Source organism: Protopterus annectens, chromosome 12.part0 (assembly GCF_019279795.1).
Source record: "Protopterus annectens isolate FY-2018-M chromosome 12.part0, PAN1.0, whole genome shotgun sequence".
NCBI lineage: Eukaryota > Metazoa > Chordata > Ceratodontiformes > Protopteridae > Protopterus > Protopterus annectens.
In genome coordinates, this window is record NC_056746.1 from 969,876,629 (window position 1) to 969,948,717 (window position 72,089).

Genomic DNA, 72,089 nt, shown 5'->3' on the forward strand with positions numbered 1-72,089 from the left:
CCATAGCTCTGGCACCAAGCATCTGTTTCTGTAAGGCCCTTTTGTAGAATATCCACATTATTTGGGGATTCAATAATGGCTCCCAGTTTGCAGCCACTTTGTTAGTCAGAGTCCCTTAGTGCTGGCCTATACTTCGGAGAAGTAGATGCCAAACAAGAGCAGTCCCAGGACTGAACCCTGAGATACTCTGCTTGCCACTTATCTGGGGCTGTATTTTGAGTCGGCTACTTTTACAGTGCGGGTTCTGGCAGTAAGCCAGTTGGCAACCCATCGAATGATGTAGGGATTAATGCCCAGCTTAGTAAGTTTATCCATGATTCAAGAGTGGGGGATGGTGTTGAAGGCCTTGATGAGGTCCTGATAGGCTGTGTGGACCACCTTACTCTCATCCACGGCTCTGGAGACCGATATGAAGAAGTCAATCAAGTTGAGGAGACAAGATCAGTCCACCCTTTACAAAACCAAACTGGGTGGGGTCCAGTGTTTGAAGGTTGCCAATGTCTTTGTTTATAAGTTCCATGATAATGCGTTACATGGTCACTAGGGTCATAGGTTAAATGGCTTTGCAGATCAGGCTCATAAGACTGATGGGACGATAGTTCCTGGGATCCAAGGTGGATCCCCCTTGTGAAGTGGGATAACTGTAGCTGTGTGCCACTCACTGGGCACGAAGCCTGAGGTGAGGCTATGATTAAACATGACACTTAGGTGAGGTGCCACTTCATTTTGTAGTTCGTGTAGTACACAGCCCGGGATGTTGTCTGGTCCCATGGATGCTGCATTCTTAGCTTTGGAGAGTGCATTTTTTACCTGTGTGGCCATGATTACTGGAATTTGGCAATCTTTTGGTATTGAGATGGGCCCTTTATGGGGGTGAGAGGGGGTGAAGTTGGCACTGAAATGATCTGCCAGGATATTGGCAATATCCTTGGGATCAGTATAGTTAATGCCATTATGTTGTAGCTCAGAGCAGATCTGAGCATTTCCATTTAGATTCTTGACATTACTATAGAATGCCTTGTGGTTGTCCTTGGAATCTTTCACAATTTTATTTTCGTAACTAGCTTTGGAGGATATTGTGAGGGATCTCAGCTTCTTACTGAGACTGGTAAGGGAGTTTTTTTGCATCCTAGGATTTTCTTCTTTTCTGCAACAGTTTCTTCCTTCTGTTGTATAGTTTGTTTATGACAGGGGACCACCAGATTGGGTACCTTTATTGGAGGAGACTGTGTTCGTTCTGTATGGAATGGCATGATTCATGTATGAGTGGATGTGGTCGTACAGTGCCTTAGTGTAGGATTCAGTGGTCAGACTTTCAGTTCCCATCTGCATGGGTGTCATGGAGTTTGTCACTTTTGACTTGAGTAGCATGAAGTTGGCTTTGGAGGAGTTTTTTATGGAGGTTTCCCTACAGGGGAGTGGGGGTGGGATGTGGACGTCAATATGTGTTATCCTCTTCCCTCATTTGGTGATCACTTATCTGTCCCCTGTAGCTCTGTGACCATTCAACCTTTTCTGTCCAAACTGCAGCAAAGATACATTATCAGGGCACCCCTTCCTGCATCAGTGTATTGACTCCATCTTGGGCTCTGCACATTCTGTTCTTCTATTAAAAGGCATTGACATGCCTCATTGTACAGGCTCCATCATGTCCTGTGTGGCATGCCCTTCCCTAGGTGCACATATCTCACATTGCTCCCACTCACAGCTGAATATGACAGTGTTATACTACAGTGCTGTGTCACCACACCCTTCTTCTATGTCTCTGTATCTGCTGTCCACTATGGGTGTTGAATACAATGCAGGGTTACAATATCAGGCATCTTACCTTCCTTCAATACATCTAGCTCAAAGTCAAAGTCTTATTCTGTAAACTCTCAGTTCAACAGTTGTTTGTCTTAAAGTGTTCCTGCACAAAATGCCACCAACACTTTGTATCATGGGGTCTATATTAGAACACCGAACATTCAAAATGTCGAGTGTTCTAATATCGAACCCTAGCAATCGAAAAAAAAAACATTGAACATTCGGAACAGCTAATTTTTCCTAAGGAAAAAATTCACTGTTCCAAAACACATACACACAACACAAGCACACCAAACAAACAGCAATCCACACACATACACCTAAACTCTAACACCTAACCCTACACTAAACTATACAAACACCACTAACTATCCACTTACCATAACCCAAACCCTAACCCTAAGGTCCGTCACTATCACACAGTCACCTCACCCGCGCCCTAACCCTAACTCACCTAACCTGCCCTAACCCACACGTCCGCACAATCGCACACTTACCTGACCTGCGCCCTAACCCTAACTCACCTACCAGCCCTAACCCACACGTCCACACAATCGCACATTTACCTGAACCCGACCTGTAACTTTCCACCAGAGCGCTGAAAATACCGAAGCAACAGAAACGGACAACCGAATTCTTTCCATAGGAAAGAATTTGGTTTCCTGTTACTTTGATATTTTCAGTGTTCACTGAAAATGGGTCAATATTAGAACACTCGACATTTCAAATGTTCGGTGTTCTAATATAGACCCGTATCATGCCTATAAGAACCTTGTGGCAAAGTGATTATGCTAATGAAGAAATTCAGTGTGACTACCCCTTAATCACTACCATAATGCAACATGCTATTCACAGTCACTGGCACTACCATGCTCGTCCTGGGTCTGGGGACACATAGCCACATTATGCTCATTCTGAGTCTGTGTTGCTTATAGCACAGCAGCCCTGCACTAGGAAGTATTCCCTAGCACCCCATTGCTGTACTAAGATAATTCATATGTGAATCCTGAATGTGCATCAGTACACACATGGGACTACTATTTTATTCCTTGGCTGAACATTTATTCTCAGGTGCTGGAAACAACAGGGCTTTTTTCTGGTCTGAAATAGAGAAAGATTTTCTTGCCAATCCTCCACTGGGACTTTGATAAACAAGTGCTGGGCCACTACGATAACTCAGTATTGAAAGTAGATGCTGTGTGCAAGCTTGTCAGGGTGGTGAGTGATGCAAGTTGCATCACCAATTCTTTTGAGCAGTGCAGGTATTAATACAGTGACTTGTGTTTTTTCCACTTTGATCTGCTTTGAGATTGGGAGGCAGAAGTTAAAACGAGATAGAGAGCAGAATTTAACTGAAAATGTTATTTTCTTTTTCTGATCTTTTTAACAGGTCACCCAGTATACTGAGTTCTTCCTGCTTTTTTTTACAGCAGCAAGGAACTGTGTACTAAAATGGAGGAATGGCACAGGAGGAGAGGGTGCCTCAACTGGCACTGGGATATGTATGCCATGTGCACTACTGCATGGTGCTGCTGCAATTTTATGTGCAACATTTGCGTGTACTAATGTGTTCTCTGTTGTTTTATTCCTCTGCAGGTCCTGTTGTGGTTATAGAATAGGAGTGGCAGTAGTCACCTTGACCTGCCCTGGCTAATGCTTCTAGTGCTAGGACAGCACTGGATAATGTCTCTAGTGCTGGGTCAGTAGCAAACACCAAGTCCACTTGCCCATAGGGGACAGCGGTCACCCCCTGGAAGATGACCTGTAGGGCTCACTGTTGGTTTCTCTGAACACTTCTTAGTTGAAAGGACAGAGGCTTCTCTTCTGATAGTGGTCCAAATGGGTCTTCTGCCAATTCCAGGTGGCAGTTGCAGAGTATCCAAAGTCCAGTGACAATTATATGTCTGCCTCACAACTGTGGATTGCTTCCTGGCATAGCTGGTTGCATGACTGGCAGGCCCCAACCATTGAGCAATAAAGGTGAGCCATTTCATGTATATCATGTCAGCTGGCCTCTGGACCATCCTGGTATCTGCCATGCACCCTGTCATCTCTTCACTTTCTAGGTGTTCCCTGCCTTATGCATCAATCACCATACCTTATCTGTTGACCTACCCACAACATCACCAGGGTCTGCCCTTTCCTCTGTATTTAGCCAATGATGCTTCAACATTTTGTGTCAATACCATCCCTGCCTGTCTGTGTCTCCATTTTATGTTTATCTGTCTGAAGACCTTCTGTTTTTAAAATGAGTGGGATATGCTTCTTTCTGACACTGCTACTTTTCATTCTTAGTGTATCCATCCCATAAGTACTCCTCAGTACATTTCCAACCACCCATTCATCTTCTTATATTACAAATTAGACAAATTAGACTCTTTCCCATTAAAAGTTTTCATTCCTTATGGATCCCCTTGTATATTTATATCTGCTTGCTACATCCACTTTTGTAACATTCCTACCTCCCACTTTCCTCCCCATCTGTATTATAAACTGGGTTGAAATGTTACTGTGTTGGCCCCTCCTTGGGTTGTCTGTCACTATATTTACAGTAGCAATGTGGTGCTTTCCTATATGTGTGAGTGTTTATGGCTTCAGGCATGCTCAGGCACACTTGCCATCACATACATTTTGATAGAGTGACTCCTCCTCTGAACCTCCCCAATGATACTGATTACCATAACATAGATTAGCTTCTTTACTATGCAGTCCTTCTCTCAGACTACAAGTGTTTTGCAAGCTCTAACAAACAACTGAACATTCATGAGCCACATCACATTATAGCCTTGTTGCTGTTTATGCATAAAGCACTTCTGTCTGAATTCTAGTTCAAATGTTAATTATGCAAGTTTTATACCACAGTGAAATTTAAGTAATTTTTTAATGATAGCACTGGTATAACTTGAACTAAATTGCTGCTAAATGTAAGATAACATGTGGCAGTTGTTACTGTTAAGCAGAAATGGGTAATTTGGGTATTTGTTTCAAGCTTTTGTTTTTTAAATATTTATTATAATCAAACCAAACATGAATCATATGTTACAGCCTAACAACTAATTCTAAATTTATTCAAACATGAAAGGCAACACACTTGAAATAAAGGCCAAACTCACTGTGAAATGTTATCTCAAACTAATGTGCATATCGATCAACCAGCAAGTATTAAAAAGCATATAGCAGTACACTTTAAAAATTATAGCAGATGGTCAGAAAGAGGCACACCCTTTCATTTTCAAAACAGATGGTCTTGTTTTGCTAAATCCCATAGAGCTAGTGATAAGGATCTTTATATAGGCACGCTTCAGTTATTTAATAATGCATGCCAATGTGAAGAAAATGAAAACACTGTAATCTGTGTTAGCATGACTGGCAGGAGATTCGTGTATATTCTCAGATTAACTTGCATTGTATGCCAGCATGCCTAATTATGAAAGTGTAAATACATTTTTAAAATGTTGAGTATTTCCCTGTTTATACAAAATGTTTAAAGAATCTTTCAATATTTTGTTGCATTTCTAATTGCACATTTGTAAGGGAGATTCTAAAGTACAAACTGTTTGCAGAGAATCAGCTGAACACTAGGTGATGTCATCGGAATGTTCCTGGTTGCTAGGTGATGATTTGAACAGCTGATTGATAGGAATAAGAAGTTTTTTTTAAACAGCTGACTGTTATTTTTAAAATAAGATAGTCAAGACTGTTAGTGCTGAGCAGTTAGTTAAGAGTAACAGTTAGTGAAGAGTTGCAGTCAGTGGTTACCCAGCAAAAAGAACTCACCAAAAACTGGAAGCCTGCCTTTGGCCTACGGTTATGTTTAGATTAAATCAGGAAGAGTATTTTATAGTTAGATTAGGAAAGTTTAGTTATTTAGATAGAGTTTTTTAAGTTGACAGACTTCCATCCTACAGTTTAATTTTATATTTCTGGTGATTGAATTCTGGTGTTTATTGAAAGTTATTGATTTACATTATTGTAATCATTTTACTTATTATTAAATGTTTTTAATTACTTTACATTATAGCTGGACAATCAGTGTGTTCTTCAGAAATTAGTGAGTGTTTATATCTGTTTGATACTTCCCAGATCACCTCAAATGCCTGGCTGCTTCTGGTCATAGCTATCATTTATTTTGATATTTAATTTTTAATAATTAATCAACATTTGAGGGGTGTGTAGACCTGTATGACTCTGGTGGCAGCATTTACCATTTGTATTGGGAAGGGGACACAGCTGAAAATCTGTGTCAGGCTTCCCATAAGTGTTTGTGTGTGTAAGATTTAAAGCTATTTTGACTGTGAGTGAGTCAGAGGTATTAAACTGGAACACAGTGCTCTGAAGTATAAAATAAGAGATTACATTTTGGGGTGGACAGAGGTATATAGTCCAGTCTTAGGAAACAGAGCATGTTCCTGTTGTGCTCTTGAGGGTAATTGTGAAATTTTACTCTTGTGTTCTCTGTACTCTGATGTCTTTCATGACACTCCCACATTGGAGTCAGTAGTGAGGACTGAGGCTCCTTAATTACTGACTGGATTTTAAGTGGGGGGCATCACGTTATTGTTGGCAGTCTGGTGGGATATTAGCCGGGCATCACATTTAATTGGTGGCAGCTTAGTGGGATTTTTTAATTGGATCTCAGTAGCCTGTAGGTAGTTGTCATTAAAGAGTGCTCTGTTGATATCCACAAGGTAAACACTCAGAATTTCAGTCCATCACAGTTTTATTTATTTGTTTTAGCTAGATAGTCAGGAGTAACAGGCAAGGACATAAGCAGACGATTTTAGCAAGGTGACAAAGATCCAGTTGGCTAAGAAATCAATGCCAGATGATTACTGCATGCCAACCTGACCAAGGAAGCAATGATTTCAGCCTTGGTTGAAGCCAGAGCTCAGACCAGCCATTCAGAGGATATCCAGTTTGGTGTTGGTGATGTGCAGCCTGCTGTGACAGGACCATTCACATTTTCTTCGGAGGACCTCAGAATCCAAGTGGATTTAGAGAGACTGAACCTGAAAGTCCAATGATTGGAGGCTGAAGAGCGAATGTGAGATCTAAAGACTGAGGAGAAACAGCTCCTGGAAGCCCAATGACTAGAGCCTGAGGAGCAAATATGATGTCTAGACACTGAGAAGAAGCAGCGCCAATAAAAACTAAGACCAAATGGCTGAAGACTGAAGACAGACTGAGGCATTTAGAAGCTGAGGACAATGAGAGATAGCACCAGAATGAAATGGAGCTTCATACCCTTCGAGAGGATCATGAAGGTAATGTGAAAGGGAATAACTCAACCCCAGAAGCCATAAAGGTCAGTAAAGTTTTTCCTCAGTACAGGGATGGGGATGACTTTGCTAGTTTTAATATTTTTGAAAGGATATGTAGACAATATGATGCTGACGGTGAGCTCTGGGTTTGGTTCCTGACTCCCTTACTCCATGCTAAAGCTGTTCAGGCTTTAGCAAAGTTAAATGTTGTAGATTGTTTGAATTAGACAAAGTGAAATGCTGCTTGCTTAACTGTTTCAAACTTATACCTGAGACATATAGAAAATGTTTTGTGAACATAGACACAAGGCAGATAAAAGTGTGCGTGATTATATTGCTGACAAATATTCACTTTCACAGATGGGTGAGTGGGTGTTAGGTCATCAGTTTTGAGGGACTGGCAGACCTTTTCGTGAAGGAACAAGCCTCAGTATTTCACCTGATGACATGAGAGTCTAGTTAGCAGACCGTGAGTGTAACTCTGTGGAGGAGTTGGGGAGAAAAGGGGATCTGTACTTGGCAAGCAAAGCACCACTGCATAAGAAAGGGATACCCAGTGCTGCACATGTACATAAGGGAATCCATGGGGGGGCTGTCTGAATCACTCCAACAAAGTACACCAGCAATGGGAGAAACTACTAATCCAATTGCATGGTTAGGGATTAGATGCTTCAAGTGTAACCCGAGGGCAGACATAGCAGCCAAATGTCCATCGAGGCAAGGTGAGAAACAGATGGTGAGGGAATCAGGAAGTGTGGATGATAAACTGCCAGTGGTAAGTTGTTTAGAAACAACTGCAGTACAAAATTATCACCAAAATTTATATCCTATCTTAGTAGATGGTAAACAGGGTAACTGCTAAGAGGGACACAGCTTCTGATATAATGATTGTGAGGCCTGCAGGATTTACAGAAGAGCAGTACTTGCTTGGGCAGTCCATTCCAGTCAGAGTGTTGGGAGGGTCCCCATTCCATATACCTTTTGCTTGGGTTCATCTTGACTGGGAGGGTGGAAGAGGAAGCAAACAAGTAGGTGTAGCATATAACATTCATTTCTCAGGTCATATGGGTAAAAGACATACTAAGAGACATATTATGGAAAATTTCTATTGGCCCAGGATTGTGAGGGATGTGTTGGGATATTGTAGATCTTGTTAACAGTGCCACAATAGTTGGTAAAGCAGGGGACAAGGCAAAGGCTCTATTAATGCCTTTGCCTGTTATTGAAGATCCATTACAGAGAGTGGTCCTGGATATTGAGGGACCCATGAGTACTCCAAGTTCTACAGGAAAGAAATATATCTTGGTGGTAGTAGACTATGCTGCCAGATATCCTGAGGGGTCACTCTGTCTTCTATTGAGGCAGCGAAGGTTTCAAATGCTTTACTAGAAATCTTCAGCAAAGTAGGTTTTCCATGAGAAATACTGATTGACCAAGGTACCAACTTCAAGTCAGAACTGCTGACTTGTCTGTGGAAGTGCTGTGGGGTGAAACTTCTAATGACCACCCCCTACCATCCCCAGACTAATTGTCTTGTGGAGAGGTTAAACTGTGCATTGAAAACTATGCTATGGGTATTTGCAGACCGGGTTCCTATCAAAAGAGTGAACACTTAAAATAGCAAATGCTCTTTTGTCGACCTGAAAACAACGAAAGCTGACAATGTCAAAGGCACGGAAGAGCGATTTTTTTTTCCCAGGAAAAAAAATCGCTGGGCCATTCTTGGGACATTGCAGTTTTCTCCATTGTGGTGCAATCTCGGAGTTGGTATGTTTAAGTTGGGGGGTGTGACAGGCTTTTTGATTGTACATTTTATTTTTTTTTTTTTGGATCAGCAAATTTTTTCCCTGGGAAAAAATTCACTGATCTGTGCATTTGACATTGTCAGCTTTCGTGTTTTTCAGTTCAACATTAGAGTGTTCGCTTCTTCTGATATAGACCCTTTGCAGATCAACATGTGAGGCAGGTCTTAGATAGATTAAGTAGGGAATGATTAATCATTAAACCCAGTAAGTGTCAAGTGGGTATGGCAGAGGTCATGTACTTAGGACACAGAATGGGATGTGGTAAAATTATGCCAGAACATGTCAAGGTGAAGGCTATTCAAGTGTGGCCAGTTCCTGTTAGTAAGAAACAAGGGAGAGCATTTCTAGGATCATAGAGTTACTATAGAAAAATTGTCCCCAGTTACAGTACCATAGCTGCACCCCTTACTGACCTAACTAGGAAGAATATACCAGACAAGGTAGCATCGACCACAGATTGTGAACAAGCATTCCAAAAACTTAAAGAGATTTTGTGAGGACCCCCCTGTGTTAGCCAGCCCAGATTACAGTAAAGAATTTATTGTACAGGTAGATGCTTCAAATTATGGGGTAGGGGATGTACATAGTTAAGGAAGGAAAAGAGCACCCAGTGGTATATCTGAGCCGTGGACTCCAATCTAGAGAAAAGTGTTATGCAGCCATGGAGAAAGAGTGGTTGGCCATAGTGTTGGTATTGCAAAGCTGTAACATTATCTTTATTGGAGAAATGTCACTGTATTTACAGATTATAATCTTTACACATGGCTTAATATGGTCAGTAAGCAAAATGCCAAGTTACTGAGGTGGAGTCTAGGATTGCAAGGATATGATATGACCATGCAACATTGCAGTGGGGTTAATAATCCCAATGTGGATGGATTGTCCAGGAGAGGAGTGGGTTAATATTCTGGGGTAGTCCCATTTTTCTCAAGAGTCAGTTTTCAAGGATCACTTGAAAATGGTGCTTAAGTCATAAGAGAGGGGGAGAAATGTGAAAAAATGAAAACACTATCATCTGTGTTACTATGACTTGCAGGAGATTTGTGTATATTCTCAGATTAACTTGTTTTGTATGCCAGCATATCTAATTGTGAAAGTGAAAATAAGTTATTAAAATGCTGCATATTTCCCTGTTTATACAAAATGTTTAAAGATCTGTCAGTGTTTTGATACATTTCTAATTGCATGTTTGTAAGGGAGATTCTAAAGTACAAACTGTTTGTGGAGAATCAGCTGAACAGTAGGTGATGTCATTAGAATATTCCTGGTTGCTAGGTGATTATTGAACAGCTGAATGACAGGAAAATAACTTGTTTTAAACAGTTGACACTTATTTTTTAAAATAAGACAGTTGGGACTGCTAGTGCTGAGCAGTTAGTTAAGAGTAACAGTTAGTGATGAACTGCAGTCAGTAGATACTCAGGAAAAGGAAATCACCAAAAAATGTAAGCCTGCCTTTGCCTTTCTATTATACTTTAGATTAGATCAGGGATAGTATTCTCTAGTTAGATAGGAAAGTTTAGTTATTTAGATATTGTTTTTCTAAGATGATGGACTTCTATCCTACATCTTAATTTTATATTTCTGGTGATTGAATTCTGGTGTTTATTGAAAGTTATTGATTTACATTCTTGTAATCATTTTACTTATTATTAAATGTTTTTCATTACTTTACATTGTGGCTGAACAATCAGTATGTTCTTTAAAGATTAGAGAGTGTTTATACCAGTTTGATACTCCCCAGATCACCTCAAATGCCTGGCTGCTTCTGGTCATAGCTATCATTTATTCTGATGTTTAATTTTTAATAACTGAACACCCTTTGAAGGTTGTGTAGAATTGTCTGACTTGTGGCAGCATTTACAATTTGTATTGGGCAGGGGACACAGCTGGAAATCTGCATCAGACTTCCCATAGGCGTTTGAGTGTGTGAGATTTAAAGTTATTTTGAGTGTGAGTGAGTCAGAGGTATTAAACTGGAACACATTGCTCTGAAGTGTATAATAAGGGATTAGATTTGGGGTGGACATATAGCCCAGTCCTAGGAAATAGAGCATGTTCCTTTGTGCTCTTAAGGGAAATTGTGGAATTTTACTCTTGTGTGCTCTGTGCTCTGGTGTTTTTCATGATGCTCCCACCGTGGAGTCAGTGGTGAGCATTGAGGCTCCTTAATTACTGACCCAGCTTTTAAGTGGGGGGCATCACATTATTGTTGGCAGTCTGGTGGGATATTAGCAAGACTTCTCACTACCCCTAAACAGGTATAACTTTATGAGGATTATCAATAAATCTAGGATGGACTAAGCATAATCTTACGACAAAAATCATAGTGCTTTATGTAAATCATAGCAATTAAGATGTATGCTGGTGTGGTGCAATTAAGCATTCTGTAAATCTTCACTATGAGTATAACAAAGCCAAACAGTTACAGGAAGAATGTGTGAAAAATACTCATATGTAAATGGAATGAATCCTGATTGTGGTTTGATTCAGAATGTCACATGCATATTATTGTTTTCCATTTGGATAAAAAGAGTAGCTCTACTTTTCCTGAATAAGGTTAACATGGATTAAATCTCAAATAACTATTAGTAAGTTTTGAAAACAATATTTCACCATCATCTTTGTTCTGGGTGACTGTGCTTTACAACAGTAAGTACAAAGATGACTTGATCACCAAATCTTATCGTTTATATTAACAACTTTCTCTGTCAAGCAATCTGTGTTTTTTTCAAAGACCACTGTAAATATCCTAAAGAATAAATATAGTTTTACGTGTTTTAAAATGTACTGCTCTCATAAGAGGGCACTGTTTTCATATTGTTACTTGTATTAAACTAGTATTCTTCAAATCAAACTCTGACCTGTCATCTTTCGGGTAACATTTGCAATATCTTTAAGAGAATAATTGGACTCTGTATGAAATATATTTAGCAATGTATTTGTTAGTTTTAACTGTATATCAAAATGCTAATTAATATAGTAAGGAAACCTCTCCTCAAATATGAATGCACTGTTAATAGTATTATTTATGTACTCATATATTTTGCCCTGTTTGCAAACATGTTGCACTCTTGTTCATATAAGTTTCAAATTATAGTAAAGAGGAGACCTCTAATATAAATAATGTAAATACAGCCTGCTACTCATTGTACAGAAGGAGGCTTAGCCAATTGCTACAGTAGTAACTGAGAGTTTGAGTCAAGAAATGAACTACTTGGATTGAGGCAGCCATGGTTCCCTTATTCAGTGCTGGTGATAAGAAAGTACAAAGCAATACAAGTTATTGCATTTAGCTTTTATGGTGAGAAAGTGAGATTACAACAAGTTATACAAACTAGAGAGATGGTGTGGCCGCTGATAACTTTACTGTAAGAAATGTTGAGAATTATGCCAGCAAGAGCTAGCTTGTGGCTGAACTAATATTCATCTCATTCTGACATCATATATGAAATACTGGCCCGGTTATAACAGCTCAGAAAGTACACATGGCAGAGGCAATACAGAGTCAGGAAATCAATATCATACAATGTTAAGGCAAAAGGACAAATTAGGAGGTACTGCAGAGCCATGAAGTGATCCCAGCTGCATCTCGGATGGATAGACTTTGCTCAAGACTGGAAACACCATCTGTCCAGGTAGAACACAAACAGTAAGAATATGAGGTACTTGTGAGTGGGAGATTAAAAAAGAAAAGGTGAAAGAAAAAAATGGCTACAACAATCTTACAAAGCAAGCCAAGAAATAGTAAACAGTGAAAGCTTTTGAGACCTCACTGAAGAAGCCATATGCACAGTTTTCCAAGGTAATGGTTGAAATATCTGACCTGTATGACTAGACTCCTACTGAATGTATTATCTTCAGTCCCATTCCTTTATTGTACTCCTTATAATCTTGAAGTATCTGTAAATAGTTCTTCTGGGTTAATATACTGGACTTTTTCTCTGCCTCTTTCTTCAGAATGTATACCTTGTGATCTCCACCTTATAATCTAAACTTTTTTGAATGTATATTAATGTCATGTTTCAGGAACCCAGATCATGGGTGAAAAGGGCCAATACACCAGCCCACCTACTAAGTAAAATAGTAAAGAAATAAATCTGCTGTTTTGATGATGAGTATAAACCAGTTTTATGAAGCAGTGGTCGATAGCAGTGCAAGTGGAGTACCACAGGGTTCAGTCCTGGGTCCTCTCCTGTTTGGTATCTACTTCTCTGAAGTACAGGCTAACATAGAAGGTCTTTGGCTAACAAAGTTTGCAGATGACTGCAAACTAGGAGGCATAATTGAAACTCCTAACGATGTGGACATACTACAAAAGGGCCTCACTGAGACAGATACTTGGTGTCAAAGCCATGGCCTGAAGCTCAATGTCAAAAAGTGTATTGTCATCCCCTGTGGTAAAAACTCTGTACCCATGAACTACCACATAAGTGGTAGTCTACTTAATGCCGAAAGTGTAATAAGAGACCTTGGGACACAGGTGGACAGTTGTCTCTCCTTTGATAATCACATCGCCACAGTGGTCATGAAATCCTTCTATGTGGCTCACCTCATCACAAAAGGTTTCTCATCCAGAAAAAAAGAGGTCATTGTCCCCCTCTACTCATCACTCATTAGACCCATTATAGAGTACAACACCCCTTTTGGTATGTACCTCACAAGATATCTACAACAACTGGAAAGACCACAGAAATACCTCACAAAGAGGATTACTGGCCTCAAACAGATGCCCTATGCAGACCGTCTCAAAAAACTCCAGCTTTACTACATCGCATATCGCCTACTCAGGGGCGATCACTGCCTAACATACAAAGCTATGTCAAACCCAGAGCTGTTGGACATGCTCCACTTAAAGAAATCCCAATCCCTCTGAGCTACATGCTCTATGTCTTTATTACAATAGATGTAGTAAATTTATTTACCACAATACCACATGATGTAGGCCTACTATGGCTGGAAGAACAACTTTTTTTGACAAAATTATATGAACAAGATCAGATCAACATATTAATAAATTTAATGGAAATAGTACTTAATAATAATTACATATTTTTTGAAGGTAGTTACTTTCAACAGATCAGTGGGGTAGCCATGGGGGCACCTTGTGCCCCCATGTATGCAAACTTAATCATGAGTTATTGGGAATACAACTATATATTTTCAACAGAGTTTCGTGAACATCTTATGATGTATACCAGATATTTGGACGATATTTTTATCATATGGGATCTAGATAAAAATACAAATACATTGGAAAAATTTTTACAATATATTAACAACACAGTTAAATTTTTGAAATTTACTTATAATGTCCAAGAAAATAATATTAACTATCTGGATGTAGATATAACACATGACAAAGAAACAAACATTTTGAAAACAAAAATACATAGAAAACCCACTTTTTCAAATGCGTATTTGCATTATGATAGCTGGCACCCTGGCCATCAGAAAAAAGCCATAGTAAAGGGGCAGATGGTCAGGGCAGCCAGAATGGTCAGTGAAGAAACAGACTTCTTAGAAGAAATGAAATACATCATGCAATTATTCATTAACAGGGAATATCCAGAACAATTTTGTATTCAAATATTTAATGAAGTAATAAATAAAAGAAAAAATGGAACATATACGGCAATTTTAAAAACTGGTGCAATGTCAATTAATACTGAAGATATAATGGATCAACAATTTAATAACAATATCCCATTATACATTATTCAATTTGATGATTGTTCCAAAGATATAGAATACATCATTAAGAGAAATTGGGATTTCTTTATCAATGACAAAATTGGGAGACAAATATTTAATGGAATAATAAAATTTGTATACAAAAAAAGTCCTTCTTTTAAAAATATATTAGAAAATAAAAGAAATACTGAAAAATACACAAGTTTAAGAGAAGGAAATTTCAAATGTGGAACATGTAGTACATGTAGTTATATTCATGAAACTGGTACTAATATTAGGATTAATGAATGCAATATAAAAATACATGGGCATTATAATTGTTATACAAATAATATAATATATATAGCTTTATGTCAACAATGTAAAGCCTTCTACGTGGGAAAAACGAAGAGAAAATTTAGAGAACGAATTAAAGAGCATTTATTAGATATTCAACATCAGAAAAATAGTAATGCTTTAGCAAGACATATTGGGGAATTTAATGACCATAAATTCAAATTTATGGTTGTAAATCAAATAAAACATGATTTACAAGGAAGGATAACTATGTATCACTTGGATATGGAAGAACTAAAATGGCAAATATTACTTAATTCATGTATACCTCCGGGTATAAATGAATATATGACTATCATGCCACTATTAAAATTGAACAGAATATATAATAAATGATATACAACACCAACTATAAACATCATATTATGATCAAATTTATTAAATATAATTTCAATAAATACATTAGTAATAATATAATATGATAAAAAAAATTTTGAAATAATTTATGGAAATATATTAATAAAATTGATTTAGTAACCAACAGGTTGCACACTATATACGTACAATAACATACACACAATATCTGTATTAAATAAGAAAAATATATACAACCTGTACACCATTAAAATATGGTAAACATCATTGACAGTAATCATGCACATTTGTAGCATACTGTTCCATCATATTTCATACAAAGATACAATGATACATAAAATACCTATAAGGAACATTTAATAATAAATATGTTCCAAATATGGGTGTATATATATGTTCGTTTGAGCATAACATAATATTAGAGTATATTAGGTATAATTTATTGTAACAATGTTTTTTATACGTACTTGCAAGAATAAGTATCCGGATAAAAGATCAATTGGATACCTTACAAGTAATTTTAAATGTATAACTATGTATAATTAATTTAGTAAAAGTATATATGTAGTAGAGATGTATGAATATGCATTGTATTTAAATAAGAAGATGATTTTAAACAAAGCCATTTCCTTTTTAAGAATTTATGGCGGGAAATTAAGTCATTAATTGAATGATTATTGAATAATCAACAGTGTATAAAAGGGAGAGGTAAAATGATAGAATGTATTCTGAAGAAGTTCGAAAGGACGAAACCTAGGTCAACAACAACAATAAAGCAGTGTTCGATACAAAGTTTGTTACAGAGTTTTCCTTGTGACTATTTGGAGTTGGTTGGTACCTATAAGTTTTGGTTTGGAGTCTGTTTGGAGTCTGTTTCATCTCCTTATTGGCATCGGCCTCACCTTGCTTTTTACAACTACATGCTCTAGGGATCTAAACCTTGTCACCACAAAAAACAGAACATGCTGGAGGGATAGATTCCTGTCCCAGAGACTTCCCATACTCTGGAATAGACTACCTATCTATCTATGTCAAACAGAGCTCCTCATTAGCACTCTTCAAGAAAAATCTTGATGATTGGATGGGAAATAGGAAATTCACCCCAGGGATCACATCTGTGGCTCTGCTCGACAGGGGCACAGGAAAATAATTTTCTTGGGTGGCAAAAGCCAGGGTACCTTTTTGGCTAGGCATATATAGGCCCTAGGGCTAATAGCCTAATACCTACTTATGAACCTATGAACCTATTAACATATTAATAAAGAAACAAGGCAGGGAAGAGAGAAACATGCAGTGTTTACTTAGATATTGTGGGGGAAGCAGACTGAACATGAACATTCTTGGTATGGATAATTTACAATGGTGCAGATTAAATCAAGCCTATATGGTCCACTAAGACCATGTACGACAGAGCACTGTTTTGTATTCAGTAAGTGCAAACCCGGTAAACATTGTGGTATGCTAATTACAGCATAAACAGCTGAATTCTATGCTAATCAACCAATCCAAAATGAAAGAGCTATTCAACAAGCTATAAAGCAATCATGTAGATTCAGTTTAGGCTTTTCCTTTGAATTCTAAAACCTATTGGAATAGAGCCATGGAAATTTCTCTACAGAGAAACAATGCTAGGGGCTGCTGTTGCTCTTATTCATGTGTATGTGCAACAGGCCAAGTTAATGCTGCTGCTAACAGACCTTGGCCTAGAAGGAGAAGGGTGTTTAGACCCTGTTTAACTTTCCATGTTCTGCATAATGTGTAAATTGTAGAGCACTACAGGATGGCTAGAAATATGCTACAGGAACTCTGCAACCTCTGCCATCCTCAACTGAGAGGAAGGGCAAACCAAGGGGAACCAGTACTGGTAGAAACTAAGGTATGTGTAGCACTTAGAATATTAGCTACAGGAACCTTCCAGAGACCAACAAGGGATATGCTGGGAGTGTCACAGACATCAGCATCCAGGATACTACATCTATTCCTGAATGCTATGCAACAGCAAGCCAATGACTACATACATTTTACATGTACACCTGAGGACAGAGCCAAAACTATGCAGGAGTTCTACCCTGTGGCACACTACCCTGAACTGTTAGATGCCATATACTGCATGCACATTGAGATCAAAGCACCATCCGAGGAACAAGGAAGGGTATACATAAACAGCAATTATTCCACCCTATTAACTTCCAGGTTGGGGGTCTATATTAAAAGCACAAAACTGCTTTTAAGTGAACACATAAAGAGCAACACATATACATCAAACTGCATTTAGGCGATTCGATGAATATGTCACAGGGCAAGGAGGTAGTTGGCCAACTACGCAGAGTTGCCCTTTCCTTTGCTAAAGTGTGATCTTGGAGTTATTATATTTAGTTAGTGGGGGATGTGGGGCACACAGCCCCCCATGTTGGGGGTTGTGGGGGTGAAGCCCCCCACCTGATAATGTTTTTTAATTTTTATTTTTTCTGAACGGCCACGTGAATTTTTTCACTAGGAAAAAATTTGATTATGTGGCCGTTCGCTATTTACAGGTTTCACGTATTATGTGTCAACTTTTAAGTAGTCGCACATATGCACTTTCAATATTCTGATATAGACCCCAGGTTGTGTGAAATACTAAGGGAATCATCGGGATTATGTGTACTGGCAACCCAGGCAGTTCAACTCCCATATCTGGCAAAACTCTCAACTCTATCAAATGTTTTCTAGGGGGGGTATCCCACAGGGTCATTTACTGGGGGATGCACGTTATGCATTTGAACCATGGCTGATGGCACCCATCATAAATGCGCACACAAATAAAGAATGCTATAATGAAGCACACACTCAAACAAGAAATATCATAGAATGTGTGTTTGGGCTGCTGAAGTTATTTTTCCAGTGCCTAGATACATCTGGGGGAGCTCTGCAGTATAATCTCTGTACCTATGCTAAAATGTTCACAGTCTGTGCCATCCTTCACAATATTATTCTGAGAAAACAGCTTCAGCAGGAACAACAAGGAGAAGGAGGTAAACATCCGACCACCACTTGCAAGGTCACCACAGCCATATGCAGGTAAGGAGTCGAGGGGGAACTACCAGCCATTGTAGGTGGGTGTAGGCAGACGTAGATGTGCACAATATGCTCTCATCCTAGCCAAGAGGCAATGGATAGCACATGCGCTCACCACCTAAGGGGATAAAACCATCACCCTATGCACATACATAACACTGATGTCAGACAACATTCACAACCTTTACTTACCTATGTAAGGACTGTGCATTGCTAGCATCACACAGACTCAGACCCAGATTAAAACACTTTTAACTGACGGATGCCAAAGGTAAATGTTGAACCTGGAATAGGATAATAAACAGCTAAGAATAGAAATGAATGGCAGATCTTTACATACTATTACTTGGTAATGTAATTAAGTAGAATGTGGGTGATTTTTACAGCAATGCCATCAATATGTGACAGCAATGACTTAGGTCAATAGATGTGTTTTCTCTCAAGTAATATGCCTCATGCATCAAAGATGCAAACATTATAAGAACCTCTAAGAAAACAGTACAATTTTCCAAAGAGCACCACAAACACATATACACTAAGCACTCAGTCAGCTATGCACCCTGGGCATCAGACAAAAGACTTATGTATCCATGAATCCAAAAGATAGAAAATCAAGGGTATGGCACAGTTATCATCATTTGCACAGGGTGAGGCACATGTGTGTGTGTGTATGTGTGTGTGTATGTGTATGTGTGTGTGTGTGTGGGGGGGGGGGTATTGCAGGAGACCACGGCTGACATAAAAGGTGGTGAGTGTGTGTGAGTAAGAAAGGCAGACAGGCAGAAATTTTGATAATGTAACAAATGGCCACTGAGACCAAATAATCTATAAGTGTCACGAATAACCCATGTAACCATTATGTTTGTCTGTGTCTGTATGGGTACTCAAGGTGATATGTGTGTTAATGTCTGCAAGAACACAGCCAAGATCTGTGCTATCTCCACATCCTAGTCTGTCGGACAGGTGTGAGCCATGCATGGTAAAGGTAACTGTAACCATTTATTGTTGTTGACATCCCTGACTGTGAGAACTGGCTCTGTCAGGAGTTGAACTGGCATGTCCATGTCCATGGTCAGATGTGCTGCTGCTACCTGAACAATGACTGATGTCTGCTGGATAAGATCTCCTCACAAGAATGCCCAGGACCATGACCCCATGGCCTACCACTTCTAGGTATGGGCACTGGAATCACTGTTGGAGGAGTGGAAGTCATAACACTATAGGAGCATGATTGGGCACGGCCACATTGGCTAACATCAGATGATGATGCTGACTTACATCCATGTGGATGCCTTCTCCCTCCCAACAGATGTTCCATCACAGACACTGCCTGTTCCATTCATGTGTCATTCATCTGATCCATTGAATCTGCAACACATCAGAGGCAGTCACACATCTCATCCTGTGCCACATCTACAATCCTAAGCATGTCCTCAGATGCCCTATTGGAATGTGCCTGCACCTCCATGATGGCTCTAAACATATGTTGAGTGGCACATAAAGACACCTCAAGATCAGATGGAGAGTGACATCAGGCCTACTCTGAGCACCCCCTGGCAGTCCTCTTACATCGCACCCCACCCACACTTTGGCTATGGCCAGAGTCAACTGGCACTGAAGCTGCAATAGCCACACTGCCCTGATCAAGTGTCTCACCCTCCACCTATCCAATATCTGAGGGATCACTAGAATATGTATGCATAGATCTACTGGCTGTGTCTGATGGAAATGCAGTTGATGACTGAATGTCAATCTCTGTGTCAGATTCAACCTTTGCACCCCCAACTGTTCCTCTGTTTGGCCACCATCATCATCAGAGTCTGCCGATACTCTGACATCTGGTGGTAAGAGGCCTACCCTTCTACTGTCAGGATCACCTGTGATATTAAGCAACAAACATAAAAATGAAATTAATACACAGACTACAGTTTAATATATGATAAACTAACAGTGGTGCCACTATCACAGATGGTACAGCAGTATACACACACACACACACACACACACACACACACACAGATATATACACGCACACACTCACAACATCCACCTCATACATATTTCTGGCAAATGGTCACCAATAATAAAATAAAAACATTTTGCTCACCATGTACAGATGACTCCACATGTGCTAGGGAGGATGGTCCTGGAAGAAGTTAAGCAAAAAGTAAGAACACAGTCATTACAATTCCAATAACTCAGAGTGACAGATCTTTTTTGCCAATATGTCCATTAACAATACTTTTAAGTGAAATATGGCTGACATGTGCATCCAAAGCCCATGTGGAAAGAACCAAAATGTGTTGTTGTTAACTGTATCAATTTATCAATAGCCTACCCCCCCAAAAAAATAATACATGAGCTATTACTTTCAATATTTTATTATACTATAAAATGTTATAAATTGACATATATAAGCTTACCTGTAATCTTCTTCTGGCACATTCTTGTCCTGCCAGAAACATCAGCACCAACATCAATCACATGTTGTTGTGCACTTTCCACTGATCTCTCTGGATTTCTGACAGTGGCCAGGAACTCATCATTTGGTGTCAGTGGTTTCTCTGTAGCATCCCCCCTTAGCCAGCTGTTCATGAGCAACTGTAGCTGCTGTCCTCTGGACTGTTGATATCATATCAGTGGCCCTATGAAGCACCTGACCATAAGTTCTGCCATGCCCCCCTACGGCATTTACATCATTGACTATCTGATACTAAATCTGCATTCTGCTAGACATATCCCCAAGTCCTCTCTCAAGAAGAAATGCGCCATGGTGCCTAAATGCTTGCACAATTACATCATTGAAAGGGGGTTTATGTGGATTTGTGCTCTTGTGTGCCATATGTCTAGGTGACACAAAACAGAGGAGGATACAACACATAAATACCAATTCCTGCTTATATACATGTGTATATATTTTCAATATTAACCACTGGAGATACACAGTTCAGATATTAAAATTTAAGGTTATGTGGTTGCACCATATCACTCTCACATACAAACCAATGTTTGATCCAAAACAAGGAATTACAATGGAGCAATGTATTGTTTAACACAGAAGAAACTGGATGACAACACAATTTCAAGAGCAAACCTCTTGGAACACAATTTTGTTGTGGCAGCACGCAAATGGTATTTGCATCCCCCGCCCCCCCCCCCCAAAAAAAGGTATATGACAGTTTGGACCAAGCAAGGAATAACACATTCATCAATTGTTATAAATGCTTTCAAAAAAAATTCTCACAAAATGTGTACACATCTGTAAGAGAAAAGTCAATTTTATATGACTGCAAGTCACCTCTCCATCTGTCCAGCACTCCCCTGGAGGTGTCTATGGGACATTATAGAAGCCTAATAACCCTGTGAGTCATTGATAATATAGGACATTACATTTCATTAAAATAACATGGAAGAGTGTAAGATAACCCAGTTGTAACAATAAAATATGTGATGAAAGTTAATAAGGCTGTCTATCTGAGAAAGTAAAATCCCTGACAAAAATGCTTATGCCAACACTGAACTTATAAGAAGTGCATAAAGATAAAAGGTTCATTTTCTAATGATATATATAAAATATTTTCATAGCAACATGTGAACACATCTAGCATGAACTTGAAAAATACAATCATACTTTAACAAGATCAGAAGGCTTCTGTGCAGATAAATCCAGATCAATAGCAATCTTCTTCAGTGCTATCCACACACACAACTCTCCTCACCTTCAAGTTCCCTAACTACACGGTTACCTCTTTATAGTGCAGATTCATGCCTGCGAGCACAGTGAAGATGCAAGTGAAATGTGAACTCATTAGAATTACTGCATCCCAAACTTTTGGCTTCATGTTGCAAATGTAAACATAGTGTAGGCACTACCTCAGTGTTTGTTATTAATGGATTGCAACTGTGAATGATTAGTGGGATGAATACACAATAACAATCCAGACTCCCTACCTGCAGTGGGTGTGCCACCCAAGTTATACTTTCAAAGTGCAGAAATAATTGTAGCAATCTTTGAAATGGGAGTGAGCATCAACACATTTCACATGTTCTGTGCACTAATAGCCAAACTCTCCTTCCTTTAATGAAAACTGCATTTTACAGTCATGTAAGGACAATGATACAAAATGCCCTATAGACTACATGTATGAGAGTACAGCACAGATAAAAGAAGACTGAACACAACATAAAGAGAAAACAGAGCTGCACAGCTGCAAACAATACTGATAAATGGTTGTGTGATTATTCATTACATTAAATATGTAAGCAGCACATGTACAAACAAATGAGAGTGTACAAGTGTTATATGTTTTTATAATACTGTGCTGTAAATGGGATAGGCTTATATGCACAGTGATTTTCATGCCTGCCGCAAAGCTTCTGTGGTAAATCGAGCTAAGATACCCTTACTTTGTTTTGTAGATTCAGTAGTCTGACAGTTCAAATCCAAACACATGTAAAAACCTATAATATGTTAAAATGTGTTTTTAATCTATTATTATTATCATTACTATTATGTTTATGCAGCACACAGCTTAGTGTAAACACTGTGAAATGAATAAATAAAACTTAATTTAAGTTACTTGTATGACAAAAACATCATACATTACAGCTGTGAATCAAGTGTGTGTGTGTGTGTGTGTGTGTGTGTGTGTGTGTGTGTGTGTGTAGCACACCTGGTAAACATGATGACACGCACAGTATTTAGCATATTTAGATTATGTTTCACGTCCCAAATTTAACTTTTAATGATGACACCTAATAAACACGTGTTACAGTAATAAAGCATGTTAAGCATTACCTGTCATGTTTGTGCATTGCTTACCTTCCCTAAATACAGTCTAATGTCTCAGTCCCAGTCAACAAGCAGATATTGTCAATATCATAAAAGATACATTGTTATATCTTTCACCTTCCACAGCAGTCAGCAAGCTTCCCTAACACCTGCAGACAATAGGCAGACACTTGTCAATTTCAAAACTTAAACATTGTTTCATCTTTTGCTGACCATCATGCAAACCCACTAAGCGGGATTGTGCTACACTCCACAATACCTGCAGATCCAGAACACATGCAGACATCAAGGAGGCACTTGTCAATTTCAAAGTGGACACATTGCATCAGGTGTGGTTTGCCACCATACAAACACACTAAGCAATGTTGTGCGGCTGTCAGCACAAACATACATAGCATGAATGTGATAATATATAGCTGCTGCCTAATTTTTTTCTGTGGCAGCAAGGGTAAATTAAGGGTTACAATACAGGTGAGCCTGGGTTCTAATTCAGCAAAGTCCAAAGTTTTATTACAGTTGTTTCACTTTACTTTATATAAAAATTAACATAAGAAAAATAATTACACAAATAAATATCTTTACCAGGTGCATTGAGCATACACATGATATCAGATATATACTAAATGTGTAACTGTGTGTATCAGTAGAATTATGATTGCACAATTAAATAATTATTTTCTGAGCTGTCATGTCACACACACATACATGCTTAAACGCTCAACTCTTTAATGTATATGTATAACTAATGAGCATGTCAGACAAACAAGGTCTCAGCTGCAATGAGCACTCTGCACAGTAATGAATTAAAAAAATACACTTGCAGCTCAACCTTCCCTGTGGCAAATAATGTAAGCTGATGCTCACAATATAGGTGACCCAGGGTTCTAATTGAGCACACCCACAGTTTTATCATTGACTATCCACTCAATTTGAAAAAAAAATAAAGAAAACTGTAAACAGAATTATAAATAATAACTATGTATATCACTGTAGCTCATATGAATTATATGTGTGACTGAGGGAATACTGACAATTATGTTCCTGTAATTATAACTGTCTTCTTTGGCCTTGGATAGACTTTATACTTCAATGATAGTCACACATACATGAATGTATAATCCAGGATCTTGTCAGATCACATGCATACATGGTTAATCCCTAACACTGTCCTGTGTATATATAATTAACGAGCATGTCTGACAAGCAATTTTTCTGTGGCTAGGATGAAAATACACCTATGTGGAAGAATATGTTTTGTCTATTTTACATAGGTTTGAATCCCACATTGTACAAATTATTTTATCAGTGTGTAAAGACACCAAAAAATGTGTCAGTTCATAACATTTATACCCTTAATACATGTCTACAAATTTTAAATGAACTAACAACTACAGCAGCATCCAAACCAAAAACTAATACCAACTGTCACATTACCCTTCCTAGTCTAGTTCATAAACTGTATTCTTCTGTTGTTTGGCACTGTTGCTCTCCACCTAACACCGTACAAATGTGGTTGGTATGGTTGTGTGGGTTTCTGCACTAGCTGTAAAATGCAATATCTCGAATTGGTGGAAAAACACTCTTGAACTTTTTTGGACCTGTACAGACATGGCAGGAACTAGAAGGGAAGGTGCCCAATTTAAGACTCAAAGATGGGGTGTGGAGGAGTCCAGAATTTTCATTGCATTCCTCGTAAAGCACCACAAATATAGGCTACTACAGGGGGACTATACTGGTTCTCAATACAAATCTGAGGCTTGGAATAGTTTGGTCCAGGCTGTCTCCAGTGCTACTGGCATTCCAGGCACTGTAGAGCATTGCAGACACCGCTATAATGACTTTAAAAGGCAAAAGCAGGAACAACTCAACCATTGGCTGGATGAGTTTAGGAGGGCAGACATCCCACCATTGTGTAAGTATACAAATAATAATAATAATACTTAAAATTAGGCAGAAAGCTGGACATAGCCAAGACTGATATGCATAATGCTCCTCTCTTTTTCTCCCCTTTTTATCTTACAGCCACCCAGGAGACGTCAGCAAACAGAGATGCCCATCCTGAGCATTTGGAAAGACTAAGAGAAGCAAGGGGTATGTATGCAGCACAAAAGAATAACATTATTTTAGATAAAAGTATGGCTCTTAAATACATTATTAGCAAATTAAGCATGTGTATCCTAAGTGTAAATTCAAGCCAGCATGCTTCAGTCTTTAGCTCCAGCCAACTGTCAGAGTCAATTGTAATAGTATATTCATATGTTATGGGTTGAAATCCTACTGGTGACTAATATATATTACAATCATTTACAAATATCATTTAATAATTTCTACAAAACTGGCATATATGTCAATCTGTTAACTTAATCTGTATTTGATTAAGAATATCTGCAATCTATTGCAATATATACATATTGTAAGGATTACTTCGGATGATCACCAGTCATATTTTGCAATTGTTAAAAAGTGTAGTTAATTGTAAAATTAAAATTATTATATTTATATCATAGTAATTAATTGTATGTCTTATATGATGGTACTAATGATATTTTTTTCTTTTACCCCACCCCTTACCTCTATTTTTTATTTTTATATGTGTTTTCATAATGTTCTGATGTCATCAATTTCTGCCAACTCATAAAATTATTTACAGCATAGGCCAACTACTACAGCTCAGCCTGTCCTTCCAATGGCTGCTGCATTAATGCCCAGCATATCTGGGACCCAACCTAGCAGTACTGCCTCTACAGCCACTGCACTACATGGGCTGTTCACATCAGACAGCATTACCCTGGCAGCTGGTGCAGTGGTACCCTCCAGGAATATTGGCAGAGGTGGTGATTTTGTTACCTGCCAAGGGATGCAGGCATGGTGTTTGAGGTCATGCAAAGCACCACTGGTGCACACCAAAGCTGGATGGAGAAGATGCTCACCAGAATGCTGGGCAAACAAAAATGTCAAGCACTCCAACAGCAAGCTGAGGAAGGGGATGCTGTCCCTATGTTTGATGAGCATGGGCATGTGATGTCCCCCTCCCTATCCCCAGTCATGGTGTCCCTCAACTTGTTGTGTTCCCACCATTCCTGTCTCTTGTCTTGTTTTTTCTGTTTGTCTGCATCTGCTTCCTCACCTACCCTACATACCTGATCCAGAAATACCTATGTCCCTTACCCAACATTCCTCTCTTACTGAAATAAAAACTCAAAAATAGACACCTGCCCCCCCCAAAAAAAAATATCATACCATATATAGTTCTCCACATTGCACATATGTCTTCTGGACACACTTCACTCAGTCCAATTGGCTATACAATATGATTGTGCTGTCACCCATCTTTGTTGAGGTGACAGTCCAAATTCAGGCAATATTCTATACATATTCATTTTACATTATTGAAGAAGTGGATAGCTATGGTTCTTTCCTAGTCCCCTGTGTTGCAGAGAGTTTTGTATCACATACCAATGCCAATTGATGGTGAATGGCTCTTCATCTTCAAAGGCATGGTGCAATTACATCCACACAATGCTGCTTAAACCCACTGGGCTAAGGAAACACAAAGTTAAAGTAGAATAATGGCACTCATATTAAAATTTTCATTTAAAAATCTATTTTATTTAGTCTGATGATTGTATCAACATGTAACAACATAGATTTACTGTTGACATCAATCTGGTACCATGCAAAACTTTAATATCTTGACAGTCGTACATGGCTGCCCATCCATTTTATAAAGGCCTCCCAAATTCTTCTCGCAAACATCCAATGATGAGGTCATCCACTATAAATTGTCCAGCAGCAGTACAAAAGTCAGACTTGTGCCATGGTGCTTATATTAAATACTGAATTCTCTAGTCAGTGTACCTTAGGTAGGGGTTCTTATCTCACTGCAGTCAACTGGTGTGTGTAGTCATAAGAGCATAATTGTGTATCCTACGTTCAGCAATATAGTCCCCTGGAGTACAAGTATTTTGATAGTTGTACATGACTGCACATCTGTTTTATTCAGGCCTCCCAACATCTTCTCTTGAACATCCAGTGATGATGTCATCCACTATAAATTGTCCAGCAGCAGTGTAAAAGTCAGAATTGTGCTGTGGAGCTTGCATTAAATACTGTTAGGAGAATGCATAATAGCAATGTGCATGCTTAGTACATTAAAGGCTTAAAAGGGTTAATACATTTATTCTATTCATACTGCATGAATCTGCACAGCTATTAGAAACTTAATAAAAGACACTTTATTCTGCTTATGCAATGAAAATATGTGCAGCTACCGGAAACTTAATAAGAGACATTCTATTACTGCTTATGCCATGAGAAAATGTGCAGCTGCTAGAAGTCTTGATGAAGAAAACAATAGATGTTTGAAAGCTTAAACCATAGTCAGCACTACTTGTACCAAAGCTAGAAATGTACCTTGAATCTAGACAAAATGTATCGCATGTATTAGAACTGTACAATAGAAGAATTGAAGAGACAAGGTGGGCTAAAATAAGCCCAAGGCCAGGTTGTTTTTCTCAAATGTTTTTGCAAGACAGCAATAATCTGACCATGTCAGCAATAAGCCTGGTAACATTTTCTGTGTAACATACAGAAAGCTATGTCCAACTACATCAGCAGTAGATTAGTAACATTTTCTATGTGACATGAAGAGAACTGTATAAGAATAACATACTGACTACCAGAAAGACAGACAAATCTTGTACCTACATGCTTTGTCTCCTTGCTGCAAGTAATAAAGGGTGCCTTGCTTGAACCTAACGTATATTGATCTTTGAAGTTTTGCCTTTTACAGATTGGTCCTTCGAGCCAGAGCCCTCTCATCGCCTCGGATCAGATGGCCAGGTGGCTGAAACCATACGGGGAAGAAACCAAATTGGTTCTTCTTATATGGAAAGACCTACGACTGAATTGTCATCAAAAGAGGCCAGCCACTTTCTGATCTGTGACTGAAGGACGGGTTTTCCGAATCAGCAATCAATCACATGGGCTCAGGTAAGGTGAATCTACTTTTTTCTGTTTTCTGTTTCAGATCAGGGACTAGATGTGTATTGTTTTTTATCAGATTGTATTTTTCTTACAGTCAGGGATAAAAAAGGAGTACTGTCTTGTCATAGATCAGGAGAAACAGAATAAGTAGGCAGTCATTCTGAAGAGACTATAACAAAATCCGTGGTACACATTAAAATTAAGAGAAGTTACGTAACAATCAAAGGTAAAATAAAATGGGTAATAATTGCACAAAAACACCCCAGAACCCACCGTTAACGGAAGACGCAAAATATATGCAGTCGCAACGCGCCGATAATATTAGATATTTTTCAAAATGGGTTAATAAATATGAATTTGACGGAAAATTAGAAAAATCCTTGCTTATCAAACTTATCAAACAACTCAAAAATGATTCCAAAGGTCAGGTAAAAAGGCAGCGGCGGTTAGGAATTCCTCAAGCACACAGGTGGCTGGAGGAAGTAAACCATAGGGACCAAAGGAACAAAGATTCAAAAGCAATGTTTTTAGATAAGGAGGATAATAACTTAGTAATTGCATCAGCACCTCCGCCTCCCTTACCAGAATATGAAGTGAGTGAACAGATTAGTCCACCCCCACGATATCCTGTGGTCACTGAAGACAGAGATATTATAAAACTAAAACTAACTAAAATCAGAGATCCCATCAAGACCAGGTCCCAAACAAAGGCAAGTAATTCAGAAGAAGGTATTGAGTTATGGAAAATGGTTAAGAATTCACGATCTATAGGAGAAGAAGAAGAAATATGCCCGCTTATAGAAGTACCTAATCCTCAGGCAGGTCAGGACAATCAGGACCCAACTATCTTAGTATATAGACCTTGGACTCCAGAAGATATCCGGAAAGCCACTGAGGGAATTCCCCATCCAAAGATTAATTTTAGAAAATTCTCAGAAGACTTACAAGGAATGAGGTTAAGTTATAACTTAAATGGAGAAGAAGTAGAAAAAGTAGTTAGACAAATTGTAGGGCCAGATTGGTACATGATTTGTGGCAACTGGAACCCTCGTGACGCACAAAGACCCCTCCCACATAGCAGCGTAGAATTAGATACAAGAGTAAAAGGTCTTACAGACCGCATCTCTGAAAAATGGAAACCTAGGGCAGACTGGACTTGCATTAATCAATGCATCCAACAAGAAGGTGAGACAATTGACAGGTACTATGCCAGATTGTTAGAATGTTTTAATAACGACTGTGGAATGCAGGTTCCTGAAGATCAAACACAAGATTCCCCATATGAACAGCAGTTAAAGAATGCATTTTTGAAAGGCAGTAGTGCATCTATAAGCAGTTTTATTACAAAACACATGGTAGACCATCGTACCAGCAGGTTACAATCATTACTTGAATATGCTAGACATGCCGAAAGGCATTTTAATAGCAAAAAGAAAAAGAAAGCTCAAGTATTTTCTGTAGAAGACGGAGCAGAAGTTTATGTAGTACAGTCTGGGAAAAAGGGCAAGAAAAACGCACAGGGAAACAAGCAGCCTGATCAGCGATCAGAGGACTTTGAAGGGCGTAAGAAAAGGGGAGAATGTTTTAAATGTGATAAAACGGGACATTTGGCAAGGGATTGCAGGAAAAATAAGAAGGCAACAACGGAAGACAAGGAGGATGAGGACTGACTCTATGATAGTCAAGAATCACTAGAAGGGGCTAGTAAAGAAAGGACAAATGAGAATGTGAAAGAGGGAATAGAGGAAGTGCAGGAAGTTATTGACAATGAAGAAAACGAAATATTAGACCTAGCTTTGTTGAGCTTAGAGCTCTATTTAGCAGACACAAAACCAGAAGTTACACTCTTGGTAGAAGGAAGGGAGGTCAAATTTTTGTGTGATTCAGGGGCATCACGGACCCTGATACACCCCTCCCAACTACCAGAAAACATAGAGTCACCTGATTACATACTGGTCAAAGCAGCTAATGGATAGCTGTATCGGGAGCCCCTCTGCCATAACATTGCAATAACTGATCCAGTTTCAGGATTAACACAGAAAAGCAAAATAGTAGTTTCTGCAAAATGCCCAGTAAATCTCTTGGGCAGAGACCTCATGCAGATATTTGGTATAGCAGTAGTCCCAACCATGCAGGGTATGGAAGCACAGCAACAAAATAATACCTTTGTGGTGCAATCGGAGGGTGAAATGTTTTACTGGTACAGCCAGGACTTGGTTACGACTGGTCCAGGGACTGTGACCAAGAACTAATGAGTATAGCCATTAGTAAGTTTCCCTCCCTTGAAATTGACAAGCAACACTTGTTGCACTGTACCCTGTATTTTTGTAACACACCAGGACCTGATAAGGAATATGAGAAAGAATTATTTAAGAATCATAGAAATAGATTGATGCTGCGTAACCTGTACTGGGACACAGAAGGGAACAGTGTAGCCAGCTGTTCACTGCCCCAGGAGTTTTTTGCACTTTATAAATCTAATCAATTACCACATGTTAGTTTAACTAAAAACAAAAATATAAAATGGGCAGACCTAGGAGAAAAAGCCATGAAATGGGAGAAACAGACAGAACTAGAACTGTCAGGACAGGGGATACAAGTACAAAAATTGAATTGGATAGCTCAGACCAACCCAGCTGTGCACTTGCAATCTAGCAAAGACAGCTGATGGACACTCCTATTTAAGGAGGAAGAAAACACCTTGCGAGGTATACCAGAGACTCTCTGGTCAACAGGGAAATCAAATGCAGGACTCATTTGTACAGCAGGGCCAGTTACTATAATGCAAAAGTCAGCATTCAGACCACAAAAAAAAACAGTATCCTTTAAGAAAGGATGCAGAGGCAGGGATAAAGCCTGTTATAGCATCCTTACTTAAAGGAGGGATACTAATAGAATCTCCCAATTCACCATGTAACACACCCTTATTTCCAGTTAAAAAAGCCAATGGAGAATGGTGTATGGTCCAGGATTTACAAGCTGGAAATGACGCAGTAATACCAAGGGCACCCATAGTGCCAGATCCACACACCCTGTTGAATGACTTAAAACCTCAACAAAAGTATTTTTCTGTGGTAGACATTAGCAATGCATTCTTTTTGATACCAATATCACAGATACAGATACACAGCCAGTATTGGTTTGCATTTACATTTCAGGGAAAACGATATACATACACACGCCTACCACAGGGATATTGTGAAAGTCCAATGATATTCTCACAAGAAATGGCAAGCAACTTGGCGAGATTCAACCCACCAAGAGGTAGCCAGGTTTTACTTTATGTTGATGACATTCTGCTGGTGGCCCCCACCCAGCAGAATTGTAAGGAAGATACCATAGCACTTCTACGATTTTTAGCTGCTGAGGGACATAAGGTAAACAAAGACAAACTGCAGCTCTGGAAAAACAGGTGAAATACCTAGGATATGTAATATCCAAGGAAGGTAGAACGTTAGATGAGGACAGAAAAGTAGCAATTTTACAAGCACCAAAACCCACTACCAAGAAGGAAATGATGCCCTTCCTGGGTACAACTAATTTTTGCCGAAGCTAGATTCTAAACTATGCTTTGGAATCCGCACCCTTAACTGACCTTATATATAAGACGCCTATGGCAGCGCAGGATTTGTTACAATGGACACCAGAGGCAGATTCTGCCTTTTGTAAATTAAAGCAGTTAATAGTGTCCACACTAGTTCTGGGATTGCCAAACTATCATAAACGTTTTTTCCAGACTGTAGATTGCAAGCAGGGTTACATGACATCAGTATTAACACAACAGCATGGGGATAAGCAAAGCCCCATCGCTTACTATTCATCACAGCTGGACCCAGTGGCACGATCCTTACCCCACTGTGTACAAGCAGTAGTTGCAGCTGCAATGGCAGTGCAGGCTTCAGCCTCAGTAGTCTTGTTCCACCCTCTCACTTTGAGAGTGCCCCATGCAGTCGCGATCATTTTACTGCAAGAAAAAGTGGCATATCTCTCCCCTGCTAGGCATCTTTCCTGCATGACTATATTGTTGAGCCAACCTCATATGACAATTGAACGATGTACAACTTTGAACCCTTCTACGCTGCTCCCAACCCCTGCAGATGGCACACCCCACTGCTGCCTGCAGATAATTGAGCAAAAGACCCTACCTAGAAAAGATCTCACGGACGTCCCCTTGGACAATACCGAGGTGACATATTACATGGATGGCTCATGCAAAAGGGGTTCTGCAGGAAAGAACCTAGTAGGATATGCAGTAGTCTCTGATACTGAAATTGTAGAAGCAAAATATTTACCACACAATTTATCTGCACAGGCAGCAGAATTGATTGCCCTGACACGGGCATGTACTCTAGCAAAGGGTAAATGTGTAAACATTTTTACTGACAGCCAGTACGCTTTTTCCACTGTACATGTGTTTGCACAACAGTGGAAAAACCGGGGAATGATAACATCTACTGGCAAACCTATAAATCATGCACAGTTTATTTTAGATCTTTTAGAATCTATTCAGTTACCTCAGAAAGTGGCCATTTGCAAATGTACAGCTCACACCAAGCAACAGGATAGGATTTCAAAAGGTAATGCGAGAGCTGATATAGCTGCAAAACAAGCAGACACAGAAGTATTTCTTTTTAAGGAATTGCAACCATCTGAAACCTTAGATCTAGACATGTTAAAATCAATGCAGACACTCATTACGCAAGCTGAAAAACAGCGATGGATAAAACAAGGAGTGATCCTCGAAAAGGGGCTGTACATCTCTAAAGAAGAAAAACCGATACTACCCTCTAATTTGTTTCGCTATGCAGCATTGTTGAGCCATGGGCAATGACATGTCTCAACAGGGGGGATGGTACAGCTGGTGAACCAAGTGTTCACAATGTACGGATTTACAATTTTGTTTGATGTGTCAGATTTGTAACAAACATCATGCACAGGGGGTGATAAAGCCCAAGCAAGGGAGTTTCCCCACACCACCATATCCGTTTCACACTATCTGTATGGATTTCATAGAACTGAACAATTGTGAAAATAAGAAGTATTGTCTTGTCATTATAGATATGTTTTCCAGATGGGTGGAAGCCTTTCCAACCAAAAATCTGGATGCAGCTACAGTGGCAAAAGTACTTGTCAAGGAAATCATTCCTAGATTTGGCATTCCGGAAAGAATCTACAGTGACAATGGTACACGTTTTGTAAATCAAACCATACAGCAGTTAAGTAAGCATTTTAGTATTTCTTTAAAAAATCATTGTGCATACCATCCACAGTCTGCAGGGCTGGTTGAAAGGCATAATGGTATATTAAAAAGCAAACTGAGAAAACTAATAGCTGAGACAGGAAAAACTTGGTTGTACTGTTTACCCCTGGCACTGTTGAGCATGAGAACTGTCCCTACAGCAAAAGGATTGACTCCTTTTGAAAAACTGTTTGGAAGAGCTTATTATACACCCCAGTGGAAACTTCTCATGTCATCAGACCAGGAAGCCGATTTTACATTAGCTGAATATATGAAAAAGTTGTTGAGTTCTAAACATCAGTTGCAGTCAAATTCCGTTTCAGATAAAAAACAAACCGAAACATCGGAAGTGGCAGTGACGCCAGGAGACTGGGTATGGATTAAAATCGTGAAGTGAAAGAACTGGGCATCACCAAGGTGGGAAGGTCCCTACCAGGTGCTTCTTTCGACACCTACTGCAGTCAAAATAGCAGAACGAGCTTCGTGGATATACCTGATGCACTGCAAGCTGGTAAAGAACTTTGAATTGGACAAAGATCTTACCTCTCCATTGGGACCCTAAGCACAAAGTCTGGCTACAAAGGGGGGTCAGATCAATAGGACTGATCCATCTCAAACCCAGTGAAGAAACCATCAGTGCTGAAGGTCCTATTAGGGCAGAGAGTAAGATCACGTGTCCAAAATAAGATGACGGAATCCAGTAAGATCCAAATACACCTACTTGGAAGAACCCGTGAAAACGGAAATGCAGAACAACCGTTTCCATAAAAATATTACATGACCATCCTGTTGACTGTACTGGTGACAATAATCTTTTTATTGTGGCCATTTCTTTTCTCAGTCACGCAAGTAGAACTAAATAAGCATGCAGAGTGGCACCTGAACTTTAATACTTACCAGGCAATTAAATATGTGTATGCTGAAACCTTCAATGTTTCGAATTGCTGGATTTGCACAGCTTTACCAACAGCATATGGGGGGCTACTGTTAACTGCAGTTCCCCTAGGGGCTAACAAGACCTGGGAAAACTTAATTCATGATACATCAGATGTCACATCAAAAGATAAGGTGACATTGCACTTGTCTATTCGACAGAAAGGAACTGTGTGTTTTTATAAGAATGATACAGTCAAGGTGGGTTGGAGCTATTGCAATGTAACTGTTCCCTATAGATGTTACACTAAACCTCATAACACTGGATCTTATTGCAATACAAACTATGATTTGTTTTTTGAATTGATGCATAGAACAATTGAGGAAGTAAAACATGACTCTGTTCTCTATAAACAATTGTCTATAATTGACAGAAAAATGTTTCACGCAGAACAAATGTATGTTTATAGTAAAGTTACCACTAAAGTAGAAGATTGTTACTTTATATGCGGAAGAAAAGCATATAAATGGCTACCCGAGAATTGGTCCGGCAGTTGTTTTTTGGGATACCTGGTTCCGGCCTTATGACACATGACAGTTTTACCTCAAGGAAAAATTCGGAATGCCCGAGAAATCAAGAAGCCTGTCAATCCAGTGGGACAAATCAATGCACCTTGGAAATACCATCATGACTTAGGCCCTGGAAATAACAAAGGACTGACACACATGGATCTGAGTGATACTGTTATATCGTGGGCAGGCATATTACCAGCATATGGAGCAACAAAATTGATCTGGGAGCTGAGAAAGCTATCTAAACTTCTTGAAATAATGAGTAATGCAACCTTTTCTGCCCTAGAATTGATAACCGATGAACTGACTGCCATGAGAACAGTGGTACTTCAAAATCGCATGGCTCTTGACTTCACCCTAGCGGCGAGAGGAGGTACGTGCACTTTAATCCAGGAGGAGTGCTGTTCATATATTCCTGTCCACAAACACGAGATAGACAACCATCTTGAGGTAATCCAGCAGGTGTCGGCCATGACCAAACCAGGACCAAATCCATTGACGGACTTTTTCCAGAAATTGTTTGGGGGGGTGAGGCAGTATCCTGATGAACATTCTGATTGCCATCTGTGTAGGGATAGCTCTACTGATGGTGTGTGGGCATTGCTGCATCTCCTGCATAAAAGGACTAATCAAAAAATTTGTAGACATTTCAGTTTTGGAAACCTTATACCAAGATGCCAAAACTCGAAGAGTTACTGAAAAACCGAAAATGCTTTCATGGGTTTAAACTAAATGACTCTCTTAACTGCAAATCCTGAGTAGGAAGAGGTTAAGGGAAGAAAAAAAAAACTGTTTATGCTTGTTTTGAAAGTAGAATAAAAGTATTAAAAAGGGGGGAAATGTTAGGAAAATGCATAATAGCAATATTTCCCATCCACTGGTCAAGTGGTATGTGACCGATGTACTCAGGTAGACTGTATGCGGAATGTCCACCAGCATGTGCCCACAATAGTGACTACTCTCTTGTATGTAGCGCAACTCATGAGTATGTGCAGGACATCCACATCAAAGGGCATTATAGTTCCATAATTCCAGCCCTCATCACACCAGTAACAGAATACAATGCACACTTTTTCATGTACTTCCTAACTCATCTTCCAGGGATGAGTTACTCAAGTGTATCACATTTTCCACAGTGAGCCCCTACACATCTTATTGGCCATAGTTAAGTATTATTTGCAGTGCAAAACCATTAGTTGTTGATGGTGTGGAACACCCTTCAAGGTATTTTACAAGATGCATGTCTGATTCCTGTTCCTTTTAATGCACACAGTAAATACATAGTTGATTGACAACATTGATGGCATGGGTTACATTCATGACAGTGTAGATTGTGCTATCTATATATATATATATATATATATATATATATATATATATATATATATATATATATATATATATGCCATGGACACCTGTCAGCTAGCCAGAATTCCTTGTAATTTCGAATACAAGTGTAACAGTGTCCCTCCTAACACCTCCAGAAGATGTTAATTTTTGAGGAAAGTGTGCTTGATTTCCCTCATAGATTGCTGACAAATCATGATAGTTGCACGAGTGCATTCTTGCAGATCCATCTATAATCACTCACAATCACATATGTTATGTAAAAGACATGGATTAATGGTGCAATTATGCTGATGCTGTCCATGATTATGCATGCTTCTCTCTATTGTTGTTCATGAGCCTACTACAGTGTGCCCCAATTGGTTGAGACCTATGCTAATATTACATTCATATTCAGGCAACTCATTTTGTACAACTTCACAATATGCACCTAGCCCATGTTGTATATACCATCTTTGATAAATGTCCTCTCCATTGCTCTTATTAGGAAGCTTGCATCTGGAGAGTTTCTCCCTGGTTCTCCTCTGAAAATGGGTTCTGTCACAGTCAAACGTTCCCAGTTAACAACTGTTAAATAAACAAATACATTAAATAAATAAATAATAGCATGAAGAATCCTCTCCATTGATATGTCACCTTGTGTGGTAGTCACATAATATACAATAACTGTGATGATATGAGTATAACCACACAGGAGGTGTACACAGCAGTATGTAGATATGTGATTAGTGTTCATGTTACAACTGTCTTGTCTTTTTGGTGTAAATGCATTTACATGCCCTCATCTGCTGTACATTATCATGTTTCATCTTCTTCCTCTGTGTTCATTCCTACAATTCATGTGTGTGTCCTGTTTCAATACACACACTTCCACCGAATACTTATTTCTAGTGCAGTCTATGAATCCTTGCTGATCAATAGGAAAACTTTTATTCAGTATGCCTGAAACAGGTTTCCACACAACTCTGCACTGCATACACTTTCATATAATGTGTTGGAACTGCATACATTGTTTTATATTAAACCCTGGTAGTTATTTTTGCTTTCTGCAGAATCCCACGGACCCAGATGGCCAGTAGGTAAACAGGTTAGCATGTCTGCAGGTGTTTGTGTTCCTTTACATGGTTTCCTGTGTTGCTGGCCATGAAACTGCACTTGTTTTCATGTAAGCTTGAAGTGCAACATGCATATGCAATTAACACTGCTGCTCATCTCGTTAACATGTAAACTCTGTGTAGGCTTCGTGCTAAGCCTGCACAGAGTTTATTGAATCCATGGGAATGTTTCTTCTTCATAGATTTTGTAAATTGCTAGAAGGCAAGATAGTCATATACTAAAGAGAAAAGTGTTAAATGAATGCAAAATAGAATACAATCCATAACTGCCAGTCATAGAAGGGTAAATAAATTATTTTATTATTTTGACTGGGCAACAACCCTTTTTCAGTGAAGGCCCAAGGAGAAAAGCTCCAATATATAACATGAAGTCCCAAAAGTAAAATATAGCAAATGTAAACATTTGATATGGATTGTCATTTTTATTAGTACAATGTAATGTAACAGAGTTGGAAAGGTCATCATTTTACAAATAAAATACAATACAGCATAATACAGTGTAAAAAAATGGTAAGATTGTCTTGTGAGAGAACTAAGCTTAATTGGTTTAAATTAGAAAAGATAAAGACAGAAAGGGAGAGAGGTCAAGTTGAGATGAGATGGGGAAATACATTACTGGAAAAGAAATAAAAAAATAGAAGAGACAGTGTTACGTTGAAAAAAGGATTGTTAATAAGTTGACAAAAAGTATGAAGGATAAGAGCATGAAGTTTTCAGTTAGCAATAAACGTCTCAGCAGCTTTTTAATAAGCTATGATACTTCCATAGCCGAAAGCTTTGTGCAGTTTCCTAATATTTAGGCTTGAATCAGACAGGCTATAGACTACAGCTCAGCATCAACAAAGTTTTTATTCAATACTGCATAAAACATACATTAACAATATATGAATCTGAAATAAAAGAAACTAATCAGATAAAAACATTAGCTGGCCTATGCAACTCAGTTTGTGTGTTTGTGTGTGTCTGTGTGTATACGTACATGTATGCTAAGGGGGGCAGCTGCTCTGGGGTCAGTCTATTAAATGGTAGGATCGGAAGGTACAGATTTGGAGACAATGCAGAACCAGCATTATTTTATGAAGCCATAAAGATATTGCAGTTTCATAAATAAACAAGTGCTAAAAAGTACATTTGTGTTACTACTTAAGTGCTAAACCACTCCGTATATGTTTTTTTAATTGTAGCAAGCTGCTTATTTTATTTGCTGTCCACTAGTAATCTAATGTAGTATGTTAAATACAGTAAAACTGGGAAATGATAAAAATAAAGCTGGTGTGCATGTGGAGTAATACAAGGGTAAAGAAGGCAACTTTTCCTCTGCAGTAGACATGGATGATCTTGCACAGAAAGTTCTGCACCTACAGAAGCACACATATACACTAGAGACTGCAAAATAGCAAGGCATTTGATGATAGCCCAAAAGCCCTGAACATGCATTTACCTGAAGGAAATTTAAAATGACACAAGATACCAAATATAATATCAAGCTGAAGATAGGGTTTTTCAGAATGGAAGCATTCAGTCGGCATTAAATATAGAACAGTATTTCTTTCTAACAGCACGAACTGTAACCACAGTGGTAATGAAGGGAGTACATTTGTAAGATATTAGCTGGTATTGCATTGCACTGAAAAAATGGTGGTTGTGTGCAATAAATCTTCTGAGAAGGTTCTGCTGGGAGAGAGAGAGTAAGAAGAGGTAAGAGAATACTGCATGTGTGTAAGTGTTACACAAATCACAGCACTATTAAATATGATGGCATACAAATGCCAGTAGTGTAGTTTGCACTTTAGTGGTGATATTAGAGCCCCTGTACAGACTTGGACTTTAGGATAAGGCAGGTAAGAAGTGAGTGGTAGTGAAAGAATAACTCGGAAGATAACAGGAGACAATGGCATTTCCATCATTGCTATGCAGAGGAACAGACTTACAGACCAGATTTAGAGTTCTGATTCAGTGTGGATACATTCTCATAATTTCTAACACAAAACACAATACTGCATTAATGTAGAATCAACAACTGCTCTTCCTCTACAAGATGTGTATGAAAAGAAGCAAAGTCATGTATTGAACAACTGTCACATTTAGAAGTCCTTCAATATAAATGGAGAAAATCTCATTTTTACAAGCAGCCAGCCGTACTGATTAAATCTGACATGGGGCTAACAACTCCAATGAATCAATCAAAATGGATATATTAAATTATATAAGTAGATAGGTATGTACTTAATAAATAAAACAAACATCAGTGAACCTGTATATTAAACTGTATTTGGTATGAGCCAGTCAGTAAAATGTCATTAAGCTTTGCCAAAAATGTAGCTATCTGTGCATTAGTTGTTATGTCTTATCAAAACCATAATGCCTAAAAGAGATGGAAATTTTTTTGTCAGCACAGAGGATTCGTTTTGGATTTAAACTTTGATTCTTGAGGGTGTGAATTAGTTTTTATTTGTTGTTATTCAGGCCTACAAAGAAGGCTCAGAATATAGGAAAGCAGTAACTCATGGCTGACCTGTTCCTGAACTCTGGGTTACTGTGATGCCTTTTGTTGTCTGAAGAAAATGACTGCAGGAAATACATGGCATTGTATGACAGGGAATAACAGAAAACCATCTATTCTTTCAGCACTGCAACTTCAAAACAGGTACTTCATTTAACATGCATGTATACATGTATATATTTACAGTGGCTTGCAGTAAAAAAAATGCTAAAGTTCTAGTGAGAATTATGCCAAGTATTCAGGTTTTCTTCAAATGTGGGTTTCCTAGGAAGAAGATACATGCGGCCCCAAGGTACATTTTAACAACTATGTGACAGGTTGAAAAGTGATGCAGATTATTTCTGTTGGCATCTTTCTAAAATGATTCAGAGGCATACCTCTCAACCTGGAAACATCAAAAATCTGGACAAGGCCCATGAAAAATAGGTACAAATCTGTACGCTGATTAACATAAAATTTGCATACATAATGATGTAACCCCGCCCACCCCAATGGAACTGTGGGGTACCATCATTCAAACAAATTGAAGAACAGACAAAATTTTAAACACAAAATATAACCAGAATAGTATTTTATTTAAACATTTGAACATGTATTGAACTTGTTTGTCTTTCGGCTTTTTCCCAGCAAGGGGTCGCCACAGCAGAACTCCGGTCCGCTAATGATTGGCAGTAGATTTTTTACGAAAAGTTGAGGTGCCAGCTCAATGCCCAACCTTCAACAAAGGCATGCCCATTTACGCACGCATGTCTTTCGAACGCTACCCAACCACAGGGAGGACATGCAGACTCCACACAGAAGGCACTCCCAAGCCAAGCCGAGAATCGAATGGGAGAACCTCTTGCTGTGAGGTAACAATGCTACCGCTGTACCACCACCGCGGAACTTATCGAACTTTGAACTTGTATAAAACTAAAATACAGTTGTCTTTTATAAAATTTAAATTAACTGCATTGAATCGAGAGAGATGTTGAAAGCTGACAAGCAACAGCAAATGCAACTTTTTTATAAAAATAAAATTAACTGCTACAATACTATTAAATCACCATCTGCTAAATGTAACAAAAATGCAACATAAATATTAACTAATTATCTAGCATCCGTCTACCTGTCCAGCACTAAAAAAATGTTTTGCACAAGTTACAGTCAAGGCAAAAATGACAGAGATCCTCATACTTTGCAGCGTTCAGAAAATGCATCTTGATACCTGTAAATTAGTGTAACGTTTAAAAATCATCCCTGAATATGGGCCTGTATTCCCATCAATTATTTTGGCTTCGCCATGAAATGCTGAGCCAAGAAGTTAAGAGGCATCCTGCAAACCCATGGAAACTGAAAAGTGGACAAGGAGTAAACAAGACACTTTGCATCACTAACAAAGGAGTTCATCAGTAAGGACTAGTTTCTCTGCAAACTGCCTTTCAAAATGTAAACATACTGAGATTAATCAAGACAGTTATACAACACATAAGTAGCTAACAAAAAATACTTAAGGAAAATTAAGAGCCAGGAAACACTGTTCCACTGCAAACTCCAAGTGACAATCCTGATGGCCTCTTCCTGACTCCTTTGTCAGTAGGCTACCTTCACTAGCAGGTTGACACACAAGTATGAAACCAAAAATACATTTGTGCATAGCAAAACTCCATACTACAGCCCTCTCCCACATAAAAGCCATTTGTTCTACAGCATACACAGTGCTCTCTTTCGGCTTTTCCCAGTTAGGGGTTGCCACAGTGGAACTCCGGTCCGCTAATGATTGGCAGTTGATTTTTACATGCCGAGTTGCCAGCCCTGATGCACAACCTTCAACGAAAGTATGCCCATTCATGCATGTCTCCACGCAGAAGATGCTCTAGCTGAGAATCAAACCGGAAAGCGTCTTACTGTGAGGCGACAATGCTACTGCAGCACCACCACTGCGGATTCTACAGCATACACAGTAAACACCAAAATTAAAGCAGCAGCATATATATGACAATACTCTCACTACAACCCATTTACCGGTTAGCTAATAACATAATATGGACACATTTATCTTCTCTGCATGATCAACTGTACCCAACTTCATGTATGCATCTGCACAATTGACACTTCAACTTCTTCAAAGTAGTGTATTTCAAGGTCGTCAACCCCCGAAACAATTTGTATACCATTACCATGGCTTACATGGGGTGTATCTAATAACACACAGGTACTACCTACTCCTATTCCCCAGTACACTTTGTCCTCAGTGTGGTCTTTACTTCACTTTTAATGGAATATAAAGAATCACTGCATTAGTCCTCGACTTTACTTTAAAACACATGGCATGCAGAGGTTTCCTCTGCAGTAAATGATTGAATGGAATAGACTCAAGTGTAACCATCATGGCCTAATTAAGAAACATAGAAAATGGAGAATTGACAGTTTTGCATGCTCTAGTTGTAATTATCATCCATTTAAACACAATGTGTGATTTTATAACAATATAAAGTTAGCCAATATCACTAGTTGTAACCACTTGGTTCCGAATTCTACACGATTAACATTAACATACCTGTCATTCATTTAACACGTCCACTATGATGTGACTGTTAATCAGACATGCTTATTAACATCTCTATAAATGTAACAAGACTAACTTGTATAAAATCAACTGAATCTAAGCAATACCTATCTGCCTGGATGATTCAACTCCAATAAAGATATGAAACCACAGCAGCAGCAGCCTCACCTCAGAGTTTTTTTTTAATATGATGAACATAGCCTGATTAACCCTTGAAGAAGAGGTTATGAAGGGGTAGTGAGCAAAACCATAAGAACAGAACACATACGAACATATCAGCTAGTTAAACAACGATATATTCTACCAAGAAATTTTAAATATGTACTCCCTTGTGCACACTAAAAATGAATACAAATTACAAAAACCCCACATTCTTGAAAAGCATGCACACACACACACATACATGACCACAAACACACACACTACCTACCATTTCACGTTCCTTACTTCTTAAAAAATAAATCCAGCCAGGAGCGATAATCCAGCCAGGCGAGCCTTCTAAATAAATCCTAACTCCAGAAACAGCGAGCGATAATGCATCCAGCCATAGCCTTTTAAATACATCCTTTCCAGCTCTGGCGAGCGATAACACATCCACAAACAGCCAGGCGAGCCTTCTAACAGACAAACAGCCAAAGCAGGAGCCTTCCCTTCTAAATTTCTGTTCCCGCTCGCAAAACATTTAAAACAGAGCTGGAAATACATGCGCGCACTGCGCAAGCTCTATTCCGATAGGCTGGTAGCCCTGACGGAGCTGACGTCATTGCACGCGATGACGTCAGCTTACAGAGTGAAAAATAAAAAAAAAAACAAAGCGAGGAAAAGAAAAAAAAATCGGAAATGAAGGGTGCCACTCGGGAATCGTGGCACCCCATTATTTGGACCCCAAAACTCGGTAAAAACCGAGTAATTCGGGACAGTTGGGAGGTCTGTTCAGAGGAGATAGACGTTTCTGTATTACAGGCCTACAGAACTATTCGTCAGTTAGTAAAGGTACAATTTTAACTCATTAATGAATCACTTATATACCCTGTATGTTTAAATTTATAAACTAGAAATTCCTGGTGTTTTGCAGTTTTATGTAGGGTTTTATTATTGATTTTTACCTTTCTTTTGCTCCTTGATTGATAACTGCTTTTTGATGTGGCAGGGAGTATTGACTGAGTTCTTTCCTTGCTAAATTTGCTGTTCTGGAACAGAACAGGGTGCTATTTCTTACCTATGATTTTAAAAATAGACAGACTAATCATGATGAACAGAAGTTAAACTATTTACAGACAGGTTGCCTTTATTTGCTAAATCGTGTCTCATATTAAGAACATATGTTAAATTTAAATAAAGACAGCCATCTGTTATTATTAGATGAGAGCTGTGTGCTCATATTACCATATTTCCCCAAAAATAAGACCGGGTCTTATACTTTTTCCCCTGCCGAAATACACATAAGGGCTTATTATCAGGGGATGCCTTATTTACCCCTCTGTACAACAATCCATATTTATTCATTTATTCATGTACAAAAATCAGCATTTATTCATGTACACAAATCGACATTTATTCATGGACAAAAATTGACATTTATTCATGTACACAAATCGACATTTATTCATGTACACAAATTGACATTTATTTGGTACTTTTCCATTATTGGGCAACAGTTTTAGGTAACGCATTAACAGTTGTGTGTGAAAATCCAACATAAACAGTGCAACAAACATTTCAACTTCAAAATATCTACACCTTGGCTTTCACAGTGCAATATTTCATGCTTAACAGAAAGTGCAGAAAAATCTCAATACATGTGCATAAGAAGAGGGGAATAAAACAAGTGAATAACTGTCACTTTTTGAGTGGTGATGCTTTCTTTATTCCTTACCCAAACCAAGAGAAGAATAATGGAAAGTCATAAAAATGAAGTCTGGGAACTAGTGGCCTTACTTTGTAATTACCCCTTGATAATGAAACGTTACCTTAACAGAATAAAGTCAAAAAACTGACAAAAGCTTGCTTGCAGCTGAAAGCAGAAGCAATCCATTCTGTTGCCCCGATAACGGAAAAGTTATTCACATACAGTCATGTAATCTTCTTCTGGAACATTGTCATAAGTCTCCAACCCCCGAATTCCGGCCTGAATTTCTTGAGACTCCATTTCCTGTAGAACCATTGGCCCCAATCTGTCATGCTTAGAGCTCTCCTTAAATGAGCACTGCTTGTCCATGTAGCCTGCTTGTAGTGCGTTGGCAACACAGCTGTCAGTGATTTTTATCCCATGAATTCTTCACCCAAGTCACAACCTCTTGCAGGCTAGGCTTCACAAAGTTTCCACGCTGATTTCTCTCCATTCTGTTTTCAATGTAGTCATTGAGTTGCATGCGCAAATGGTCCTTGAATGGCTTGTTTATTGCAATATCAAGAGTCTGGAGATAGGCAGTCATTCCTACGGGAATCATTATTTAATCTATTTTTCTCTGTGCAAGGAAGTTCTTCATGTCTTTAGCAAAGTGAGTGCTGGCTGAATCACAGCTTAGCAGACCTCTTTCGCAAAACAAGTGGCAGCATTACATTGACCCACTTCCTTATAACAGCTTGTGTGCACCAGGCATTTTCGGTTTCAAGAATGTAAATGCCTGAAACACGTTCAGTCTTCTCTTTCTTGCCCTTACTAATTATTAGAGGTGGGGTTTTCTTTCCATCTAGATGAATGGCCAAAATACAGGTAACACGTGCACTTTCGTAACCCGTGGAGGAATGTAGATTGACAAAGAACCCCTCTGATCAATTGTTGTTTGAGATCCTTGGTGCATTAAACACTGCAGTTTCATCCATAGCAATCATGTTGGAGAGTTGGTATTTAGAAAAGTCGATGCCATCAACAAAGGACTTGAATTCAAGTGCACGTTTAATAACTTCAGTATCTTCCAGCTTGAACAGTGTTGTTGATCTTCTTAGAGACAGTTCATATCAGTGAAGGAAGCCATCCAGCCAATGTTGTGATGCTTTGCATTCTTCTGGGGATATTTCTAACTGTGGTGCCATTGCAAGGGCAAATGCTTGAATATCAGCCCTGCGCACAACCAAAGCCTTTGCTCTCCTCTTAGCAATCCATTTACAGATGTCTTCCAGCTCAGGAAATAATGGTTGCTGACCTGATCCACACTTGCACTTCTTAGCATTTCTCTTGTCCTCCTGTTGACTGAGGTTATCGTCCGCTGCTAGCCATTTTCAGACTATTTGAAGATCCAACTTCTTTTCTTTGCAGAAAGCCATCAGATTCTTTCCCAGGAGTCCTCCACAATTCCTTTCTTGTATTCGATGGAATAGCTCTTCTTTTTGCACTCATCTTGTCTGGGGGGGGTTAATTGAAAACTTATGAGACAGGAGTGGCAACAAAAATGGTGATTGTTAAGAAGACACAACCACACCCCATTCATTATCAAGTGTGCACGTTTTACATGCGTTGTCTGTACCTTGACCAATCAAAGTACACTTGCCAGTATTTATGGGCCAAGGATCCCAAATGTCAACTGTGAGTGAGGATTAGGGTTATAGTAAGAATCATGGAGGACTCCCGTGGAAAGAATCTTATGACTTTCTACAAAGAGAAGAAGATGAGTTCTTGAATGGTCCAAAAATGGCGAGTAGAGTACGATAACCTCAGTCAACAGATGTCAATAATATTATTATTTGATAATTCAATACGTCCATCTTGTGTTGTTGACATCTTAACTGGGGCTTATTTTTAGGATAGGGCTTATATCATGACCACCCTGGAAAACCATGCTAGGCCTTATTCTCTGGTTAGGTCTTATTTATGGAGAAATATTGTAGGTCCCTTTGAAGTGTCAAGGGTGGGTAGTATGGTTAACTGTTCAAGAAATATAATATGAATATGCATCCTCTTACAAATAAGATTATATTCTCATAATTGTTAGTAGCTGAATCAGTTCACATTGCAATATGTTCCTATAATCACTTTTCCAAAGCCAGTTTGGATCATTGCGGTGGGAGTTACATTTCACTAGCTTTTTTAAATTCTAAAACATAAATTCAAACTTACTGAAAAGCTCTACCATTTGGAGGCTTTGCCCTCCATATTCCTCTTACTTATATATTCCAGCTCCAAATTCACACAACAGAGGAAGAAATAGAGTGGGAAAAAAACAATACAGTGCACAACTATCTTGCACAATATGGGATAAGCAACCTTGAAACTATATGAAACTTAAGAAACCTTTGACCAACCAAGATTTAAAAAAAAAGAGATAAAAATCTACTTGAAACTGTACTTGTTCAAATGTAGGATAGACCCTTCAAATTCCAAATATACTATTCGGAAATGCACTAAAGTGATTTTTAATTGCACAATAAGAGCACCTCATTGATGTTAAATGTTTAACGCTACCAGTACTCTCTGTCCAAGCATATGCAGTACATCAGAGATAAGTGGAGTTTCAGGTTTCAGGTCTGGGGGGCTCAGTTTTGATCGAGTAAGGGTGAATAAGGGTGATGTAATGCCAGTTTTACTATAAACATTGATTCCCTACTCCTTGTTCAAATGAAGTGTTTTCCTTAAATCCTGGGATGAGAAACTGAAACCGAAGTTACTAGTTTTTTGAAAGTTATTTGTTTTGTTATCGAAAATGGTATGGACCATTTAACTCAAAGAAAGACCTTTGGTCCATAATGTCCCTGAGCACATTTCCTTGAAGCCAGGATCCTTCAAAAATCTTGCATTAGAAAATTAATTATACATCATTATTTGAGATGAAAACAGCAAACATGCTCACCATATACCCCATACATGCAAAGATGACGAGCAGAAAATTCTGCACGCTGCTCTATGAGATGGCATTGGTTTTTTTGTCTTACCTCATTTAGTAAATATTCCAAAATAGAGGAAGCTTCACTTAGTATGTGTTTGTGTGTGTTTATATATATATATATATATAAATCTCAATGTTAAAAAAAAGAACATACTTAACATCGAAAGACAATGTTGAATTCATGCATAATAATTAGGTGAAAATATTGAATCTGATGAATGAATTCAGCCGATTCAACATTTTCACTGAATAACGATTGGGATGTCCGTATAGGTGCTAAGGTAAGTCTAGGTCATACCTAGGAATTCACTTTTTTGCAAGGGGAGGGCTGCGCCCCCTGTATCATCCTGTGGGGGGGGCTGAGCCTCCCACACCCCCGCTAACTATATATTCTAATGCTGAGATCGCACTACAGTGAGGAAAGGTATGAATTTCCCAATCCGTACTTTACAACAATCTCTACTCATAACATCGAGCTCATCAGAGAATGCACAGTGGCATTCGCTGAGAAGGACTCTCACTCAATTAACATTCAGCAACATAGGAATCAGCCAACTGCTGTTTGACATATCCATGTTCGCCGAACCTACATTCTAGATTTTGATAGTAAGCTATATATATATATATATATATATATATATATATATATATATATATATATATATATAGTTACCTAAGGAAACATTGAACACTCAAATGTTCAAGCAAAAAAAAAAAATAAAGATCAATCTACAAATATCAACTTACAAAACTATAAAAAAAACACAGGGTGGGCAATTCCTACTGCACTCCCAACCCCAATACTCCCAAAAAATTTTATATATATATATATATATATATATATATATATATATATATATATATACCAACTCCAAAATTGCACAACAGAGGTAAAAGAGCAAATTCCCACTTACCTCTGTACCACAATCTCACACAACACACAGAATTTGGCATTAAGCAACATAAAAGCAATGTTTGATATGTATAACATTCACTCAAATGGTCTGCAACTATGTATACACACATACACACACACGCACACACACACACACACACACACACATGCACACACACACAAACACACACACATACCTATATTTATCTATCTATACATCTATATATATAGATATATATATATATATATATATATATATATATATATATATATATATAGCAGAGAGAGAGGTCTCAAGGGAATCGAACCCAGGGTTCTTGTTAGTAATAGTCTCTTAAACACAGCATAAACAAGTTAAGCAATTGTAAAAATCATACTAAAAGGGTCAACAAAATGTTACACAAGACGAAAGTGCCGAAAGTGCAGCTAAGCGAAACTGCACTTGACCGAATTTGGAACATCGAATCCGGGGTTGTGGTGGTGCGCTACATGGGATTTGCTGTGTTTGGAAGGTGCGGTGAGCTGTGGGACATGGTTTGCCTGCCGTTGTGTGGTTATATGTGCAGATTCAGGTAAGTGCTCTTTTTTAAGGGTTTTGGGTAGGGATTTGATTTATGTGAGTGTGTTGGGAAGTTTTAGGTGTAGGTTAGGGTAGGTAGGTAAGAGTGTGAGTGTGTAAGTGTTGAGAGTGGTGGTGTTTGCATGTATGTGATGTGTGCTTGTACAAGGGGGATATAGTGTATGTAGTGGTGGGTTTAGTGTCTTTGCCTTTTTAGTGCAACCTCGGAGTTAGTATATATAAGTAACGGGGGTGTGGGGTGCGGGATGGCTTCACCCCTGCTTATATGTAGGGTAGGTGTGTGTATTGTTGTTGTTTGTGTGTCGGTTGTTGGTTTGTTGTAGTGTGGGGAGGAAGGTGTCTGTATGTTTGTGTGGTGGAGGGTTTATTTAAAAGTCATGATTCTGAATTTAGGACTTTTGTGGTTTTGATATTGTGAATGTTCGGCTTTATAGTCTCGAGACATATGCTCGAATTTTGGAAGCTCGACTTTGTCAAAGGGAATGAAAACAAAAATGTAACACAAAAAATTGTTTCTGCAGCCCCCGTGCACCCCCACACACCCCCTGCTACTTTATTCCAACTCTGAGATCGCACTACAGTGCAGAAAGGGAAATCTCCCGTTCTGCGCTGTATGCCGTTCCCCATTCACACAGTCGAGCTTCTAAAATTTTGAGCATATGGTGTCAACCATATGCATTTCGAGATTGTGGCCATTCGACTTTGTGAATATATATATATATAGATATATATATATATATATATATATATATATATATATATATATATATATATATATATATACACACATACACATAGAGATAGAGAGAGAGAGCGAATGAGGGATTGAAACACACTAATCTGTTCATTGACAAAATAGGGAATGGGAAGAGAAATACAAACACAATGAAAACTGCATTCATTACAGTTAAACAGAATGTTTGCATATTTTTATACACACACACACGTGCACACACACACGTATATATATATATATATATATATATATATATATATATGTGTGTGTGTGTGTGTGTGTGTGTGTGTGTGTGTGTGTGTGTGCGCATATGTGTAATATTTTGGAGGTGTACCATGTTGTGAGATGTGCAAATGAGTGTGGAGTCATCTGTGGACTATATTACGGAGGTCTGTTGTACACACACACACACACACACACACACACACACACACACACACACACACACACACATAGTACTGGTGTCTTCCTAAATTTCTCCATCTGCATGAATTCTCAAACAAATATATATCTAGATCTGTATCTATGTATGTGTATATATATATATATATATATATATATATATATGTGTGTGTGTGTGTGTGTGTGTGTGTGTGTGTGTGTGTGTGTGTGTATATCTATATTTTTTTAAAAGTTCATAGGTACTTACCTGGCTATTTATCTGTGAATATCATTAGAAGTCCAGCATGGATTTCATTGAAGTTTTTAACCCTTGTAGTTTAAGTACAAATAACCCAGAGCTGGGTTTACCATTTGCACATTATCCTTATCCATAAGGGTCAAGGGTGCTAAGCCAGGGGTGAATTTGCAGTTTCCCATCCATTTGTCTGGATTACATTTGAATAGAGTAAGGGAAGTGCATTATGTTATGTGGACATGAACATAATTTCAAAGAGGATATATGTCCAAACGTTCCTCCGACTAAATAACACTAAAAACAGCTGTGAAATGCTCATCAACACTTCAACAAAAATGTTTGGCTTACTGTGTGCAGATGACTCCACACTTTCTAAAGAGGATGGTCCTGGAGGAAGTTAAGCAAAATGTAAGAATGTCATCATTGCAATAATAGTAACACAGGGAAAAATATTCTGGCCTTTATAATCTAACCCATGATGAGAAACATATGGTAGATTTGCTGAAGACCATGCGAGGTGTTAGATGTATCAAACCAGATAAAGGTTGGGGTATGATTATAATGGACGAATGCGATTACATTAATAAAATGTTATGTTTATTGCATTCTTCCACCTATGAAGAAAGTTCACTTAGTGAGATGAATACAATATATGGTAAAATTAGAATATTTTTGCATGATTTGTTTCTTCAAGGATCTATTAATATAGACCAACACAATTACCTCACAGTTGAATATCCTATCACACCCACCATATTTGGACTCCCCAAAATCCATAAAAATATGGACCAAGCCACTATGTGCTTGATTGTGGACACTAGAGGGTCAATCACACATCCCCTAGCAAAAATGCTAGACATAGAATTAAATAAATATGTGTTTGAACAGTTAGCAAAACTAGAACGCCAAGAATTCGCTATCTACTCACAGCAACCAGATGTTCAACAAACTTGAAATATTCAAGTCCAATGCCACTGAATGTAAAAACAGATTTATTCCATAAAAAGTTAAGCGCTTTCACCCACAGATAGTGGGCTTCATCAGAAGTAGTGACAACATTTTCTAATGCATTTATAACAACTTTTAGAACTTATAGTTATGTTTTAAAAGAAATTTTACAAAACAACTGGAACATTTTAATGCGCGATAATTTTTTGAGAGGTAAAATTGGGGAAAGACCCATTGTGGTTTATAGAAAAGGTTGTAATTTTAAACAGGTAATTGAATTTAATAAAACACAGAATGTGGGACAGATGACAAAATGTAGGGCTTGTACTTTATGTAAATATGTATTGGAAGGCACACTGGTCAGCATTAATAATGTGGATATCATTATTTTTGGTAAACATGATTGTAATTCTTGTAAAATAGTGTATTGCACTATTTGTGTTGCTTGTCCATGTTTTTATATGGGCAAGACCGAGCGCAAGCTCAAATGTAGGATTAGTGAACATCTGAGCAATATCTGAAATAAAAAATTAACTAACGCTTTGGCCAGACATATTGAAAATAATGCTAAACATCAATTTAAATGTATTGTGTTGCAAGCATTAGAAATTAATAGTAGAGGTGGACCTTGGCCATTACTTCTCGAAAAAGCGGAACTCCGTTGGCAATTACGTCTCGGAGCCCATTATTGGCCAGGTCTGAATGAAGCAGAAACAATAGCCTGTTTATTGAAATTAAAGGCTCTTCTAAGATAGAAAATATGCCTCGCTTTTATGTAAAGAAAGTGTATTTTAAGAAATTGCTTGGTATTTATGTTTGTGTTGCAATTATATACTTGTTATTTTAAAATTTAAATGAATGTTCTTGTGAATGAAATCGTAGGATGGGGGTGTGCCCCTGTGTTGTGTTCTGATTCGTTTTCAAATTTTTAAGTTTTCTGTCTGATTAATTTAAGGCTATTTAAGGAAGAATTTTGAATGAGGTTTGATCTGATGACGTTCTGAAATTTTGGGACGAAATCTTGTATTTATCATTGTGAGGATAATCCAAATGAAGCTGTGTTTTATCTGTGGTTCTCCATCCAGTGGCGTTTTTCGTTTTTGGAGTTGGTTTTGGTTTTTGCCTGTGAATTTGCAGTTTCCCATCCATTTGTCTGGATTACATTTGAATAGAGTAAGGGAAGTGTATTATGTTATGTGGACATGGACATAATTTCAAATAAGATATATGTCCAAACGTTCCTCTAACTAAATAACACTAAAAACAGCTGAACAAAGCAGTAACACAAGTACAATGTCCCTCTGTTAAAAATAAGCATCTCGGTCCAATAGCATAAAGAAAACTTACTTTATTAATACAACAAAGGTTAAATTAAGTGCTTTCATCCACATCAAATCATGGACTTCATCAGAGTGAAGTCCATGATTTGATGTGGATGAAAGCGTTTAATCTAACCTTTGTTGTATTTAAATAAAGTGAGTTTTGTTTATGTTATCGTTATCAGACCAAGACACTTAATTTTAATAGAGGGACATTGTACTTGTGTTACTGCATTGCTCTTTTTTGTAGTGTTATTATAATTTCAAAGACGTTATATTCTTTATGATAAATGTATATCCTTCAGACTTCTTCTATTTATGTTGCACATGAGCTTAAGATCTCCAGAGCAGGTATTTATTCCACCATTGGGCTTGTAGATGTACAGAGGATTGGAGAAGATGGGGGTCTGTTGAGGTGCTTTACACAAGGCAGAAATCGCCCCTCAGCAGCCTGTATGATACTGAGAAGAGGGGACAATGCTTTGAGATAGTCAGTGTAGTTTGTATGATTTAGGCTCTTGATTTTCATGGTGAGAAAGTGTTATTTGAGGCAAATTATTTGTTCCTTTAGGAGCAGGTTAGCACATTTGTCTACCTGAAGGAACAGTTTAGTGCAGTAGGTGTCAAGAAGTGTATCTTAAGCGGTTAACATTCAGTATAATTGACTTGTAGCAAATATGAACTCTGGAAATAGTCAAAAAAGATTTATCATCAACATAATGTGTAAGTATTATGTAGTGAAGAATGTAAAAAAGTAGTACTTAACTACATTCACAAACTGAATTACACAATATTTATTAAAGGAGATTTATGCATTTGGGGGAGGGCAGTCACTTGACAAAGTGGAAAAAAGTATGTCAATAGTTTTATATCAAACATGCCTTGCATCCTACAGTGATAGTTTTATCTTGTAAATAAATTGTGAGTCTGCATTGTATAAGTGCACACTCTTAATGATGACAGTCCAATAGTTATTTGGATATTCCCCATTTTAACACAATAACCTTTTTTACACAAAATATCACCAGTGAAGTTGCTTTCACGTGTCTTGGAATATGATTTTGTGGTTCTTCTATGAAATGCAGACTTCCTGAAAGTCAATGCTTCAAAAGAATGAAAAAATGTCAGAAAACCATGAGGGCAAAAAAATAAATTTTTCTTGTTTTTTGCACCCTATGTGGTAGGCAAGTCCACCACACCCCCAGACTTATATAGGTATACCTTCATTTTGTTGAAAGGCAGTTGTACGATTGCACTATTGTGTGACTTTAAATCACAAAACTCAACATGTCCCCAAATCAAAATGTCAAAAATGGTAATCTGGAAAACCAGATTCGACCATTTTCAAACTGCAGCACAACAGTGAATATTAGGAGACATTTCTGAATGTCTACAAACATCATTATGCAGGGGGGGGCAAGCCCCCCTGCACCCCCCACACCCCAGCTACTTTAATATACAAACTCCGAGATTGCACTACAGTAAGAGAAAGTGTTAATTTACTGATCCCCGTTGTAGTGCAATCTACACCTCGAATGCCAAATTCAAATGAGTGAATGCCAATGTGCATTTCCTCATCTGAATTCGCAACAGTGGCAGTTGACGTTTCTGAAATCTTGAGGTTGTACTTTTGCAGTCTGGTGTATCGTATAACTTACTTCTGATGAAATGAAGGTAAACCCTTACATGTACCAACTCCATGGTCACACCAACTTAAAAAGGGAGAAATCTCTCTTAAAAGTGAATCTTTGATGATGCACAATTAAAAATCACTCTAGCAATAATTTTCTGTAGAGAAAGGTATTCAGCCTTATATCGGTCCATCTTTTTTTCTGGGGCTACTGATACTTTGGGAATTTCTCCTCTTGATTGAGTAGGAAGCCTGATTTTGTAGTGAGATGCAGAATTCTCTTGTTGGTTACAAAAATTAAATTTGAAAAAAAAGTCAGCTGTCTTGTTGCTCTGCTGCTACAAGAACATAGAACATTCCTTCAAAAAGATATTTTTAACCATGTAAAAATCCAGGTAAACATCATGTTGCCTATATTTAGCTATCATGTTTCATTGACGTAACACACTGTGACTTCATGAATATATATATATATATAATTATTTATCTCAATTTCAATCTGTTCTTTTAGCAAATGTTAGCCAATGTTTTATTATTAAATATAAAATAGCAACTCCATCCAGCAATCTGCTAATGTATAAATAATAAAACAAGCCATTCATAAAAGTTAGATTAGCTCATAGTACTTGTGAAAGAAAATTGAAATGACAAGTCTTTGTTTCCAGTGTGAAGTGATTAAACTGCAAAGTAACAATTTTTCAGTCACTGTATACACAGATAATGAAACCATATTGTTCATCTAGAAACTAACAATGCTTTTAGTAATACCATGTTAATAGAGTATTAACAAAGTTTCCATGCAACATATGATGCATTGTTAACTTCCTAGCTTTACATGCAACATAACTAATACCATGCTTAAGTGGGAGTGTGAAAAATTGAATAAAGACAGGAAAAATATATATATTTTATGCCACCCAGAGACATTGGTGCAGATTCAATAAACCATACTTGAGCCACTAAAATCACGCAAACATGCTAAACATTGTGGCATGCTAATTACAGCATAAGCAGCTGAACTGTATGCTAATCAACCAATCCAAGACAGAGGAGCTATTCAACAATCTATAAAGTAACCATGTAGACTCAGTGCTGGTTTTCTCTGCGAATTCCAAAACCTATTGGAATACAGCCTTGGAAACTAGGCTACATGGAAAGAATGTTATGAGCTGATGATGCTCTTATTCATGTGTATGTGCAGCAGGCTCAAGTCTGTGCTGCTGCTGCTGCTGCTAATAGACCATGTTCAAGAAGAAGAGTTTTCAGACTGCATTTAACTTTTCATAATCTGCATGGGGTGGAAATTATAGAGCACTACAGAGTGGATAGAGACACTGTACAGGAACTCTACAACCTCTGTCATCCTCAACTGGCAGCAAGGTCAAAAAGAGGGGAACCAATCTCAGTGGAGAGTAAGGTATGTGCAGCACTTAGAATTTTAGCTACAGGAGCCTTCCATAGACCAACATAGGACATGGTGGGGGTGACACAGGCATCAGCATCCAGGATCTTCCATAAATTCCTGAATGCTATGCTGCAACATCCCAGTGAGTACATATATTTTATCCGTAAACCCGAGGACACAGACAGAACTATGAAGGAGTTCTACCCTGCAGCATGCTACCCTGAAGTCTTGGGTGCCACATGCTGTACACATGTAGAAATCAAAGCACCACCTGGGGAACAGGGAAGAATGTACAGAAATAGAAAGGGCTATCATTCCATTAACTACCAAGTTGCGTGTAAAGCTAAGGGAATCATCTTGAATATGTGTGCTGACAACCCAGGCAGTTACCAAGACTCACATATCTGTCACAACTCTCAACTGTATGAGATGTTTACTGGGGTATATCCCATAGGGTCATTTACTAGGGGATGCAGGTTATGCATTGTTGCCATAGCTGATGACGCCCATCAGAAATGCACACACACCAACTGAAGAATGCTATAATGAGGCACACACTCAAATAAAAAATATCATAAAGCATGTCTTTGGGCTGCTGAAGTCATGGTTCCGGTGGTTAGCTACATCTGGGGGAGCCCTGCAGTACAATGCCCATACATGTGATAAAATATTCACCATCTTTGCCATGCTCCATAACATTATTCTGAGAAAACAGCTTCAGCAGGAACTGCAAGGGGAAGGGGCACACATCCCACCACCACTGGCAAGATCAACACAGCAACATGCAGGTGTGGAGTCAGAGAGGGAATCAGCAGCCGCTGTGGATGTAGGCAGACATAGATGTGCACAGTATGGTCTCGCACTGGCCAAGAGGTAATGGATAGCACACATGCTCACCCTCTAAGGGGCTAAAAACTTCATCCGAAACACATACATACAGGAACATTGATGCCATTAAACACTCACAACCTGTACTTTCCCATGTAATGGCTATGTACTGCTAGCATCAGACAGAGTCAGTCCAGACCTAAACCTCTTGCAACTGCTGGATTTCCACTGTAAGTGTTGAACCTGGAATACAAAAATAAATGTCTAAGAAAACAAACAAATAGCATATCCTTGCATATTGGTACTTGGTAATGTAAGTAAGTATAGTGTTTTTTACAGCAATTACATCAAGGTGTGACAGGACTGACTTATGTGAATACATGTCCTCTATCAACTAAAAGGCTTTATGTCTAAAATGCATAGATTTTCACTGAATGTCCACATTTTGTCCTCATTATGTTTGTAATGGCAAATCATTAAATAGTGAAGTTAGAAATAATGACACATATTTCAGTTTCAGACGTCATATCCCTCAGAACAAACATAAAAATAGTAATCCAAAACCTGTTCCATCAACTAAGTTTGTAAGACCACAATGTTTAAAAACTCTCCCCATTCTTGGGCATTTTCTCACATTTTAATTTATGGCTTGGTCCAGCTTTGTTTGGGATGGATGTACACATTATAAAATCCTCTAAGAAAGCAGTACAATTTGCAAAACAGCATCACAAAAACATATATATTAAGTCAGCTATGCACCCTGAGTATCAAACGAAATTCTTATGTATCCTTGAATCCAAAAGATAGAAAACAAAGATATGGCACAGTTATCATCTTTTGAATAGGGTGTTGCTTGAGGGTGGCAGGAGGCCTAGCCTGACACAAAAGGTAGTGAGTGTATGTGAGTAAATAAGAGAAACAGGCACATATTTGGATAAAGTATCAAATGGCCACTGAGACAGAATGAGCTTCAAGCCTCACAACTGGCCCACGTAACTGTTATGTGTGTGTGTGTGTGTGCGTGTGTGTGTGTGTGTGTGTGTGTGTGTGTGTGTGTGTGTGTGTGTGTGTCTGCATGGGCACTCCAGTTGACATTGGTGTGTGAGTTTCTGCAAGAACACAGCCAAGCCCTGTGCTAGCTCTACATCCTGATATGTTGAGCAGGTGTGAGCTGTGCATGATAGAGGTGACAGTTCATCGTCATCGTTCCCGACCTCAAGAACTGGCAGGAGTTACTTGGCATGTCCATGCCCATAGTCAGATGCACTGCTGCTATCTGAATGTGACTGATGTCTGCTGAATGAGCTCTCCTCACAAGCACACCCAGGACCACAACCCCATGGACTGCCACATCTGGGTGTGGGCACCTCAACCACTGAGCAGTGAAAGTTGTGCCACTATGAGACCATGATTCGGCACGGCCACACCAGCTAACATTTGATGATGTGCCTGACCTGTGACAATGTGGATGCCATCCCCCTCCCAGCAGACTTTCCATCAGAGACCCTGCCCATTCCAATGTGTCATTCATCTCATCCATTGAATCAGCAATAGGATGGAGGCAGTCATACATGTCAGCCTGTGTCACAACTACAACCCTAAGCATTTCCTCAGAGACCCTATTGGAATGTGCCTGCACCTCCATGATGGCCCTAAACATATGTTGAGTGGCATGGAACAGCGCACCTGGATCAGGTGAAGGATGGACAGCAGACCTCCTCCAAGCACCCCTAACAACCCTCCTATGTGACACCTCGCCCCCACTTTGGCTACGGCAGGAGTCAACAGGCACTGAAACCATGGTAATCACACTGTCCTGATCAACTGTCTCATCCTCCACCTGTCCAATATCTGATGGTTCACTGGACTGGGTTTGCGTAGGCCTACTGGTTGTGTCCAATGGAATTACAGGGATGACTGAATTTCAACTTCAGTGTCAGATTCAACCTCTGCACCCCTCAACTGCACCTCCATTTGCCCACCATCATCATCCAAGTCTGCAGATACTCTAATATTAGGGGGTAAGAGTCCTACACTTCCACAGTCAGGATCACCTATGATAATAAGTAACAAACGCAAGGAAGAAAGTAATAGCTACACTACTACAGTTCAAAATATGCTAACAAACTAGCACTGGTGTCACTATCACAGACTGTACAGCAATATACACGGTCCTGACATCCACCTCACACATATGGATAAATTAATATTTCTGTGAAATACTCATCAGCACTTCAACAAAAATGTTTGGCTTACTGCGTGCAGATGACTCCACACTTTCTAGAGAGGATGGTCCTGGAGGAAGTTAAGCAAAATGTAAGAATGTCATCATTGCAATAACAGTAACACAGGGGAAAATATTCTGGCCTTTATATGTCCATTAACAATACATTTAGCTGAAACCTGGATGACACATCCACCCCAAGCCCATGTGTAATGAAACAGAATGTGTTGTTAACTGTATCAATCTATAACTAGTCCTCTCTGCCCCCCTAAAAAAATTATTAAACCAACATAACTATTGCTTTCAATATTTTATTATACAAGAAATATTTAACAATTGACATATGTAAGCCTACATGTAAGACCCTCTTGGGACATACTTGTCCTCCCTGAAACAGTAGCACCAACATCAGTCACATGCTGTTGTGCATGTTCCACTGAGCTGTCTGGATGCCTGACAGTGGACAGGAACTCTTCATTTGGTGTCAGTGTTGTTTCTGTAGCAGGCCTCCCCCCTGTAGCCAGCCGTCCATGGGCCACTGCAGCTGCTCTTCTCTGAGCCAATGAAATCATGTCAGTGGCCCTATAACACATCTGATCATGTGTCTTGCTGTGTCCTCTAACATCATTCACTTTGTTCACTATCTGGTTATAAATTTGCATTCTTCCAGACATATTCCGACGTCCTCTCTCAAAAACAAAAGGTACCATGTTGCTGAAATGCTTGGACAATTACATAATTTTCTGAGTCACTGAAGGGGGGTTTGCAGGGATTGGGATGCTTTGGTGCCATATTCCTAGGTGACAGAAAACACAAAAGAAGGATACTACACATAAATACCACATAAATAAAAGTCCTGCTCAGCTATAACACATATTATTATTTTTTTCAATATTACCCACTGGAGAAACAATAAACTTTCAGTTATTCAAATATCAAAAAGGATTATGTGGTTGTAACATATCACAGTTACACACAAACCAAGGTTTGATTCAAAATAGGGAGTAACAGTAACAAAGCAAACCTCTGTACAAACATTTTGGTTGTGCCAACACAGAAATGAAACTTGGCTCCCTCACCCCTGAAACAACAGGCAAATGACATTTTTGTACATAACAAAGGAGTAAAACATCAGTGAATTGTTATAAATGCTATTAAACAAACTGTCCCAAAAATGTGTACACATTTACCACAGAACAATCATTTTTATACAATTGCCAGTCACCTCTACCTGTAACCAGCACTCCCCTAGAGGTGCCTATGGGCCATCCTAGAAGGCTAACACTCCTGTGTCATTGACAATATAGGATATTTGCATTTCACTGAAATAACAATAAAAGAGTGTAACGAGAAACAGTTATAACAGTAACACATGTAATAAAAGTCAATAAGGCTGTGCATCTGAGAAAGTAAAATGCCTTGACAAAAATATCTAAACCATCAGTAAACTTCTAAGAAGTACTTACAAATAAAAGTAGCATTTATGAGCAAATCCAGCATATAACTGAAAAATGCAATCATACCTTATCAAGATCAGTAGTCTTCTGTGCAGATAAATCCAAAGTAATAGCAATCTTCTTCTGTGTTATCCACATACACAATTCTCCTCACCTTCAAGCTCCCTAGCTACATGGTTACCTTTTTATAGTGTAGATTCAGGCCTGTGAGCACAGTGAATATGCAAATGAGGTGTGAACTCATTAGAATTGCTGAATCCCAAATTCTTGTCTCCATGTAGCAGATGTAACTATAGTGTAGGCACTGCCATAAGGGTTTGTTGCTAATGGATTGCAGCTGTGAATGATTACTAACAGGGAGAAGGAAAACACAACAGCAATTCAGACTCCCTTACCTCCAGTGGGAGTACCAGTCAGGTTAGACTTACAAAGTATAGAAGTAATTGTATCAAAGTTTAATGTGAGTAAGTAGCATACATTTCACAGTTTCTGCTCAGTAATATCCAACCTCCCTTGCATTTGTTGAAAACTGTATATTATTGCCATTCAATGTTCTTCCACATTTTAAGGACAATGATACAAAATGGTTTACAGATGGCATGTCTCAGATTACTGCTCAGATAAGAATGAAAACTATACAAAGATAAGACAGAGATGCATTTCTGAAAACAACAGTCATAAATGGTTGTGTGATCAGTCATTGCACTACATCTGAAATTAACACATGTACAAACAACTCAGAAGTGTACTAGTGCCATATGTCTTTTTAATACTGTTGGTGATTTTGGACTTACCTATATACACAATGCATTTCATTCCTGCTGCAAAGCTGTTTCTGTGGCAAAGAGAAATAAGGCACCCTTACTGTGTTTTGTAGGTTCATTGGTGTGAGAGTTCAAATCCAGACTTTTGTAAAAATCTTTCATGTGTACTAACATTTATTTTATAATGTTCAGTAAGGTAAAGCAGCGAGACAACCAGGCACTCCATTATCTTTTTCAACCATAAAAACATGTTGTTGTTGTTGTGTCTTTCGGCTTTTCCCGGTTAGGGGTCGCCACAGTGGAACTCCAATCCACTAATGATTGGCAGTAGATTTTTACGTGCCGAGTTGCCGGCCCTGATGCACAACCTGTTATCTTTTTCAACCATTAAAACATGTATTTATTCAAAATAAAAAACACATCAGCACTGGTAAGCGCTTTCGCTAAAGAGCTTCATCAGACCATCTGATGAAGCTCTTTAGCAAAAGTGCTTACCAGTGCTGATGTGTTTTTTATTTTGAATAAATACACGTTTTTATGGTTGAAAAAGATAACAGAGTGCCTGGTTGTCTCGCTGCTATACCTTACTTTGGATTATTCATTTTATTGATTTTCGGCAACAGGACATTTACCCTGTGGAGTGCTTTTTGCTACATTGCTTTATTATTTTATAATGTTGTTTATTTTATATATATATATATATATATATATATATATATATATATTTTTTTTTTTTTTTTTTTTAAATACCAGTATTTGCCCAGTGCATGACTTAGTGCAAACATGGGAAACAGGTAAATGCAATAAATGTCATGTAATGTACTTCTATGATAACCAATACATAACCTACACCTGTGAATCTTGTGTGTGTAGCACATCTGCTAAACACTGTGATCCACACAGTATATACTATCTGTAGGTCATCGTTCAAGTACCACATTTGTCTCTTAAGTATGAAACCTAAGAAACACTGCTCACATAGATAAAACAAGTTTGGCATGGCTTCTTACATTTTCAAATTGCTTACCATCGTGCAAACCTGGACTAATGGACCATACACAAACAGACTCAATTTCAAAAAGGATACATTGTTGCATTTTTGTTTTGCTTTCCATCATGCAAATGCACTAAGTGACATTGCATGGTGGTTAGCAATGTTCCCCATACCTGCAGATGTAGAACACTTGCAGACAGGAAGCAGACAGTAGGCAATTTCAAAATGGATATATTCTATCATGAATGCTGGGCACTGCACAACCCACTAAGTGGTGTTGTGAGGTTGCTAACACACAGAAATTAATAATGAATATGAAAATACCCAACTGTTTTTGAACTATTCCTGTGGCAGCAGGTGTAAGCATAGGGCTACAGTACAGATGAGTCTGGGTTCTAATTTTACTTTATATTACTGCGGTGGTGGTGCTGTGGTAGTGTTGTCGCCTCCCAATAAGACGTTGTCCTGTTCGATTCTACACTAGAGTGTCTTCTGTGTGGAGACATGCGTGAATGGGCGTACCTTCGTTGAAGGTTATGCGTCAGAGATGGCAACTCAGCATGTAAAAATCTACTGCCAATCATTAGCGGACCAGAGTTCCGCTGTGGCGACCCCTAACCGGGAAAAGCCAAAAGACACAACAACATCAACAACAATTCACACGAAAAACATATGACACACTTTCAATTTTATTAAGAGTTGTACACTCAGTTTTAATAAACACATATGAATTATTTGTGTGAGTGAGTGTATACTTACTAATATGTTTCTGTAATCATAATTGCGTTCTTTGGCCTTGGGTGCTCTTCAGACTTCAACAATACTCATATACACAGGGAAGTATAAACCAGAACTTTGTCAGATCAGACACATAAATAATGAGTATGTCTGAGAAGCACTGCTTCTGGTGCAAGTATGACAAATCACCACTTTGGAAGAAAATGTTTTGTTTCTTATGCATAGACTTGAATCTCATATTGTAAAAATTAATTTTATCAGTATGTAAAGCCACACAAAAAATGTGTCAAGTCATAGGATAATAGGATTATAGGAAGTTACTAGGCTAATGGCCTTAGGGCCTTTACAAGCCTAGCCAAGTTCTTACCCTTATTTCATGATCAGCACCTATTGCCACTGTCCAAAACAGACACAGGTGGAACCCCTGGAGTGAATTTATGGTCCCCCATCCAATCATCCAGATTGCATTTGAAGAGGGCCAGTGAGGTGCTCTGTTTGACATAAAGCATAAAATATATGCCCCCAGCACATGTCTGCAAAGTTAAATCACCTAACAATTACAACAGCAAATAACCCTCAAATTAAGGCCAACTGTCCGATTAACTTTCTAATTTCAAAAACTGATTTCCTCTATCTTTGGCACTTTTGATCTCTGCTTAATATCACACAAACACAGTTGACATCATTGTTTGGGTTTGTGCACTACGAGTAAACCCAATAACAGGCATTGGTTGGAAATCATTCATAACTATTGCTGTTGGGAGATTTTGCTGTCATCCTGGGACAAATTATTAAAAATATGATATCCACCATGTCCATCAGAGATGAGGGGGAATCTTAAGTGACTTCTTTGCTATCCTGATGGAGTTAAGGAGAGTAGAGATGGAATTGAAAAAAATGGCACATTTCCATGTGGAGGGTGAAAATATTGCACATATATTGAGACAGATAATGTTTTTGTGAACCCTGATAATGGCAGGAGATTTTATTTTAAAGTCTTTGCTAGTTGTGACAGTAAAGATGTTATTTACTTAGCGCACTGCATCACATGCTCTTCACTCTATGTGGGGAAGAGCAATTGGAAGTTTAAGGAGTGTATAAGAGAACATCTTAATTCCATTAAAATTAAGTACATGTCAAATGCTCTAGCGAAACACGTAGTGGAGAAGGGAGCGGAGCACAAGTTGTTTAGGGTTATTGATAGAGTCTTCGAAACTCTGAGAATGGGTGACATCAGGAATCGTACAGAGACTGTGGAACTTGAGTGGATTGTTAGGATGCAAGCACATTAAGGGTTGGGGCTAAATGAGAATGTCCCTCTCAAACCCATATTGAAAGCACAAAGGCTGTTTAGGTGAATATTTTAAATGTTTTTGTTTTATATGAATGCTTTTTATAATATGTTTTTGGCTGTATGTATTTGTGCCTTTAAAAGAAAAAGGATGTATGAGATAATTTGACTCATGATTGGTGGGGTACGTAGTATTTAAGCTGCTTCTGTTTTGAATACGGTGGATCTGATGAAGCAGTGTTTTTATTTTCTGTGAAAGCGCTTATCCTTGTTTACTTGTGGAATAAACTGCAACAGACTTTACCTGCCTGTGTCATTCCAAGTGCAACACTTTTATGGACTGATATTTTTGTGGTATGCCACTGGTGATGAATCTACTGGTAGAGGTTGAGTCATCATTTTTGATAGTATATGTTTTGTATGTGAGACAATTGGCTAACCATCTAGTGATGTAAAGGTTAATCCCCATCTGGGAGAGTTTCTCAATGATGCCTGAGTGGGGTATTGTGTCAAAACCCTCGGCCAGATTAAGATAGGCGGTATGGACTGTCTTACCTTCATCCAGGTCTTTGGTGACTTTCTCAAAATGTCTACTAGGTTTAATCAGTGTGATCTACCTTTAATGAAGTGAAATTGGGTTGGGTCTAGAGTTTGAGGTCACCTATGTCCTTGCTGATAAGGACATGGTGATTCTTTCCACGGCCTTGCAGAGGAGACTGGGTAGACTTCTAGGTTTATATTTCCCAGGGTCGGTTGATGACCCCCCTTTGTGCAAGGGGATTACTGCTCCCTTTTTCCACTCCACAGGAACAAAGCCAGTTCTTAGGCTATGGTCAAAGCAGACACTAATTGGGTCCACTAGGCCCTGTTTTAGATTGCTTAGTAAGCAGCCTGGGATGTTATCTGGTACCAGTGAGGCCATGTTTTTAGCCTTGGAGAATGCAGATATGACCCGATGTCAAGAGCTACTAGGCAGAGGACTGGAGTCAGGTATCCTTTGGGGTAGGGTCGGTGTGGCCAAGGGGATGAAGTCTGCACCAAATGTGTCAGCTAGCAGGCTGGCAATTTCCTCCAGTGCAATGTCATGTTTAGACTCCTACCATAAAGCAGCAGAACTTTGAGTTTGCCTCCAGTGGCTGTTGTTACATCAAAACGTTTGTTGTTTTGACATTGCCTAAAAAAGGCACTATGGTGGAGGCAAGCCCCTTTGCCTGTATCTGACAGCCCAAAGGAGACAGGTGCAGATCATCTCTGGCAAAGCAAAGTGGCTTGTCAACCATGTCATTCCAGGATGAGAGATACTGAATCCCCCCAGATTGACACTAGAAGCTAAGCCAATTGTTAAAGTCCATCATCTGTTGTTTATATTGTGGCATCATCCCGAGTGAAGGTAGAATGCTGCTTAGGGCTAGGGTCATACCTTCCTGCGTCACATAATGTGAGAGTTCTGTCATGTGTCTCTTCATATAGTCCAGAGAGGTATGTCTCAAGTAAGTCACCCTAACATGAAGTATGGCAGAGTCATAACGGTGCTTGTTGTTGAGCAACTTGAGTGACATGGTGTGGCTCATCCTTCTCTAACATATAAGACAAGCAGGCGGGGGGGTTCATTTAGATGGTTCAATACATAGAAACACATCAGGATGGATAGCAGCATCATGAAGTACGAACTGACAGACCTTACATACATACATGCTTACATCTCAACAGCTTACTGCAAAATGGCAGTCAGACTTGCACGTGATCAGTATTTATACACTTGTGCAAACTCTTGGATAGCTTCTTAAAGGTACATATACACATATTGATCTACATCCTCCCTCTTAAAAAGATTGCCCTTTGAAAAAACAATATTTAAGTTAGACATGCATTACTATATACATTAGAAACAAAACACAATGTTCATGTCCAAGTTGCTTCATATCTGTCACAGGGTTTAGATATGCGACCATATCTTGTAACATAACAGTGTGCACCAAATTTAGCAACAGGGACAGTCTGCAGTGCACAGTTTGTATTAGGAACTTCTGCATTCAGCATAGGAATGGGAATGTCCTCTGGAACGTCCTCAGGAATTGGAACACCGGACAACTCACTCTGAGATAAAGAGTCTTTTTCACAGGCTATGTGGTATAGGCTCAGACACCAGTCTCAAATGCTTCTGATTCCATCTAAAAACTGCCCTTTGTGTTTCCACAATATATGATCTCAGCTCTGGACCAATATTCTTCATGACACCAATCTGATCATAACCTTTGGACGTCTGCATCCTTACCACTTCTCCCTCTCATAATGGACTGAGGGATTTGTTGGTTTTATTGTAGTAAGACTTCTGGGTTAAGCTCTTCTTCAACAGATTGGCTTTAATTAACCTGTAATTCTTGACACATAGAACCAACAATTGAGTACTGATTAGTAATGTGGTTCTAGTTTGTCTCAACAGAAGTCTCTGTGCAGGTGAGCCAAGATGTTTATCACGAGTAACATTTCTGAGATTTAAGAGATATAGGAAAACATCACTATTATCTCATTTTGACTTCTCAAGTAATTGTTTTGCACTTTGAACTGTACATTCTGCCAAACCATTTGATTGTGGGTACTCTGGGCTAGTTGTGACATGAGTAAAGTCCCATTCTTCAGCAAATCCTTTGAACTGTTGACTTGTAAACTACATGCCATTGTCAGAAATAACTTTGTGTGGGCTACCATGCACAGCAAAATGATGCTTCTTCTTAATAATGACAGTACTGGATGCTAGATTAGGAAGTAGGTCAATCTCGAACCAATTGGAGTAAGAATCTACTAAGACCAAATAATGTTGACCATTCCACTCGAAGATATTAGTGGCTACTGTCAACCGAGGTAGTTCAAGAATTTGGTTAAGGTGAAGTGGTTCCTTCTGTTGATGTGGCTTAGTGCTATTACACACTAAACAAGATTAAAGTGCTCTCTCAATGTCTTGTGACATAGAAGGCCAAAATGCTAGACCTCTCACCCTTCTTTTGGTAGAATCGACTCCTGGGTGTCCACAATGCAAGATAGTAATGTACTCTTGTTGCAAGGACTTTGTAACAATTACTTTCGGATGTTTCATTATGATACCTTTGTCAGACAAAATCTCATCTCTCTATGAAAAATAAGGTTGCACTTCTTGAGGTAAACTAGATTGCTTAGACAGCCATCCTTGACTGATAAAGTGGTTCAGCCTTTGGAAAACTGGATCTGTGGCTGGGTAATCTCTCAACTTATCAAGATGTGTGGAAGAAAAAGTTCTCACTTCCTTGACTTCAAAATCAAGGTTCTCATTCTTGTGTTGTTCTGTGGTGTTTCTGGGTGATCTGGATAATGTATCAGCAAGATAAAGAAGTTTGCCTTTCTGGTAGACAAGATTGAAATTATACTTTTGTAGTCTTAGTATCATACTTTGCAGTCTGGCTGGAGCTGAATGCATAGGCTTTCTCAAGATAGTGACTAAAGGTTGGTGGTATGTTTCGATCTGGATAGGTCTCCATAAACATAATAGCGGAACTTCAAACATGCAAAAACAATTGCCAAAAGTTATTTCTTGTTCTGGGCATACTGCATCTCAGTTTGGATAAGAGTTCTTGATGCATAGGCAACAAGTTGATCCTCTTGTAGAATGACTGCACCTAGACCAAATTTTGAAGCATCACAGGAAAATGTAACTGGCTTGTGAACATCATAATATCTGAGAGTTGTTGGACTAGCAACGCTCTGTTTCAGGACATCAAATGCTCTTTGGTGTTGCTCTAACCAAGGCCAGGGTATATCTTTACATATCAGCTCTCTAAGCAGTGCTGAAAGTTGGCTCAAGTCTGGAATGAACTTGCCTAGGTAGTTAACCATGCCAAGAAAACATTGCAGGGCTTGAACATTGTCTGGTGCTGGCATCTCGAGAATGGATGTTTGTTTTGAAAGGTCTGTTAGTAGGCCTGTATTAGTAAATAAATGACCAACATAAGTAACTTCTTGTAGCCTGAACTTGCATTTGTGTGAACTGAGCTTAAGATTTACTTGGCGTGCCCTTTCCAGAACTTTTCTGAGGTTTCTGTCATGCTCTGCTTCATCACAACCTCCTTCCAGTATGTCATCTACTATAATAGCATAAAGATGCCCAGAAAACAATTTCTCCATTGCTCGTTGAAAGACTTCACTTGCACAATTTATCCCAAATGGCATTCGCAAAAATCTGTACCTGCCAAATGGAGTACTGAACATAGCGAACAATGAGGATTTTTTGTCAAGCTGAATTTGCCAAAATGAACACTTTGCATCTAGGACAGGAAAAATACTGGCATTTGGCCTTAAGGCTGTGACTTCTTCAACTGTGCGCATTGGATGATGAGGTCTTTTTAGTGCTTTGTTCAAATCTCTTGGACCAATACATATTCGGGTCTATATTAAATATTCGAATGCTTAAATGTTCGAATCACTAAAGATCGACCTTTGTGATCGAACATATAAATGTTCGAATATTTTAAAAAATTTAAAAAAAATAAACTAAACAAACAAAAAAAAAACTAAACGGTGTAAGCAGGGGGGCAAGCCCCCCTGCACCCCCCACACTCCCGCTACTTACGTATACCAACTCCAAGATCACGCTACAGTGTAGGAAATGGGAAATTTTCCATTTCCACAATGTAGCACACTGAAGTGCGATCTCGGAGTTGGTATATTTAAGTAGCGAGGGATGCAGGGGGGCTTGCCCCCCCTGCTTACACCCTTTACATTTTCTTTTTTTTTTTGTAAATATTCATTTTTTTATATGTTTGAACATGTAATTGTTCGATCACTAAGGTTCAATTTTTATTGGTTCAAACAATTAAGTGTTCAAACATAAAGCATAGACCCTACATATTCTGATGTCATCTGAGCTTTTCTTGTGAGCTACCACCATGAAAGATACCCGTTCATTTGGTGTTTCATCTAGACAAATCACACCTTGTCACACAATTTTATCCAACTCAGCCTTAACTCTGTCTTGCATGGCTATTGGAATTTTACATGCTGACTTGATAACTGGACTTACCTCTGGTTCTGATTTCATGGAGTACACAACTGGAAGTTTGCATAGTTTGTTTTTGACAGATCAGCATAGGTAGAAAAATGTACTGGGCAAAATTAGAGTAGTGGTCATTTAAGCTAACATGATGGACTTCCTTATTAAATGAAAGCAGTTCCATTTTCAAACTGTCTCTGAGCCCTAATAATGACTGGACATGCCTCTTGACCACATACAAATAAGAAGTCATAGCTTCTTCCAGCAGAGTAACATGAAAGCACTGCTGAGCCTTCAGTTTGAATTTCTTCACCTCCATAAGCAACAAGCTTTGCACACCTTGCTAAATCAAGCTTTTCACCTTTACACACTCTAGCAAATTTTTCTTCTGACATAACATTGCACTTTGAACCTGTATCAGCTTTGAGCTCTATGGGTTTGCCATTTATCCGAACAGTACAAAATACTGCATTCTTTGCTCTCAAATCTAATGCATTGACAGTTTCATGAAGCACTGACACACCATACACATAAAGAGTAGCCTGCGACCCTATGTCATGGCTTTCTAATTGATCAACTTGCTTCTTAAAATGTTCCCTTTTAACAAAAGAATGTTGGCCTTTTGATTTACAAAACTTCTTGAAGTGATTCCATTTATTACATTTGTGGCATTGCTGACCAAAAGCTAAACACTTTTCCCTTTTAGATTCATGGCTTTCACTACAATTACGACAGTTGGCAATTAAATTAGGTTGTGGCCCATGCTTTGAGCTTGCTGACTCATTCTTATGCTTCACTGAGACTGTGCAAACTCTGGAATTTACTAACAAGCTCTGGGGTTTACCAGTGAGTACTTCAGGGGTTACAGTTGCTGCCATGTGCTTAGACCTGTTTCTTTTAACCACATTCTGGATACTATCAACATGAGCTCTGTCACTGTGCTTCCTAGAGCTGTTCTCATTTGTAAGAATACTTGTGTGCTTTTCTGTAAACTCGTATATCTGACAAATCTCAATGGCCTTATTCAAAGTTAAATCACTGTCATGAAGCAAAATCTTTCTCACAGTATCATCTTTAATACCACACACAAATCTGTCCTTTATCAATTCATCCCTTAAATCACTAAATCTGCCCTTTTAGCTTTGTTTCTCAGGTCAGTTATATATGCTGCAAAAGTTTCACCAGGCTTTTGATCCCTTGTGTAAAATAAGTACCTTTCCATTGTAACATTTGTCTGGGGGTTGCACATTTCTCTAAATGTATGTTTTAAGCACTCAGGATCCTCCCTTGACTCAGCCTGTACATCAATATGACAGTTCCCCCCTCTCCTGTATAAATAGCAAGTGCATACACAAATGAACACTCCCTTTCTATGGCTTCTGACCCAGCTAAATTAAATAGAATAAATGCGTTTGTATGGTCACCTTTATCAAAAAATGCAGCTGGTATGAAAATGTCGTACTATTGGTCAAACACTCTCCAATTCTCAGCAATATTTCTGTCAAACACAAGTGCACTGGGTTTTTGAAATCCATCCGCCAAGCCCACAAAGTATACACATAAACACACTGAAAAATGTCCTTGTAAAATGATGTACAAACAAACAGTTCTGTGAGCTTGTAATAACATTCAGATGCACAATTAACTCTTTGAAATATTGTACTTTGCAAAATATGCTCTGAAATGGCTGCATTCTGTGAAATATGCCCTGTAATGGCTGTACTTCTGAGAAATAGCTTTACTGTAACACTGCACAAACATGCGAACACTTTATACACTTCTGATAACTTGGATATCTTTGCTTAATATGAAAAATACATGCTTTGCAAAAATGCAGTTGTTTCCTCTTATTTTATTTGTTTTATGCAATTCAAACTTTATTAAAAACATTTTCTGTAGTAATTCAAGTATTTTTATCAATATCATACATATCCTCAATAGAGTGCCCCCCCTTTGAAACAAGAGAATAAAAACAAATCAAGCAATCTGGCTTTCTAGAGAAGCCAAACAACTTATGACTACTAGAGACAGAACATGGAAAAAATGACAGAAAAGTAAAAACCCCATCGAACTTCAGCTCTTCAAACAACTTCGCAACCAAGTAAAATGTCTAGTCATTAAAGATAAAAACAATACTGTCTTCATCTCCAAAATGACTGTAACCATAACCCAAGAACATTTTGGAACTCAGTCTCTACTCTACTAAATCCAGGCACCAAACTTAACCCTTGCCCAAATCCTGACAAAACCCCTGCTGAACCTTCACTTTTCAATGCCTACTTTATAGAGTCTATATCCAAACTAGCTGCCACCTTTCCACAAATTGGTCATAATAACAACCCAAAAACCCATTTCTCTGCTCCAAATTCCTCTCCCCAGACCTTTACTCTCTCCCCTGTTCCTACTTCCACCATAACTAAGTTATTGCTAAAACTCAAACCTGGTAGTTCCACCCCTGACAACCTACAACCTGGGTATCTGCAAATGTCAGCCAAATCTATCATCTACCCCATCAGTATTCTCATAAACAGATCTATCCAAGAATCCTATGTACCCTCCATCTGGAAAAAAGCCTATATCATTCCACTACATAAAGGCGGCAACAACACTGAAATCTCTAATTTCCTCCCAATTGCCATACTATCTTCCATCTCTAAAATATTGGAAAAAATGCATTCAAACTCAGCGTATGAACTATCTACTCCAAAATCAACTCCTTTCCACCACTCAGAACAGTGTTTGACCTGGACATAGCACTATAACTGCCCTCCTGTCTTTTCTAAACACTGTTAACCACTATCACAATGATGGCCAACTCATCTTCACACTTTTCTTCAGTCTCTCTAAGTCCTTTGATACCATTTCCCATTCTTTCCTCCTTTCTAAGCTCTCAAACCTAGGCATGTCCACTTCCACTCTTGACTGTTTTTTCCAACTATCATACAAACAGACAATAATCCACCAAGTGGCTACACTCATTTTACCTTTTCTCACCACTGCCACTGGAGTTCCCCAAGGATCAATCTTGGGACCCCTTCTTTTCAGTATCTTCATTAATGACTTTCACCCTGCTATCACTCATTGACCCATAGTACAATACGCAGACAATTCTACTATTATCTGCTCTGGCACCTCAGAAACAGAACTTCTGGCCATGACCCAAAATGCTTTTTCCACTACCGAATCTTGGATGACCAATAATCACCTTGCACTTAACCCCAACAAAACCAAACTCCTGATCTTTACACCTAAATAAACACCACCCTTAATAAATCAGACTTTACCATCTACTCATCCAACAAAACAGCCATAGAGGTAGTCCCCCACACCAAATTACTTGGCATTACTATACATAACTTAACATTTGACCAACACATCCACAACAACATAAAAAAACACAGCAAAAACTTGGGACCCACTATAGACATAAACACTTCTTAAATTTCTCTACTAGAAAAACACTTGCCCAAACTTTCTTCCTACCCTCTCCTCTATGGCACCCCCATTCTTACAAACATCCAGTCCTGCTTAAAAACTAAGATGGATTCCT